Source organism: Lissotriton helveticus, chromosome 10 (genome assembly GCF_964261635.1).
Source record: "Lissotriton helveticus chromosome 10, aLisHel1.1, whole genome shotgun sequence".
NCBI classification, from domain to species: Eukaryota; Metazoa; Chordata; class Amphibia; order Caudata; family Salamandridae; genus Lissotriton; species Lissotriton helveticus.
Window position 1 is genome coordinate 67211999 of NC_136071.1, and position 72089 is coordinate 67284087.

The 72089-nt window shown below is 41.4% G+C and overlaps 1 protein-coding gene across 1 annotated transcript; it reads right to left on the minus strand.

Moving 5' to 3' along the window:
* Window positions 1-45666: 45666 nt before the first annotated feature.
* On the minus strand, window positions 45667-46602 carry LOC144783934 (olfactory receptor 1S1-like). The gene has a single exon (XM_078662667.1). It carries the CDS (start codon window positions 46600-46602, stop codon window positions 45667-45669), a length of 936 nt encoding a protein of 311 aa, XP_078518793.1.
* Between the last annotated feature and the right edge of the window lie 25487 nt (window positions 46603-72089).

Consider the following 72089-nt stretch of genomic DNA (forward strand, 5'->3'; position numbering starts at 1 on the left):
ATTTGAGGACTGCTTTTCATCTGATAAACATGGCAGGGCAGTCTCGAGAACAGTTCTTGGTGAGACCACTGGCTACTTCCCCAATGTCTTAACAATAGGAAAACATTTCCCCAAAAAACACAGAACTCAGCGCAGCAGCTAAAAATGCTTAACTGCGTTGCGAGACAGTGCGGGGCAGGAGAACTAATATCTACAAAGATATGGCACTCTCCTCCTCTCTCCCTAGCACCAGCACAACTTTCAACTTCATTGAGTCAGACACAAACCTTAGCACTAGGGGGAGTGCCTGAGTCTTTAATAGGATTTGTATAGGAAAAGCCCCCTTCATGTACAAAATACCATAGCTAGATACGTTTAAAACTATTTCCTACTTTGCATGTGTGCGGTCAGGGGCAGGACACATGTAAAGTTGGAAAATGAAGGAGAAATGAAAATATTTCTCCTTTTCACTCCTGCTTTCAGCTGTGTTAATGTTTGATGCAAAACCCTGTCTATTACTGTAAGTAGAAAGCGTTTAGCGTCTAAAAGCCTAGGTGGTTGCATATGAATGCCCATGTTCCACCCATGTAATGCCCTCTTGATGCAAAGTAAGGGAAAGCAGTATTTTGAGTTTGAATTACTTTTCCATACAAAGCGATTCAAATACCAATTTGCATTGGTATGTAATCACAAAAAGGTTTACCGCTGTTTTAGTGTTGGCAATGTGATACTAAATGTTTGTATCTTTTACAGTAACACCTTTTCATTTAAGGGACAAATTATGCATTTTTTTTAATTTGAGTTTATTGGAAACAGCAAAGAACAGATTATCAATAATAAACATAAGTCACAATAAGGAATAATATGAGCAAAATAGATTAATCATAAGAAAAAGTGACAAAAGAAAGTGTCTATGTTTTGAAGTCGACGGTAAAACCCATTTTTTTTACACCCCCATGGGTGCTACTGACTTTTGGAAGCAGCATAAGTCGAACACAAATCTGCCTCCTGGGAAATAATGTTTTTCTCCCCCCTTCTGATTATTGTATATGTGACGGACCAGTGAACCAGTCCCTATTATGTCTGCACTCCTCGATACCATGACAAATGGACGGGATGGAATATCATTTATCTGTGTAACTTTGTTTTCTACTTTTCTCAATTGCATTTAGTATAATCTGCGCAATGTTTGCGTTACTTTAAGTGGCCCGTTATGGGTGATGCCTCCCCCCAGGAGATCTCCTACTTTGTTGAATGTGGGGTATGGGGATGCACAGGGTACAGGTTGGGTGGTTATCGGATGTGGTAGGGGGTGGTGGGGGGATTTCTTTCTGTGTTTTAAAGTTTGATTGGAATATGCAGGATATCACACTACGCAATGGTTGGCTACCTACTACTGTACACCTAGGCACTTTCATAGGTTTGATAATACAACTCCTGTAACAGGGTCAAATGGAGCGACGGGGCGATGGAACTGTGCTGCATGATATGGAATGTGAGGGGTCTATCGAACCCTTGGAAGGGGAGACGAATCCTGTCTTATCTTACCTGGCACAAAACACATATAGCTCTACTGCAGGAAACTTACTACGCACCACTCTCTGACAATCATTTTGCTGCTAACTGGGGCACCAATAGATCTTTTGCCAGTTATAGCACTTACTCCTGCGTTGTATGCATGCTGATTCCCAAAACACTGCCATTCACAACCCACAAAAGTAATTAAAGACCCTGAAGGAAGATACGTATTAGTGGCAGGAATCCTGGGTGTGAAGTGAATACTCATAATCAATACATACACCCCTAATGTAGGTATGCCCGGATTCTTTGCTAGTCTATCCTCTCACATTTCTGCCATTCCCATCGACTCTATCATATTAGGGGGTGATTTTAACCTGACCTTACTGCCTTCTTCAAACACTACAGGCGCTGGCCACATTACCAAGCCGCACTACAGGGAGGAGCTTAAATACTTACTGCAGCACCACCTGCTGGCTGACGCCTGGCGGCACCAACGCCCTGCGGACACAGGGTTCTCCTTCTACTTAGCACCACATGGTACATGGTCATGTAGGGACCACTGGTATCTAACTCCGGACCTCCTTATAAATGAGCAGGCAACAGACTATTTACCCTACACGCTGTCTGACCACTCACCAGCAATATTAACATTAACTTTGCCTAGTATTAAATGCCTATACAGGTTATGGAGATTCCCATCAGATGCTCTGCTTGACGCGGCGTTCAAAAGAGAGGTTCGAGAGGCAATTGTAGAATACATTATTATTAATACAGTGCTCAGTGTCCCAGCATGATACTCTGTGGGAAGCATTCGAAGTGTACATCCAAGGCATTTGTAAAACCAAGCAAGCAGGACATTTAAAGGTAGTACTTCACGTTTATCAGTGTTAAGTCAGTAACCAGACACATGGGAAAAAGTGGTAACTTGCTGAAGAAAAGGAGGGAGGGAAACAGTGGGATTGGAACAATATAGAAGAATGTCATCAGAATAAACTGTCATCCTAATTTATTGAGACCCAGTTTAAAAACTTGAGATGTGCACATCTTGTCAGATTGTGGTTAGAAAGGTTTCAAGTGCTATATTAAAAAGAAAGAGGTGCTAAGAACAACCTTGGCATACCGCTCTGAACAAAGGAAAATAGTCTCAGAGCATGCTACTAACAAAAAGTACAGCCTTAGGGCCTGTGTATAGCAAGAAAATTAAAACAATCAGTTTGGGTGGAAAGAAAATCCATTTTCATTCCTGAAACATAAAATCCCAATCAATCCTATCAAAAACATTTCCTGTGTCCAAGGTAACAGCAGCAATAGAAGGGTCCAGTGTGGTGGCTTTGCTTAAGACATTGAAAAAGACTTGAGCATTGTCAGAGGTTAAACAACCCTTAATGAAACCAGACTGTTCAGGGCCTATGAGATTTGGTAGTATAGGGTCCATACGCAATATCAACATATTTCCATGAATTTTGCAATCAGAATTGACCAAAGAAATTGGACGATATTTCTTATTTTGTGGGAAATCTTTATTATCTTTGGGAATTAACCAAATTATAGCAGCTTGAAAGGAGCCTTGAGAAGCACCTTTAGTAATAAATGAGTTCAAAAAGTTGTGTTTCTGGAGAGTAGTGATTTGTATATAAATTAACAAATTCCTGCAAGATAACCTCATCCTTAAAAAGAGTAGTCCCTACACTATTTCACAAGGATTAAATTTTGGTTCTATCTCTTCTAATTTTAAAATAGTTTGTAATCAGTTTTCTCATTCAATTTTGACCCCCATAGTAATGCGCACTGCTCTTCAATAAGGAAGAGGAAACTGCATTTATAGTGAATATATTAAAGGTGATCTTGGCATCAATAAAATGTTCAAACTTTTTATTTTTTTAATCGAGAAATTGGTTTGATTGGGTTTCCATAGATTTTGTTCTTTTGCAAGACATAATTTACTATAAATAAAAAGTCTTGATGTTGCTTTAAAGGAACCTCAAATCATTGCAAAGGAAGAATCAGTTATATTTGTAATCACAAAAGCTTCAGAGCAAAAGCTTCAAATTGGGATGTGAATTTGATGTCTAAAAGTAGTGAAATGTTAAAGCGCCATCTACCTGCGTCTTGTGAAAAGGGGCTAAGGTCAAGGTCCATGTACACTGGTGCATGATCGGATATTAATAGCAAACATATATCTGATTGAAGGACATGTTGGGAAAATGGTTTACTGTGAAAAATATAATCTGTGCTAGATTGTGAATGGTGAGGAGCTGAATAGAAAGTGTATTCTCGGAGATCCAGGTGACATAATCTCCAACTACCAACTAGTGACTTACGCTTGAGGGTGGATTCGAATTGTGAATGCATTTTAGTGTGGAGAAACTTAACCATTGAATTGATTTTATAGAATCATGAATTTCATTACAGTCATCACCAAATATATTATAATCACACAAAAGCAACTTATATCATAAATCGTGGTCCAAAAAGTATTATCAACATAAACTGGACCATATAAATTCAAAGTAGTTAAAGGTATATTATAAAGGTTTAAAAACAATTCATTACCCTTCAGAATCAGACTCTTGGTTAATAACTGTAATATGTAACTTTTTATGGCAAATAATTAGTACTCCATTCTTCTTCCCCAAACCAGGAGAAGCAAACACACTACCTACCTAACCTCTTTTTTTTTACAACCTCTATTTCAGAAAGGTGTGATTATTTTAGTAAGGCTACAGCCGCTTTTAGTTTGGCTAAATTAGATAACTCTCTCTGTTGTTTAATAGTATTACTTAACCCTGTGATATTCCAAGTGGTAACACAGAATGAATTACAGTAACAATTGTATGTACAATGAATACATTTACAGAAGCAAGGTTCCCTAGGAGATGAGTCAAATATTGAGGAGAATAAGATTTTTTTCTTAATGGGGAAAGAAATGGGGAAAACAATGTTAGGACAGGAGACAAAAAAGAAAAAAGAACAGAGTAGGACCATACCAAGAAATATCACTGAGAGGTTTGGTGAGGGCTGAGTGACATATCAACAAAACACAGAAACAAAAGGGAGAGTGGCAACACCAAAAGATGATGGCAACAACTTCCAAGGATGGCCGGGAAGCCTTGACTTGGGTAAAGACATCACACAAAGCGAGATCATGCAGGCACAAGACATATATCTGTAACATAAGAAAAGAACCATTATGGAATTATACTGTGTTATAGTGAGAGGAAAAACATCATAATAAATTAATCATGAAAAAAAATACTTTATTATTATTAAAAAGAACGTAGTCAATAGAAACAGAATAACATTCCAGTGGTTTTCAAAGTATGCAAATCTTCTCCTCCGTGGAATTGAAGAAATCTCTTAAATTCAGCAGGTTCTTCATAAGTAGTTGTGTTTTTTCCTTATATGTCACATTAAACAAGTAGCAATGAACGAGACCAAATCTAGGATTCTTTGCTATCAACTGAGGACACATACAACAAAATTGTTTCAAGTGATCTGCAGTGCCTTTAGCTACATTCTAAGAGGAAAAACACTCTTTAACTAGCCCAGATAACTTGCTTTTTTGCTTAAACAGCAGACATAACTTGTAAGAGGTCTGTATATTTCAAGAAGTGCAGAATAACTCGTTGTGGGTTTGTAGAAACTCTAGGACCAAGACATTGCACCCTTAGTATATTAAGAGTAGTGGTTGTAGGCATATCAAGAGGTTTTGGTAGAAAAGAATGAAAGTAATTGGTCAGATCACAGCATTCAATGTTTGTAGGAAGCCCATATATGCGGATAATATTCCTGAGATTTAGATTTTCAAGGTCCTCAGTGTGTGTTTTAAGTAATGTGATTTTAAACTCCTGATGAGAGATGCATGAAAATGCAGATTGCAGTCTTTCTGTTTGGTGTTCTACCATTGAAAAACATGACTCCAGAGAGGATCATTTATCATTTAGATGTTCCAATGTCTTGCTAGATTCTTCAATGAAGGAATTCAATGCACAAACGTCTTCACAAATCACATTCCTGAAGCCGGTGTAGATTTCACTGGAGATGGAGGTCCTTTTTTTAGGTCTTTTATTAGGACCTGTCAGCATTTTATTTAATAAAGACGTTTTCGGAGTGGCACATGAATGAGATTCAGGTTTCTGAGAGATTGAGTCATCCATTTCATTGTGAGTAGAATCTGAATAACACAAAGTAACACTGGTGGATGTACCAGAAAGTTTCAGTTTTCTTATTTTCCCCATATATGAAAAATAAAAAACAGGGGGGAAATTCCAGAATACTGCTGGCATTCTATGAGCATTCAGGGTAAAAATTGATGCCAAATTGGAAATCTTGAAAAATAGGCGCAACAACTGAATTAAACAGCAATACGGAATTAATTGAGAATAATGTCAAGTATTCCTGTGAAAAAGACAAATTTCTCATGAAAAGTAAGTCAATGGGTCCAGAAGCTGAAGAACATGAGAAAAAACTAAAAAAGTTGTTCAGGAAACATAATAACATTTAGTACATATTCACACTGGAAATTAACAACCATAAATATAGCCCAGAGACCAGCTGAAGAGATTAAAAGAAAGCACTATAGTGAGGAAGCATGTTGGTGCCCAGAAGAAACTTTCAAAGCGCTTAACCATTGTTTCTTGAGGACTAAAGCATGGATAGAGAATATTATCAGCTGCAGGGGCCAAACCAAAATGTTTATTCCAATTACGGTAGTGAAATTATGTACTTAATGAAGGAGCATGACCTCCACATGTAGTGTTAGCGTTATGTGAGAAAACAGGCTGGAACAGTCACAAAGAAGCAGAAGGCTCCAGTGTCTGTCACAGCTCAGCACGGCACCACCATCTTGGTTGGTGCTGAAACTAGGTCCCCACAAGATCTGCTTTTAAATTGAAAAGTGTGCGCAGAGATAGTGATCTGCAGTCCCTTGCAAGCTTCAATCCCTGATTTGGAATGGTTGTGAACAGCAACCTGTATATTTAATGTGAATTATTAGGTCCATTGTGGGACCATCTGAGAAACACAGTTCACGTCAGAAAAGACAGGCATGTCACAAAATAGTTGATGCTCAATTTGAATCCACTCTGTGTTATCAGCATGTAAGTACATCACACCCAAAGTGTTTTTAAAAGGCACGGAAATTCCTAGTTAGATTCAATGTGCTTTCCTTCAGCTCCTCTTACTGGTACCAGCTCATACATTCCTCTATGTCACAGCCTTCTAAACTCTGGCCACAAAAAACCTCTCAACGCAGGCTTTGATAAATTACAGCTGTGCTGTGAAAAAGGGATACAAGTATGAAATATCTTGCCTGTATACATTTCACTCACAATTTTACTGAACATGGATGCTGAGATGTTATTGGGTGTGTTACATGAACTATATCACTGAACTACCATAAAAACTCTAACTAGCATTTTTAGAAACCCAGAACTTCTGCCCATTACATTTCCTGCTTTGAGATGTTGAGTATGCCTGGTTATCAAGTCATCCTTTGCTCAATCTCTGCTCCTATATTACTTCCTTAGGCTCCTGCCTGGCCTCACTCGTGTTCCATTTTGTGCTCTTTATTCACAATATTGCATTTAGAGAATATATTTTTCACTATAATATTCTCCACCTCCATTATTTGAATTTTACTTTCTCAGGTTTTTAATTCTCTGCCCATGTAAATTGTGGGCTAACCTGTTTATATTATGGTATCCTATGTCTGTCCTGTCTCTTTCACCATGAAGAAAAATGTCCGCCAATTACTAATAATGAATTGTTAAAACTGCATTTGGCCCTTTTGGTGGAATAACTAACGGAATTCAACTTCAAAGACTTTTTTTAAAGTATTTTGTCTCCCTTGCTCTTTTCATGCCCTAGGTTCATGTATTTGTAGTTGACTATGCAAACTGTTTGTCAACAACATGCAGCCACTTTGTGTTGCTCATTTTTTTCACACTATCTTTCTGGTATTAAGATGTGGTGGATTGGGGAAGCTCAGTTAAATAATCAGTTTATCTTGAGAAGAATTTTTACCACTTTCATCAAGGAGAATTCCCTGCTGCTTCTACTCAATAGGACAATGGATCTTTGACACTGTCTGAGATTAGACATCAACAACAAAAGAGTGTTCCTGTTCTGTTTGAGGTGGAAAAAAGCACAGAGCACAAGGAACCAACAAAGCCCATTTAGTTTGTTAGGAAAGCCCTCACTCACCGACCTGGTCGGTGACTTGCTTCATCATCGGGCCCCACCGGGTGTGACCGAATGTCACCCCGGTGTGCTGCGACGCCAGAATTACTGCGGAGCTGGTCTTGTGAGGGTGGGAGGGCTATGTGAAAAATTACGTGAATAGTGTGAAGTGGTGACTTAAAATTGCCTTGTATGTATCAAAAAATTAATTTAATCAAAGATCATCAAGGACAAAGTTAAAAAATGTGATGGTGAGTAGGGCCAACTAATTGAATGGTCTACTCCCACTAACATTAAGTGACAACGTGAATGGTCAACATGAACATGTTTCAGCCGATGTGGTATAATTAACCTGGCATTCGTCAGGACCTAGAGTGTAAACCTCGGCGGTATGGGCACTCTAAGGCCCACCCAACCAGAGGACTTGAAAGTTAAAAAGTCTGTGAAGTGCAAAAAACAAGGGGGGCGGGCTTCACCACCCGAAGGTAGGACGCACACACCTCCTGTCTCTAAAGTTTAGAGACAAAAAATAAAAAGCACCTGCGGGAATTAAAAACAGACAAACAAAACAAGACAAACAAACAATTAGAATATTTTGTCGATAGATTTAGCCGATTCAAGCTAATTACTTGTTCTCAAGGTGCCAGGGTGCACAACTCATACATAATAGCAGAGGTGCGTGGCTCTGCCTGTGGCTGAGATTAAACGGTAGGTAGTATAGTTTATACAGTGACACTCTCATGGTAGATTGCCAAGTTGCAGAATCTAGCGGTGTGAGTGCGCAGGGGGGGTAAGATAGGTGAAAAAGGAGGCGAATGGCAGTGAGAACATTCAAGCAACACTAAATCACTCTGCGATCAATGGGCCAAATGGCCAGTGACCAATCAACAAAAAAGCAGCAAAAGAGGTGAGAAAAGGTAGGTTCTCACTTCACCAGGGATGAAAATCCAACCCATAGACCGCGGGAGGGAGGGGACGGCGCATTTGGCACATCCTAAAAGGGAAGCATAAAATGGAGAGGAAAGAGGGACAAAACCCAGTCAGCAAGCAGTAACAGTACTTAGCTTAAATGGTCCTTTGCACCCAGAGTAGTACTCACGCCCACGACGCCCGTCTCCTGCAGGTACACCTATTCAGCCCTCGGGACCGGGTCTCGTCGATCCGGATTTGGAGAGTGTGAGCGGTTTTATGAGCCTCCGGTAAGGAAACCCGCGTTCGCGCTTCCGGGAAGGGAAGCGTGCGTACTGCGCATGCGTGAAAAAAGTGGCAGAGGACTAGACCGGGAACCTCTTCCGGTAGAGGATACTCACTTCCGGAACGGAGGCGCTGTTTGACGCGCATGCGTGCCTGCTCGGCTCTCCTGGCCGAAGCAATTGAACTCGGTTAGTGGTGATTTTTGTGCGCATGCGCCGGAGTTGTGGGCCAATGCGGGGAGAAGTAAACAAAGTGGAGTTTGTTGTGGTGCGCATAGGGAGTACCCATAGATTCGGAATAAGGCAGAAATGGCCCATGGGTTAGAAATACAGTAACGAAGGGGATTACAAGATAGCCCATATGAAATGAGTTGGATATTAATCTTATAGGTCTAACTTATATTAGTTGGATAATTGTAAGACACAATCACCACAGACAGAGGGAGTTATTCGGAACAGATACGAGTCTGGGTTTTTTTTTGGCATTATTTGAGGACAGAGCCCCAAGGTATATCGTCATTGAGGCCATTGATATGAGTGCCCAGGCGGTATACCCAACGTTGTTCCTTTTCAAACAATCTCTCAGAGATGTTGGTGCCCCCAAGGATTTGTTCAATCACAGTCCATTTTAGATCGTTGGTGGTGTGATTGGTTTGGAGAAAGTGATCACTCATTCTTGTCGTCGCTTTTTTGCACCTAATGTTGCTTCTATGCTCACATATTCGTTGTTTAATTTTTCTGGTTGTCATGCCCACATACCGAAGTGAGCATGGACATGTGACAAGGTACACAACATTTATGGAATTGCAGTTAGTATGTGCTTTTTGCCACCATATTTTCCCGGGTTCAAGAGTCAAAGATTTTGTAGGGGCTGTCAGGTGACAGACAGAACAGTTTGAGCAGGGGAAGTGGCCTGTCACTTTGGGTAGGTTCCATGCATCAGTGACACTCCTCATAGGGGTTGCGTGTAGTTCTTTGGGTCTGGTGTGGACCAAGGCATCTCTGAGGCTGTGCCCTTTCTTAAAAGAAAACAGTGGTTTCTGCCAATCCTTCTTGCTGCTTGTGATAATTTTCCAATTCTTGTTTATTGATTTCTTCATTTGATTGGATAATGCACTGTAAGTGGTTACACAAGTTAAGGGGACTTCCGTTGTTGTTTTTATGATGGGTTCTAAGAGGGCTGAGATTAACCAGGATCTGTTTACCAACATCTGGGTCCCATTAAAATGTCAGGCAGAGGCCTCTGCCAGACAGTTGGAATTTCCTAGACCGCTTCGGAGCCCTTCAGTTCGACTCGGTCGGTTTACAATTCACCCGACCAATTACGATGTTCGCTGTCGGATTGTAAATTGCGTGGTTCTTTCAGTTGGAGAAGTCAGTTGGTCGGAGCCATATCATGCAGCTCTACGAACAGCGTTTCTGACTGACTAATTACAATGTCAATTTCCAAAAGCCCTCTGCTGAGTTGGCCTGTCCGACCCAAAAAGGCTGTCGGAAAATGACTTTGGGGGCCACAAGCAGGGCCCCCTTCATCCTGAGGCCTCCAATTGGGGTCCGAGGGGTACCAAAGGGACCCCCCGTAAAACTCTGCACTGTGTGGCTGGCATTGTAGGGTGTGTGAGACAAGGTGCAGGTTTTTACACACACTCCCCACTTCCCCATTGGAGCCTTTGTTGTCGTGCAGAACATGGTCTCCTGTAGGGAACAGTGGGATTCCAACCGAACAGTGTTCGGCCACATCACAGTCGGTCAGGCTGAACTGCCAACTGGGAGTTGGTCGGTTCACCATTCCGAGAAGGTGTGGGCCGGAAAGTTTCCACCCGACATCGTAATGAGGTCCTAACTTGCCATTACAATCTCTAATCTACTTTCAGTCAAAAAGGAGATTTTAATAATATTTAAAGGGTTTCATTAAGCAAATCTTTAGTAATTCATCTTTACTGGAGTAATCATATAAAGAAATCAATATCATTCCTTTGTTTTGTCAATAATCAATAAGAAATCAATAAATCACATTCAAATATATCAGGCATGCTCCATAAAGTAAAGAAAATCCCTAACAAAGTATAGATTAGGAACCCATAAAGAGTTCTGATATCGAGAGAAATCATAACGCATAAAGCTTCAGCATTAAAGTCAGCAATAATCAAGCAAAGCGGAACATCTCATACATAGAGTTTCAAGTAACTTAGTAGAGTCTCAGAGCAGCTTAAAAAGTGGGGAATCAGTGAGTGAGTTGACTGCTCTAAACAAACAAAATATTGTTGCAATCTTCTTGTTACCTCCTCTCTCAGTTGACCAATCACCTTCCGATGCACTCATTGGAGCAGGATCAATCCTTGTCTTCTCACCAAGAATACAATGAGTTTAAACAGCAGTGTTGAGCAAAACATTTCTTATCAAATACAATTTTAACTCTCTTAGACTTTCACACCATCCATTTTCCTTTTGTCCTACTTTAATATGTTACACCATCCCTCTATCATGAACAGCAAGAAAACAACTTTTATAGATAGAAGGTCTTGCCATACAAACACAAAAGTTGGAGCTTGGTGTTAAAGCCCAAACGAATATACAAAAGGTGGAGACGCTAAAACAGTCCTATCGGAAAGACTTGAAAGGCTGGAAAACAACGCCAGGAGAAATAATATTAGAGTCCTTGGAGTGGCTGAGGGGCTGGAAGGATCAGATATAAAATCATTTGTGATAAACTTGCTGAAAAGTTAATTCCCACAGGAGTTCCTTCCGTTTAATTTAGAAACAGCAATTCAGTGAGTACATCTTGGGGTTAGGGCTAAAAGAAAATCACCACAAACAATTGATGCTTCCTACAGAGTTAGGTCAGATATCTCAAGGAAGACAGCAGACAGACAGTGGGAACTGGGTAAAAGAATGGATGAGTTAAAAAAAACTTGGGGCATCCGTATAATTGAGGTTCCTGGCTTTCTAAAAGTGATGTGGTAAAATAAAATCAACAATTTTTCAGACCCACCTGAGGTGGATAAATGTATTCAGGATGTGAAACTAGGGAATACAAGTAATAGATAGATGGCAGGTGGCGGGTGGAGGTGATGGTATTATAGGGAATATGGTTCCCCTCCAGCATAAGCTCAGTAGGCAGCAGGGATGCCTATAAAATATTTTATTTTGGAAGGGTTTCCACAGGATAGTGTACTAGTGTTGGGGAGCATAGGGAAAACATTAAAAAAATTGTCCTCAAGTCAGTGAAGGAGTGCGTGTTATAAATCATCAAAAACAAGGCGAGCAGGGATATCAAAAGAGGAAATTGAAGGAAGATCTGACGATTCTTTGTTGGAATGTGAATGTGTTTCAGGTTAAAAGAAGGCAGAGAATAATAGCGCAATATTTAAAAGACTAGAATGCCCAAATAATTATGCTTCAGGAGAGGCATCTTCTGAGACTAGAATGAAAGGATTTTTTCTCTGTAAAACAAAGATGGATAGTAAAGTGGGTATCTGCTGATCAAGCTCATTCTACTAAAGGGATGTGATAATACTGAAGGCAAACTCAGGAATTGAGCTACTCAGGTACAGAGCAGATGAGGGTAGGCGTTGGATAATTGCAAAGTTCAAAATAGCCCCTGTGACATATACACTAACAAGCTATTACGCCCCAAACATAGATGACGTAACACCTCTGTGTAGTGTTCTGTGCTGTGCCTCACTGGCACCTGTAGATAGAATTCTCCACCATGAGGATTCTAGGGCTATTGGGTAGAATGTTAGTATTTGTCAGTTGAAGCCTGGTGTTCTCTTGTGTCGCTGTGTTCACTGAAAGCTGTATTAAACCACAACTTCAACAATAACGTTTCCTGTGTTCCTGACTAAAATACTACAAATTTGATGGCGACGATCTGCGGACCAGAAACCACGTCATTCACCTCGTACCTGTCAGGCAAGGCACTGATCAGCTGATCCTTTCATCGAAGGTGCGGATACTGCGGAAACCTGCTTTACTTCGAAGAGACACGAGCGCATTTACGAGATAAGTCTGCAGCGCGTAAAACTCAGTTTTAATTCCTTGAGCGACTCGTTGTCTGTTCCTGTGTTGCGAATAAAAGAGGAACTGTCTGCGTGATTGGCATCCCAAGGTCGCGCATGGTTGGCAACGTTGTCACGCGTCAGTTACGTGAAGGTCGGCCATTTTGTGTGTTCCTCGCGTTTTCATCGCTTCCAGTGCACGCATTTGGTTGGCAACGTGTGACAGCCTCACGTCAAGTCTTCATTCTCATTGTGCGCAAGCATTGGTTGGCAGCGTGTGTTGCAGTTTTCTTTCAACACGCAAGGACTGATGTCATTGACAACGTTGCTATAGTAACATTACACATTCACTGGGAAATCCGTTTTTAGACAGTGTTGTCTATCATCAAAATGAACAAATAATTAAATCATAAACTTTTTTTAAAAAAAAGGAAAATAAAACGCATCTTCTGAAAGAGGGTGAATTTCTCTCAAACCAGCGTTCTGTTCTCTGTGCAGGCAACTATAGGGTTTGTGTTCATCCCAAATCTCACTTCAACACAGCGACACAACACGGATAAATTGTTGATTTGGGATAGATATATATGTAAATAAACCCTTTAGTGTACCATGCAGTCGGTCTCTCCTCCTCCACCTTTTCTTGAGACACCGGGTAATCCACCAATTGTTTGGAGGAAGTGGTTTGACGCATTCGAAACCTATTTAGGAGCAATTGGCGCATCAAGATATCGCGCAGAAAGGAAGAAATGTTTTTACTACATTCGTTAGGTTTCGAAGGTAGAGAGATTTATAAACATTTACCCCCTCTAGTAAGGAATAACGCAGAAGAAGATGTGGATGAATATGTCGAAGCAAGGATGAGACTAGAATTAAGATTTGACATCAAACCCAGTCTTGTAGTAATTAGACATAAATTCTTTAAGAGAGAACAATTGCCTGGAGAAGACGTTGAGACCTATGTATCTAGCCTGAGACTGTTGAGTGCAGAATGCGAATTTGAGGGTTTCAGAGAGCAGCTAATCAGAGATCAATATATATGTAAATGTACTGACAAGTCGATACAACAAAAACTGCTTACCTTAGGAAATCCTACACTTGAAGAGACTATCCGAACTGCCAAAAGTATTGAGTTATCAAAGAAAGAAGTTAAGGAACTCGAAAAGAAGAGTGATGAAGCAGTTTCTGTAGTTAGAACCAAGGAGAACAGGGACAACAGATCAGTCCCTGGTCAACAACGCTTCGAGAAGAACAATGTTCCCAATTCTCAACGTTTTGAAAGAAATCCGTTTTCTAGGAGTGACATTTGTTATAGATGTGGAAATCTTTCACACAACAAGAATAACAAATTTTGTCCTGCCAGGAGTTCTGTTTGTCGTAATTGTGGAAAATTTGGTCATTTTGCCAAAATTTGTCAGAATCCTAGGCAGGGAAATTCTACATTTGTCAGTAAGTCTCAGGGTCTAGGCAATGTCAATGGAGTAGGAAATGTTTCGGATATGCAAGATAATACAGGTATGGGTACAAGTCCAGTTAACAGCATCCAAGACGATCTCAGAGATATGGTTGTGGTGGTACATGAAAATTCACATTTGATTGATAATGTCACAGGTGATGCAAAAGTGAGGGTCGTAGCTGTGCGTGAGGATGGAGTCATCGTTAGTGACCCCTCTGATTGTGTTGATCCCTACGAAAATTTTGGTGTGGGTGATAAAATAGTGTCCCTGCTAGTAGATTCAGGAGCAAGAGTAACCATGATCACCCAAGAATTATTTGGGGAAACATGGCCAGAGAGAAAACTTGAACCTCCTGATAGAGCTCCTGTTTCTTTTGAAGGATGAAGAATAGCTCTGCTTGGTTATTTTGAGGATGTTCTACAATTCAGGGGCAGGAACATTTTTGGGAAAATATATGTTGCAATTAAAGGGTTGAACATTTTGGGGTGGTTTCATGGAGGTTTGTTCGGATTGATCCTGAGACCAGGGGCAAAAGAGCAAGTTGGTTTAGCTGAACCTGATAACTGTATTGCTAGTCTTGCCGTTGTTGATTCTGATGACTACGTTGAGAGTCTGTCTTCCAAATTTTCAACTGTCTTTGGAAAGGGACTTGGGAGGATCAAGGACTTTAGTCATGAGATCAGAGTTAAAGATGGTGCCATCCCCATCAAACACAAAGTCAGAAGCGTTCCATTTAGTGTAAGGGATAGTCTAGAGGCCGAACTTATCGAGCTATGCAAGAAGGGGATCATTGAACCGATTGAGTCATCCTTGTGGTTGTCTCCTCTTGTTGTCGCCAGAAAAAGGAATGGTGATTTGCGCGTCTGTGTGGATTTGCGCAGCCTAAATAAAAACATCTGGATTGACTCACACCCTTTGCCAAAAATTACAGATTTGTTGTCCCTTACCAGAGGCGCAAAGTGGTTCACTAAGTTGGACCTAGCTTCTGCGTACCATCAAGTTGTTTTGAGTGAGTCCTCTAAACATTTAACTGCATTTGTCTCTCCATTTGGCAGTTTCCAGTACTGCAGAATGCCGTTCGGCCTTGCGTCGGCGGCAGCTGTTTTTCAAAGGTTGATGAGTCAAATGTTTAAAGATACCCCTGGAGTAATTGTCTTCCAGGATGATGTTTTGATTTTTGGCGAAAACAAAGAGGATCATGACAGTTCTTTAAATCAGGTTTTGGAAATAATGCAAAACAAGGGCATTGTTCTTAAAAGAGAAAAGTGTGTCTTTCTAAAAGATAAGATGGAATTCCTTGGTCATGTTGTCTCACACAATGGGGTAGAACCACGTCCAGGGTTAGTAAAAGCAATTGTGGATGCATCTCCCCCAGTCGATAAGGCAGGTTTGAAGTCTTTCATAGGACTCAGTGAGTTCTACTCCAGGTTTATCAAGGATTATGCATCAAAGGTTCATCCACTTACCAATATGTTGAAGAAAAATGTGCCTTTTGTTTGGGATAAGAACTGCCAAGAAATCTTCCTGTGGATTAAGTCTCAATTGGTGAGTGACAGTGTTCTTAAAGCGTTTGATCCTAATAAGGAGTGTGTGGTGACTGTGGATGCAAGTGGATTTGGTCTTGGAGCCGTTCTCACTCAGAAGAGTGGCCAGGTTAACAACACCATTGCGTATGCTTCAAGGGTGTTGCGTGATGCTGAAGTGAATTTCTCTGTGATAGAGAAAGAGCTTTTAGCCTGCTGGTGGGCTGTGAGGAAATTTAACTCCTTTCTCTGGGGTAGTCACTTTGTCATACGTACTGATCATAATCCCTTAGTTTCTATTTTGTCTGGTGAGAAGATTAAATAACATACCCCGCGGATTGCTAGGTTGTCGACTAAGCTACTCCAGTACAATTTTGATGTGGTCTATTTGCCTGGTTCGAAGAATGTCAGGGCAGACTATTTTTCACGTTTCCCTATTTCTGGTCATGACTCTGATTTTGAAAAGGATGATGATCAAGAAGATTGTTTTGTTGCTGCTTTGGATCTGGAGGGAATGTGTGCTGTCAATGAAGCAGAATGGAGAAGAGAGTTGTTGAAAGATGAGGTACTTGTCCAGGTCCTAAGTTTCTGAAAAAAAGGTTGGCCTAAAGAGAAAAATGTCTCAGGACTATTCCAGACTTTTGTTAAAGTTGCTGATGAGCTCACGGTTGAAGATGGCATCCTTATGCGGGGTGGTAGGCTCATTCCCCCCCGAGAGTTTAAGAAAACGTCTTGTAGATGGTGCGCATGAAGGCCATTTGGGGAAAACATTCACCAAACGCAGACTACGGGATGTATTTTGGTGGCCACTAATGGATGTGTGTGTGGATGTTCTAGTTGATGGTTGTGTCATCTGTAGATCGTCTGACAAAAGCCACAAACCTAGAACACCCCCTTTGGAACCTATTATTCTTCCCGAGAGGGCGTGGGAAAGGATTGGGGTTGATTTAGTTGGTCCTTTTAATCTTTTACCCTCTTCTTCACGTTTTGCCATCGTTGCCATTGATTACTACTCCAAATGGCCAGAGATTCGGTTTATCAGTGAGCCTTCCTCAGCCAATGTCATTTCTTTTCTTAAAGATGTGTTCCTTAGGGAAGGGTTTCCTTCTGTCGTTATGACGGATAATGGTGTGCAGTTTGTAAGTTCTGAATTTGAAGGTTTCCTTAAGCAAGGTGGTGTTTCTCATAAGAAGAGTTCACTTTATCACCCTCAGGCTAATGGCCTTGTTGAGAGGATGAACCGTGTGTTGAACAATTGTGTGCAATGGGCTATTGCCTGCAAGTGTGTTCTTGAAAATGCTGTTCGCTCTATGTTGTGGTTTTATCGCACCCCTGCTCTTTCGTCTACTGGTGTGTCTCCGTTCGAACTTCTAAGAGGGAGAAAACCTTCCACAAAAATTTGTCCAGGGTGGATGTCGAAATGGGTTAAGATGAATGTAATGGACGGGTTAGATGGATTTGTAAGGGACAATGTTACGAAGGTTCAAGCAAAACAGAAAGCCTATTTTGATGAAAGAAATAGGGCTGTACCGCATAGTATTCATGCTGGAGATGTTGTTTGTATTAAGAGCCCTGTTCACGTCACCAAGGGAAGAAGCAAATTCTCTGAGTCTTTAGTTGTCGATAAGGTTTGTGGCAATGCTGTACGTGTTAATAATAATCACTGGTGGAATGTCAGTAAAGTTGTGAAAGTCAATGTCAGGGAACCTGATTCCGTTAACCGTGACCTTTTATCTGATTCTCGCCATGATGCCAAGTGCTCTAACGATGTTAACAATGATGGTGGTGGATTTCCTGGACTTCGCAGGAGTTCGAGAGTCCCTAGAATTCCTGCCAGGTTTAGGTAACCACTCAGTTCTCCACTCAGTTTCTATTTCCTGTTTTAGTTCTTACTTTACTTTTCCTCACTGTCATTTCTCTTTTCCTTTTCTTTCTTTCCTCTGTTCCTTCCCAACATGTTCTCTTTTCTTTTCTTCTCTGAGTTCTTCCTCTTTTGTTTATAGGAAAGAGGATAATGTAGTGTTCTGTGCTGTGCCTCACTGGCACCTGTAGATAGAATTCTCCACCATGAGGATTCTAGGGCTATTGGGTAGAATGTTAGTATTTGTCAGTTGAAGCCTGGTGTTCTCTTGTGTCGCTGTGTTCACTGAAAGCTGTATTAAACCACAACTTCAACAATAAAGTTTCCTGTGTTCCTGACTAAAATACTACACTCTGACCAAGCTCTTCTCTAACTACATTGATTTTCAATCTCCCATTATTCTTGGTGGAGATTTTATTGTCCCATTGAACAATGGTCTCGATAGGACCGTCAGCTAGGACTCAAATTACCTCCCCTAAGATGAGGGCATACCTATTGAATATGACAGAGAATTTTAATTTATGTTATGTCTTCCATAGAGTGGAGGGTAAACGCAGGGGTTATTCCTTCCATAGTAAGAAGAACAAGCATTTCTCAAGAATAGACTACCTGTTCATGGACAGGAAAGAAGTGGAGTTGGTAAGGGGATAGACCATCTGCCTGTACATCTTTCGGATCATGCAGCATTGTTATTAAAAATTGAGAGAAGAACCACCCATAAAATCGATTGGTGGACGATGAATAGAAGGATTATGTTACAACTCGAGATAATTGAGAAGGTGCGTTGCAATACTGAGGGTTTTTTCTCTTGGAACCTGGGGTCAGCCCCTGTGCACACAGTATGGATACCTATAAGGCATGGTTAAGAGGTATTGTTAAATATCTAACAGCAAACTGGGCAATGGAGAAGAAAAAATACCATAATGAAATAGAGGAGGAGATAGGCAAGGTGGAGAACCTATGAAATGATAACAAAGGCTTGGAAAGAGAAAGAAAGGAGTGGGTAGATAAGCTGGAAGGTTTACGCTTGAAGCTTAGAACTAAATTGGAGGAGAAAGAAACTCCACAGTGGGAGGTCAGCAGATCCAGAGATATTGTATAAGGGGAATACTGTGGAAATCTTCTGGCTTGGAAATCAAGGTTGGATAGAAATCAAACATTTATAGGGAAGATTCTAGAAGAGGAGTCCAGAAACATAGTGGAGGAGAGTGAAAAAATCAGAGCTGCATGTACTAACTTCTTTCAGGAGCTATATATAGAAGACCTAGACGTAGCCAAGCAAGAAATACAAGGTTGGCTCTTAAGTAAGCAGATTCCTAAACTTACAGAAGCTCAAGCCCTCTATCTAGGACGAGAAATTGATGGTAGTGAAATCATGGACAATTTGAAAAATCAAAAAAAAGCTGTAGGTCCAGATGGGATTCCCATAGAACTGTATTCTGTACTACGGGGAGAGATTATTCCGGTATCCCAATAGATGAGGGCCCAATCCAGATGTCATGGAACGAAGCAGTATTCTCCCTAATCTTGAAGCCAGGCAGGAACCCGACACACTGCCAATCATTTCTAACCCTGGGCGTAGTGTGCGTATGGGATCTACACAGAGGTTCACGGAGTTGCAAACAAACTCCGTGGAGCTCCGCTCTGCTACGCCACGCCACCCGCCTCCACCCCCTATTAAGAAATAGGTTGACATTAATTAAAAAGAGACTTAAAACCACTTACCTGTGTACTGCGTCGTGTCCGGGCTGCCCTCCTCCTCTTCCTCGACGTACCAGTAATGCTTGAGAAAACTCGCAAGAAATGCACTGGCCCACAGGCATGCGCAGTTGTCTCATGGAGGTATTTAAAGACTACATTAGAATATTTTGGTTTGACTGAAAATATGATAGACACTATTTTTTTAATTTATTGAGCTACAAAAGCAAAGATTCTAGTTAATGATAGTCTGTCTTCCCCTGTGCGAATTGGTGCAAGACAGGGTTGTCCCTTGTCCCCTGTATTATTTGATCTCTACATAGAGCCTTTTGCTCAAAGTCTGAGGTAAATCAAGAGAATAAATCTTTTAAAATTCGGGCATACTCCAGGAAGATCTCACTTTATGTTGATGACCTTACGGTTTACACTATAGACATAGTATGTACCCTACCACACCTTATTGGGGAAGTGAGGGAATTTGGTAAACTGGCAGGATATGCGGCAAACAAAGAAACGACTGAAGTAATGAGTTAGAACCGAGATAGTGGAGAAATAAAGTGCATGGAGAAATGTAGATATTTGGGGATTAAAATAATCAAAGACCTTGGGAAGATAGCGGCTGTTAACTTGGAAAGAGTAGAAAAGGAGATCTACGGATGCATTAATTTGGTGAAAATGTCCATCTCACATTTTTCTTTGATAATATTCTGTTGTAAAAAACACTCCTGAAGCTGCAGGGGAAGATTTCTTCTTTTATATGGGCTAGTAGAGGAATACGCCTCTCATGGAAAAAGCTGAGACTGAAAGCGGGATTGGGAGGAATGGGTCTCCCAGACCTTCAGATCTATTGTTGGGTGTTCCAACTTAAAAACAATAGAATGCTTCTACAGCGACCCGATGAATCTCTAATAGAGATTATGTTTAAAACCATGCTGGTGGGCTTGCATGAGGAGGGCTTCTCCTACAAGTATTGGGCTCCAAATATTTTCAAAAAGTGAGATAAAAATGCCTCCCGTCAGTGGGAAGAACTTGGAACGAGATAAGATTTATCCTAGGTGTACCCTATTATAGCAGACTGTCTCCCATATGGGATTCTCCAGGTACCCAGGAATGTCTATCAGCTAGCCTAGCAAAACCACTGAAACAGTCAGATGTTAGGCAGTGGGGGATGACGGACAAAAGTTAACTTGGAGCTCCTGACATGACAAGACAAAAGGGGCAATATCTACATTTAAAATCTACCAGATCAATGCCAGATTAATCACTGGCTCAAGAGTCAAAATGGGTTAGACAGAGATTCAAAACAAATCGAGCTGGAACTCCAGATCACAGTGGCAAGGAAAAAAGAGGTGGCACTTTGGTATCAATGCCTCCTGGATGCAGAACTGGCGGAAATGAAATCACCACACAGTGCATGGGATGAATGCTTGCCAGAAGTGGAGCTGGCAGATTTATGGCAAGTATCTTGACCTACACTTTACCTGGTGGGTAAACCTGTTGCTTCAAAGAAAAAACACTTTTTTAGCTTGCATAAAATCTATTGGACCCCAAAAAAGCTGGGAAAGATAAAAGGAGGCACAGATTCAAAGTGCAAGCGATGTGGCAGCAGAGACGCTGACAACGTGCACATGTTTGCCTACCACTCAAAATTGGGAGAATTCTGGTCAGCAGTGGGTAAGACCATTTCGCGATCCTTGGGTGTCAACATAGAGGTAAGCCCAGAGTTACTTAAGTTTGGGATATCCCAGCAGGTTAAAGATAAGTAAGATCTGCAAGTATACTTTATATTTGATTTTTTACCTAATACTACTAGCAAGAAGAGAAATCTGTAAACTCTGGACTCAATTGCAGGCCCCTTCCTTGCAGGGTTGGAAGAACTCTGTAGGTTTGGATAAAAGTAGTCTCAGGTTTTGGAACTTGTTAAAATATTGAAGTCCTCGCTGTCCAATGATTACACTCTCTGAGTTCAGCAACTGGGTGGGCAGTGAAAATTCCAAAACAACCCAGTAAATCTAATTGATCGATAGCCGATTCTGGGCATCTACAAATGGCGCATAGACTGGCGCTAATCGGTGGTGACATGAGGACATAAAAAAAAAGGAAACAACTTTTATGTAGAGTATATGTTACCAATAAAAATATCACTAAAATATTTGTATGCGATTCATATTAATGCACTCTTGTTTTACTTACGGCTAAGGTTACAGGACTTAGGATCTTAAATTATGAACAATTTTATCACAACTAAAAGGTCACGGTTAGTGTTTTAATGTTATTTTATAGTTCAAAATAATGGAAATCAATGTCAATCAATACATGTATACACAGCTATTTTTAAGTTTAGTATTCCAATAACAAGACAAAATTAACATAAAAAATGATTTTAAAAATGTTATGACAGCATAAACCGTACTAATAACATATATTGGTGAAAATGTGATTCATAGTAATTTCACTGTAATTTAATTTGGGATTGAGGAAAAAAACTACTTGAATATATACATTTGGTAATTTGATAAATTATGTAAACCTAATTATTTCTCTTACACACTTTATGGTCTAATCTTATCAAACATACAGCATTCACATGACTGTATATGTTACCTATCACTGTTTATTTTAACTATTTAGTTTGAAGTTTTGTAAACGTCTTGGATGCCCTATGGTTGTCTATCTTGCACTATATAAAAACCACAAAAAAAAATGTATTGTCTTATTGTTACCCTTATTATTACTGCAGAATTTAAAAAAATAATTTATACAGATTAAAGAATAGGGTTATTAGAAGAGTTGTTATTGATTTTTTACAATAAAACATATGTTGATTTAATTTATTCAATTAGGATTAGCACTATGTTAATGTTAGAATACGCTAACAAATTAGTATTAGTAGTTGTAAACATATAGTTTTATTTAAGATAAAGTTAAACTGAGGGTTGGTATTAACAAAATCTTATTTAATTACATTTCAATACAATATGGAAACTGTTAACATAATAGTTTATATATGAGTGGCGGACAAATGAAAGTAAAATTAAGAAAACTGGCTAAAGAATTGTCACTTCACTGCTGTTTCTGGGTCTATGAAGTAAAGGTAGAATGAAGAACAGTTGAAAAGCAGTTATTTGAAGCTGAAGGCAGGACATGTGAAGTTTTTATTAGTACTTGTGCAGATGTTAATGTTGTATAGTGGAAAATGTGCTTGGTAAGCATTGCCTATTGCAGTCAATTGAATGCTAAAAAAAGGTAATTGTCTTAATTGTTATTCTAGGAGTGTTTGACGTTCATGGTGAGAGTGGGATGTAAATGATGGACTGCCTATTGGCATGGAAAGCCTGTCGAACAGCAAGTTTGAGGACCCATAGCAAAGTCCCCTTCTCCTTGCAGCCTCCGGTTGGGGGCCGAGGGTGCACCATACCTTGAGGTGCCTGCCACCCAGTGCAGGGATAAACATAATCTCCCATTTCTCTATGGAAGCTTGTGCTACGGTTGGCTTACAGCTGTAGCACAATCTCCCATTGAGAAATGGAAGTATGCGAGCGCACCATGTGGGGTCGCATTGCAATTGCACTGTTAAGACTGCCTACCAGAGGTCGGTCTGTCCTAGACCATGACGGTGTCGGTGAAATAAGGCCCTTTAAGTTAAGAATTTGAAAAATGTATTGAACTTATTGGTGATTTAATGATAACTGACAGCTGAACTATGAGGCAGATCCCACTCCATCAAATAGGCTTATTGTGAGGCAGTGTTTGAGGAAAAAAATTATTGGGAACAAAAAAAGCAAGATCTATCGGTTGTAATTTTTTGTAATATGGTTGTGTTTTGCCTTCAACTCTTACTCCTTGACTTTCCTGTTGAGGACAAAATTTATTTTCTGTAATACGTCGAATAGCATAGCATCACTTTACGCCTGCTTTACAGTGGTGAGGGGAGCCATGGGGATTGTAAGTAACTCCACTGTTTCACACAGCAAGCATGTATTCAACATTGCTCTCATTTTGACTTCATCTTCAGGGAAAAAAGACAAGATGATTTTATCATGAGGAAATCAGGCATATCAAGAGTTTTTACTCCGCAAACCTGGGTTATCCCTCAGTTTAGCTTTATGTTGAATTTTGCATTTAAAATTTGATATCTTTGGACGTTAACAGGCTAGCAATATTAGATCAACTACGGGCCATCAAAATGAGACAGATCTTGGTTTTGAAGTGGGCAGTGAGGGATGTGGCCCTCATGAAACATTGTTGTGTGGAGTCACTGGCAAAAAGGGCACAAACAAGGACTCTGTAGGTGCTCCTTGAAGTTTTGGATTTGACTATCTTGCAAGTCTTCCAAGTGCTGGATCGCTTCATAGACATACAAGAAGAGAATTGAGGGTATCAGTGAAGTTCAGAGTGGGGAGTTTTTACAAAAATAAAACAAAAAAGAAAACGAACAAGGGCATAAGGATGGGTTTTGTTCATCTAACTGAGTATCCACACATCTAACCTTCTATCTGAAGAAGGAACTTGGGTAATCCTACTCTGGTGAGGGATATAGAGAAATGTTTGGTGCTGATACATGGAAGATTAGAAGCAATAGGGCAGGCCTGCAGAACTTCAATAGGGCTTCAAACTTAAGCCTAGCATTGATAAAATGATCAGTATGCAGTTTAACGTCATGAAGCACAATAGGATGATTGGCACCTGTTGGTGTCTATAGAAGCCTTCACTTTGCTGGAAGGTGAGTTGTACCTACATACCAACCTGTTAAAAGTTGAGTAGCAGCCTTGTGGCAATTAATTGGAGTACATTTCAGTGTTCAGAAGTCCATTTACATTCTTGGAAATTGCCCCTTCATAGAGAGGATGATTCTGAGTAAACAGGTTGGGCTCTCATCACAGAATGCACTGTGTTGTCTGGGTTCTAAATGACACCAAGTAGGTGCAATTTCCAGGTGCCAGCTCTGTTGGGAAATCTTGTGAAGTGCCTTCCTAGTTGCCCTGAGTCATGAGAAAGCAAGAAGTGGGGATAAACTCTCCCTTATGTTTCTCTGTGGGCAGTATACATCCTCCATCTTATCTTCACCATGTATACAAAATGATGTTCAGGATCACCTAAGGGTAATCCTAACAAAACGTGCATTGAAGATTGCTTAACTTTAGATTCATCCTTCTGATCATTTAAAAAATGTGTGCCACTTCTTTATAACAGAAGTCTCAAAATGCTGTCACCCAGATGGAATGCAGAAAATAGGTTGATGAATGTGACCCTTGAGACTGCATTATGTAGAGACCTGTTTAAGATGCCTTTAGCTTATAGTACTGGAATACACACATGTTGACCCTAGAAAGTGTAGCGCTGTGAGGTTTAGCACAGTAGTGTGAGGGTTACCTGGAAGAACGGACCAATTAAGTTCAGACATATAAGTAAAATACAGAGGTACATCAAGGAGAGGCATAAATATGATTGTGTAGGCCAACTGCACTGTTTTTTCTTATATTTTTATGTTATTTTTGCAGTTGGTGAAAACGAACATTAATAAACAATTTATTTAAATACATGTACATTGATATGCATAATACATGAGAAATAGCCGTCAAATTTACATGAATAGAAGCCTATATTAGCATAAACTTGCTAGCAATTAATTATACCATACTCTCTTTTAAAAGTTATAAATAAGCATAACCCAACACCCTACCCCACCCCACCTACAGACACCACACATCCCACATTTGTAAAAACCTAATGACTGCTGCCTGAGCCAGTTAGGCTCCTTTTTGTTCTGTGGAACGCTTGTACTCAAGATGGATAGCTTGAAAAGGGGTTGGAACCAGGAAGTAATCTCTTGGCTCTTGATCTACAGGATCGTACAATGAGAACAACTACCTTTACCCTGAAAGATACGAGCATTAATCTAATTGCCCAGCAGGGTCGGATGTGGAACCACCAGAGAGGTAAAGGACAGGATACTATGTTAATAAGGTTCCTCATACAGAGACCAGTTTTCTATGTATTGTATACTTTATCACTCCAGTGTAACCAAGGGAGTCTGGTTATTCTCAATCCTTATTCTAGAAGAGGAGAGATAATAGGAGGAGAAGAGCCTGAAAGGTAGGGAGCCTAAGACTGACAACATGATTATTTGGTTGGTGCAAATCATGGGTATGTTCGGGTTGGACAGATTTTGGTGGTGTAATGAGATTTGTAAAGTGGAAGTGACACAACTTGCGATAGGACGTCAATGAGAAATTCTAAACCGATTGTGTTTACAGGATCTGTCAACAGATTAACATTAGGAGAGGGTGCAAAGACTCTAAAAAGATTTTGAATGCCCCCTATAGAGTCACCTCACATGGTACATACCGGGGACAGAAGATATATTTTACTTTTGTTAAGTTTGATCTATGACCTGGGATTGTATGAGTGTTCACAACTCATAACAATATGTCCACATGGTATCTGTGATGTTACACAATTCATTTGGGTTTCCACATAATGGTGATGTTATTTTACCATGTATCATATGTTGGACTTTGAATATGTTCTGAAACAGGCATTTTTATATTTCTTTAGCCCTGAAGAAGTTTTGGGCTCATCCCCTTTACGAGGTAACGTGTTGGCTGGGCATTGTGGAATACAAGACAAAGAAAAAAAACACAGCTGATTGATTTTCTTACTTAATGTGGAAATATTAACTTTGTGTTGAATTTTTGTGTGAGCAGAGGATATGTAATAATTTTGTGTATGACCTTAGGGCCAAAACTGTGGAAGGTCAAGGTTGTTTACCCTCCCCTTTGGCACCACTGGAAGCTTTAGCATTCTCTAGCAAATTGACGTAACTTTGTGAGCACCAGTGATATCTCAAAACTAATTACACCCTAACAGTACAGCATGTATTTTATTAACTGCTTGATCTAGATCACGCTGTCAGGTCATAACAGTAATACTTCTTAAATTGATACATTGACTTTATAAGATATTATCTCACCCCTAATGTAAGCTTTCCAAGAGGAAGACCCATTATTTATTTCTAATAAATCCTTCATTTTAGCTTGCATATTCGTAACTCATTTTTCTTCTGTTCATAAAGTCTTATCTAAAGAATATTCTTGCCTAACAGGATTGACTTTAATCTCTATCACTGGAACTGAATGGCAGGAAAATGGATTTGAAAGAATATAAGTACTACCCTGTTCCCAGTGAAGCTAGATTAAAAAAAATCAATTTTTGAAGCAAAGTTGAATCTTTTAGAAAAATGTTTATATTCGCATGTCTGAAGATGCTGGATGCGCCAAGGATCTAGTAGAGCGAAACCCGGTATTAAGGTGGCCACACCTCTAGCTACTCTGGGTTTGTTTTTTACTTTATTCAGAGGAGTCTAGTAGTAAGTTCTGAATTAAATTAAAATCTCACCTATGATAATATCGCCAGGAAGCTGACTGAGAGCATCCTTAAGACCCTCAAGAGTGGCTATATATTCAAGAATTGGACCATAGAAGCTAACTATCTGAAAGATCTGGTTGCCCATCTTCCAGTTTACGATAATCCACCTATCGTTAGGGTCTTTAATAATCTTGAATGATTCTCCATGACAATAACATGTAAACAAAATTGCTACCCCCCTTATTGCAGCTCCCGCTAAAGCAAAAAAAGCTTGAGAGATATAGCTTTGTAACCAGCAAAGGGGACAATTCTTCTTTTTAATGTGTCTCCTGGAGTACTATAATCTGGATTTGTGCTGATACCAATCACTGAAGTGTTGATTTATATTTAGCCTGGTTATTGGCCCTATTATTAATGCATGAGGCTACTCATTTGTTGGGCCGCCATCCTGGCTCAGTGTTCAGCCAAGATGGTAAAACTATATTAAGGTTCTATTAAGGTTCCCCTTGGTACCTTGAATAACAGATTTGACATTTTTACTAACTGTAAATTTTCTCTTTTTCTCCCCAAACCCCCCACACCCTTGTGCACCTCCCACCCCAACCCCCCCCTTTGCCGCCTTACCCGTCATGGGCCCTATATTCTGACCAAACTCTCCCCTTGTGCCCCTTCCCCCCTTAAATGGATACTTTGGTATGGTACTCATAAGCTCATTTCCTTAAGTAGCTGAGGATGGCTTAAATTAGTTGTTTGTTGCTTTGTTTGTATAATTGAAACTTGCCCCTCTCCCTTTACACCTCTTATGAACCATCTGACTGGCATTTCTAATCAAGAGTCCTGCACCTCCTTACCCGCCTCCCTGTTTTACTATGCGTAGAAATCCATTAGCTCAATCAGAAGACAGAAATACACGGGCAAGTCCTTTATGTAGGACTCTCAGAGGCAAATGTACGACTCATCAATTTGCGACTCGCAAATTGCGTCGTATTTGTGACTCGCAATTTACGACTAGCAAATTGGGATGAATAACAGTGTCTCAGACACTGTTTGCGATTGCTAATGGGGTCGCAAATTGCATGCCTCACAAATATTAATGAGGCAGGCGCAAAATGCGACCCCATTAGGAATGGCGAGCATTCCCAGGGATGGTGGCCTGCTGGGGTCAGTAGACCACCATGTCTGGGACTGCTTTTAAAAAAAACTGTCTTTTTTTTTAAATGCAGCCTATTTTCCTTTAAGGAAATTCAAATGCATTTAAAATAGAAAAAATTAACTTTTCAGTTTCATTTATTAAGGGCAGGCAGGTCCCTGGGACCACTAACTGCTCGTAAAAATATTTTCTCACTTACTCACAAAGGGGAAGGGGGACCCTGGGGACCTCTTCCCGCTTGCTAGTGGTTTACCACCTACTTGAAACTTGCAAAACAATTGTACATAGCATGGTGACATGCTGTTAGGAAGGGACGCCCCTACCTAATAGTGGAGTCTCAAATGCTATTATGAAAGTCAGTTACTCCAAAAATAGCTTTTGTACATGCCATTACCAACAGGAGGATCGCCCGTCTGAGGCCGCAAAAATGTGTCGTACATCTGGCCCTTCAGTTTAGAATGATGCATAATCCACGCCCCAGAGGTTTTGAATTTATTGAACAGTCCAACAAACTCTCTTCGCCTTCGCGTCACTAGGATTGACAAATCTGAGAAAATTCAGTACAAAAAGTTCTCTACTGTAGAAAAAGATCTTTTAGAGATTGCCTGTGATAGCATATGTTCTTTTATAAACACATCACCACAGCTAGCCACAATTGTTGCGGGGTATTTGGCATTTGAAGGGTGAATTGATGGAACCCGATATGCCTGAACAACCGTGAGATCCTCTCCTACGACTGCCTCATCCTGCAATACATGCTTATGAGTCAAATCGGAAATCAACTTTTTAGGAGATGAGCCAGCTTCAGAAACTTCAGATTGGTACCTTGTGCTCTATTTTTGACAATATCAATCTTTAATTGAAGATCCTCAAGTTCCAAATGCATTTTATGTGGTGTTGTGTCTTGTTTCTTGTAAGAATCCTCTAGTGAAGAGGCTTTGAGCTCTGCATGGGTCATGCGAGAGGATAGTTGCTGGAGATTCTTGTTGATTTGCTTGAGTTGTTTTTTAGTTTTCCTAGGAGCTTTTTCTTGTGAAATCTTCATCTCTCGTAATTCACTTAAAATCTGATGCAAGTTTGTCTCAATAGGAGAAGGTAGCAAGGGCAGCACAGGCAGTGAAGAGTTAATAGTTGAGGCCGTTGTAATCACAGGATTTTCTTGAGTAGTAACATTCTGAATCAGAGGTTCAGATGTCTGAGCTGTTAGTAATTAAGTAGTTTTTTGAGTGAATCTCTTTAGTACTGGCCCTAGAAAATAAGGGATATGGTTGATTCCCTTTTTCAACAATTGAGGGTGCAAGTAAAGGACTCGTGCAGAGGGTTGAAGTGCCAACTGCTGATATGGTTGGCGAAGGAGGTATAGTCTCAGAGCATGAGCTGGATTCCATTCTGCTACTCGTTTCCTGAGATAGATTAAGCCACCATTCCTTGGGATAGCAGGACTGTTTATACGGGTTCTGAAGCTGTTTCTTACTTGTTTGCTGTAGCACCTTTCCATCTTGTCCCCTTCACCACCTTTAAGGTTCCATCTAGTAGTGCACGCTTTCATAGAGGAGTCCCTTGAGATGCATTTCATCGAAATAGCAGGTTCTAGTAATAATTGACAGGTAGTGAGGGAGCCAGCAACTTCTCAAATATCTAAAAAAACCTTTGGGCAGCCCCTTGCGCCTCTTTTACACTGCCGTTGCGTCACTGTTGTGACGCAGCGGAGGCGCAAAGCCAGCGCCATGCTGCGGGGTATTAACAACGTGACGCATCTGGGAGATGAGTCACGTTGTAATGTCCTGCACCACATGTATGCATTCTGGCGCGGGGGGGGGGGCGTTCTGGCGCAGTAACGCCTCCTAAAAGTGGCTGAGTGGAATCTACAAGATTTCACTCAGTCACTTTTAAAGCCATGCTGCGTCAAAACCCTACGCCTGCTTGAAGCAGGCGAAAGGATTGACGCAGTATGTTAGGGATAGGGCACACCCGAGCCTTGCTGGAGCTGTGTCGTGCTTGCAATGCAACTCCAGCAATGCGCCACCTTTCTGACTGGGAAGGCGACATGCATCTGCCCATCCGTGCGCCACGGTGCACCGCATTGTAAATGCGGCGCATGGATGTATGATGTTACAACGCATACTTTTACAACGCCTACCTTTACATCGCAAGTTTTACAACGCATACCATTACAACGCATAGCGCTTTGGGGTGCTGGATAGTGAATAGTTTAATTTACTATTCCAACTCCAGTCCCCGTGGACACTAGGGAAGGTTATTGGATAGTAAATTAACCTATTCCCTATCCTAGAGCGCCACCAAGCGCTATGCATTGTAATAGTTTGCGTTGTAAAAGTTGCGTCGTAATGGTAGTGCGTTGTCAAAGTTTTGTTGTAAAGGATGTTTCCGGCGGCGCATCAGTGGTGGCGACAGGGTGGGCAGATGCATCGCAACTCTTCTGGCGCATCCCTGCTGATTAGCAGAGATGCACCAGTAGTAAATCTGCTTTCAAGAGCGGTCCTCTTTTTTGTGCTTATAATTTTCATCCCTCTTGACTCCTCCTTTTGGCTCCTCTTAGTCCCCTCTTAGTTTCTGTGACCAAGAAACAGTGGAATGATTACACTGGAAAGTTTGCAGGAACGTTTTATGAAGTAGCTGCAAGCCGCATCAGTGCTATACGGATCGCTTCCGCAGCAAACCCTTTAGCTTCCTACGGGATGTAGACTCAGTGTTGCACCACAGGTCGGAAATAGATTCTGAGTTTTTCTACTCTTCAAGCTCAAACCTTCTGGCCCACATGCATCAAAGTGGGAGATTGCGATTTCTTATTTGCATTTTGTAAGGAATTGCAAATAAGAAATCGCAAAATGCTATGCATCAATTTTTTCGCGATTTTTTTGCGTTTCGCAAAATGTCGCAATTAAATGCGATTCGCGATTTTTTCCGCATTTTGCGAAATCGCATAACGCGAAATCGCATTTTGCGATTTCGCAAAATGCGAAAACAGCACAGTTGATGAATTGATGCAGTCTGATTACCTGAGAGCCACAGAAGGCAATCAGGGACACCTGATGTTCCCTTTGAATGTAGCTCTGGCAGTTGATCTCAGAGCTTGGTGAGGAAGGTTGGTTATTGCTGCAGTGTGTGTTTTGGAGAAGGAAGGACATGGAAAATCAAGAGGCAGAGGGGCCCTCCAGGAAGAGAAAAGTCAAATTTTCTGCCAAAGAGCTAGAAATTCTGATTGAGGAGGTGACAGACAGGCATGAACAGTTGTTTGGGAAACTGTCTCACAAAGTGCCTGATGCTGTAAAAAGGAATATGTGGCTCAACATTCAGTCAAAGGTGAATGCAGTTGGAGTGGCTCACAGGGAAATCTGCAATTTACAAAAGCGCTGGTATGACTTGCGCAGTCGCGCTAAGGAGAAGATAGCTGAAAGAATAAAATCAGCAAACAGAACTGGAGGGGGCCCCCCTAAAGACACACCAACAACCCCTTTGGATGACCTTGTGGAAGGGACACTTCTGACTGAGGCAGTTGTTGGAGTCATAAACATAGACACTTCAGACCTCATCACTCCCTCTGAAGGTAAGTTAACATGTGTTTGATAATGTAAGTGTGTGAATGATATAGTTATTAAGTTCCATAGTGAAGCCTTTCAAAGCAAGACTGTTCCAACATTTACATGCTTGGTTCATTACATTTAGAAGCCTACTTGCCTTTCTGACAGGGAAGTTAGATTGGTCACAGTAATGCATCATGGTTAATGTAGTTTCTGAGAAACACTGCTTGACATGCAAAAGTTTTACATCTCATAAAAAAAATACATAACAACAGATATGTTAGTAAATATCCAAAATTTATTTACCCAACATCCATGAGCTACAATTAATACTTTTATTAATCACAGCAAAGCACTTTCAAATCAAAATATCTGTTTTTATTTCACAGAATTACTACAAGAATTGATAGAGCGAGATCTAAGAGATTTCACTAACTTAGATATTCAAATAAATGAGGATGCCAACATGCCAAGTACCTCAACAGCACAGGAGACATTAACTGAAAGGCAAAGAGTACGCCAATTATTGCAAACAGAATCAGAGGATGAAAGTACTCAAAGAAATGCAGTCTCAACACCAGAGCCCACACCAACAGCTAACAATGTCAGGCCTAGTAGGCGAAGGAGACAAAGCCAATTTTTCAGAAGGCGTCCAAGGACATCCACAGTGTCTATGTTTGAGGAGGGTTCCACCACTGGAAGTCATGTTGAGGATAACATTTTAAAAATACAGCGTCTGCAAGGAAAAGACATTAGAATTATAAAAGGAAACATGAAGTTTATGTGCAAAAACATAGCAGGCATGCACACCACTATGAAGAAGATGGCTGATGATTTCAAATGCACCCAAGAGGCTACTGTTCAGAAAATGGACAGCATAGCAAAATCATTGGAATCTATTTGCACAGTAATGACATTGCAACATAAGGAAAGTGTTCATAGGCACCTTAGGCAACAGACAACCTTAAATGGCCAGAACAGACTGTTATCAAGAATTTCCAATTCATTGTTTAAATTTTGCAAACAAAATGCAGAAATTCATGATAAAATTAATGCTTCATTTGTGGCAATAAGAAGGGGAATGGAGAGAGAGGTTTCCTTAGAGCCTGCTTGTAACAGTGATAATATACCTGTTATAACTCAACCAAAGGATGATCTTGCTATGGGTGGGACAAAAGTTAATCCACCAGAAGGTGTCTTTGGTGGGTCTAGAAGAAGTGTTAGATTTGCTAAGGAAGCATGCAACACGGTGTTGGATGAAGGAAATAAAAATGCAAAGGCTTTGGGTGTGCGTGGGCGTAAAAAGTAGTGCACAAGCAAGAACTTTGTTAAAGGCATTTTTCATGATTATTTTTCATTCACATTTACTCATTGACTGAAATGAAGGTCCTCAAAAATAGACAGAGGCCTGGTGTTTTTTTCCTGACAGATAACAGAAATTTAGTTTGTATACTCTGTACATGTCTTTGGTTCCATAGTACATATTTCCTTGCTTTGAAAACAAATTAAAATAAAGCATGGTACCTTTTCAGAAATAATTCTGTGTAATTTCTGCTCTCCTCATCCGTCCTTCTGCAGCTTCTGGTCCATGTTGTCTTGCTGGGGGTTGCTGGGGATCATTGTCATTTGGTGGTAACATGTCTTCTTCTTCCAAAGGTATGCCTCTCTCAGTTGCCAAGTTGTGCAGCATGGCGCAGACTGCTACAATTTTACAGCATGTTTTTGGATTATACTGCAAACTACCACCAGTCTTATGCAGTATGCGAAATCTTGATTTAAGCACACCAAATGTCCTCTCAATTACATTACGCGTTGACTTATGTGACTGGTTGTAATGTTGTTCCTTTCTACTTGCTGGGTTCAGGTATGGAGTCAATATGTATGACCTGACTCCATAGGCACTATCACCTATAACCAAAATAAACCAACAATTACTTCAGATATGTATTACTTGGTAAGTGTGACAGAAGGACAAGATATAATTTTGAAAAGGAGTAAACAATTTACCTAGCAAATAACCATCTCCAAACTGTCCTGCTAAAAGTCTGGCGTGTATTGCACTATGTTTGAAAATGTATGAATCATGGGCACTCCCTGGGTAACTAGCTACTATGTCAGTTATGATGGTCTTGGAGTTACATATCACTTGAATATTCAGAGAATGAAAATATTTCCTATTACGGTATATGTACTCATTTTCTGATGGAGGACAAATAGGTACATGAGTCCCATCAACACATCCAATCACATGAGGAAATTGTGCCATACCATAAAAATCCACTTTAGTTCTCTGTAAATCTTGTTGAGTAGAAGGAAACTTTATGTAATGACCAATTCTACTTAACATTGCATCCAAAAAAGAGTTAAAAAATCTGGACAAGGAGCTCTGGGATACACCACCAGCAATAGCTACCACCCCCTGAAAAGACCCAGACGCTAACAGGTGTAGACAACACAGGACTTGAACATGAGTAGGGATAGCCTTTGTCCTGCGAGTCTCCCTTTGCAACAAGGGATCCAAATCATTAATTAAATCAATTATTAAGTCACCAGTAAGCCGGTACCTATCATAAATTTGGTCTTCAGTTTGACCAAGCAAAGTAACCCTAAGTCTAAAAATTCTCTCTTCTATCTGCCTTCCCCTCAAACCTGCACCTATTCTCAATCTATGGCGGCGCGCAAGGAAGAAAAGTGCTGCCATTCTGAAAGGCTCCTGTTTGCTCTCTGAAAAGCAGCAACAGTGGAGGCAGCCACTACCCTGCCTTATATTGTGGAACTGGCAATCAGGACGGCCTTCACATCATCTGGTCTGTAGTACAAAAGTAGTGCAGACTGATATGGGAGTCCTAAATCATTGAACAACGTTATATGGGAAAAAACCAGCTTAGCAAATTACAACAACACACATATATAAATAAAATAGTTTCTCTAACATCCACAACATTCATAAACTGATTTCCACCAGCTTGCACATGCATACATTTCAATATTCACGTATATTTGTGAAACAGATGATTTCGTAGAGGAAAACAACATTTGTGCCATCATTTGCACAAAAGGTCAGAGGTCGCAATAAATCAGCCCTTTCCATGACCTGTGACAACATTTACTCGACTGAGAAAAGCAATCTGTCACTTTAAAATTAATTTACAACTTCCAAAACACACACAGCAAAAGATTGCCTATAGCAGCGAAAAAATAACACCATGTCTGAGTACTTCTTAATTTTAGAAATGCAATAACCGATTCCTTCACCATTCGCATCTTCCAGGCTTTGATGCATAGGGACTTTTCCAAAAAAAAAACGATTCGCATCCATTGCGCTTCGTTTTAGAAATCGCACTTCACTTTAGAAATTCCTAATTACCGAAAAACCAAGAAGAGAATGATGCATCTCACTCTATCAGATTGCATTCGCAAACGGACGTTTTCTGAGAAAAACACCGATTGCGAATGCAATCTACTATGATGCATGTGGGCCTCTCTCTCTTTGTTGTAAATTCAGTTCATCTCTTCCTCATCCTTTCCCTTTTTTTTACTTTCCACTCCCCCACTTGTCCTGATCCTTCCTTTTGGCGAAGCGAGTGGTAAAACGAGTGATAATGGAGTGATCACAAAGGCTACTGTGGTTCAAAAAAAGAGGAGGGAGGCCAGGGCCCTGTGAGACTCAGGGTTAAATGAGAAACAGCAGTGCTAAAAAAGCGTATCCAAGAAAACAGCACCAGACGAGAAATGGTACGTCTAAACTGACACGTCGTGGCACTGTATAACAATCTATGGCACAACTGTAGACTTGGAATAATTGAGGCTTACCGGAATGCAGAGTTCAAAATCCTGTCTACAAATTTCCACAGACGGTACTCCGCTAATCTGTAGCAGCCAGTCTGCTTGTCCAAATCCCTGCTCCTTATCACTGCCACTTATTGCTGCAGCTTTTGATTTTCATTCACCGCCACGGCTGCACCTTGCTGCGGCTCGTCCCTCCAAGAAAGCTCAGACAAACCCCCTGAAGTTGCGGCAACCATCAAATTCTACTCCCGGTGCAGTAGTGCAGCCGCCATCCCGTTGTCTTCTCGACTGGAAACGAGCTAGCCCCGCAGAATAACAGGAGCTCTATCAGCCTGATTCATCATCGGCGTGTTTTGCGAGTCTTTAATAGCGATTCATAAGGAATCGCTATTACAGACTCGCAAAACGGTATTCATGTAGGAATCGCTAAATAAATTGCGATTCCTACACATTCCTTATTTGCGATTATCAAATTGCTAATCGCAAATGAGGAATAACTCCCCATTCATTCCTATGGGCCTAAAGGCCCATAGGAATGAATGGGGAGTATTCCTTATTTGCGATTAGCAATTTGCTATTCGCAAATAAGATCGCGATTTCAAGGGTGCTAGAGGTGTCGAAAGGACACCCTGTAGCACCCCTGAAATGTAATTTACAGTGGTGTTGCACACACACATGTCCGAAGGACTGGTGTGTGTGCAACATGCAACTTAGAAAAATGCTTTTAAAAGCATTTTTCTAAGTTTTCGCTATTTACCACGAGGTTTGACCTCGTGGTAAATAGCGGCCCGAAATTGCGAATTCGCAATTTAAAAATGGTTGATGAATTGCATTTAAGGAATCTCAAATAGAGATTCCGTAAAATGTAATTCCTCGCAATTTAGCGAATTAGCAATTACCGATTTTTGCATTTGGGATGATGAATCCCAAATGCAACAATTGCGCTCGCAAAGGGCCAGATTCTCAGAATCTGGCCCTTTGCGAGCGCAATTCGGCTTGATGAATCAGGCTGTAAGTGGCCTAGCCTACCTGCACTGTTACTTGGGAATTTAATACTTACACAACATACCAGTATTTATCAACAGATGTAGCGCATTCATTAGTATTGTGTATCATCACCCTGATTATATCACTATACCCCAATATCTGTGCAGTAGTGGCTGTTAATCAAGTATCCTCCCTTTGAGTTATAGATGGTACCAGAAAGGGATGGCCATTGCCACATCTGATGTTATTATTTGCAATAGAGCCACTAGACTAAGTACAGAAAGTGAAGATAAGAGCAGGTTGTCTCTTTGTAAATGAAATTGAGTCTATAATATTGACAGATTCAGAGAAAGAGATCAGTCTTCCATTGACTCTTCTTCCAAATGTCATGATTATTAAAATATATAAAAAAATAAAATAAAGAAACAAGTGTCCACATAAACAAAAGGTAACAGAACTAAATTTACACTAAGAGGCAATGGGGCATTGTTCTTTACATTCTGTTTCTACACCCCGAAAATATCGAAATCCTGCTACCAGCGAAGGACAATGAGATAGGGGCTGGGGGGAGTACCTCTCAACACTACAGGGTGTAAAGACAAGTCTGTGGTCTCACCTCAACTAGAATTTGAATGTATTAGTAGGTGTTTTTGCTTATAAAATACTTTCACACATGCAAACAAAAATAAAATCATATTTAAGTGAAGAGAGGCGAGAGAATAAAAATGAGTTAAAAGTGAGGGGAGCAAAAAAACAATAAATGAAGTGATCCGTGCTTCACCCCAGATAATGGCAAAATAAACATGTTGAAACTGATTGGTTAATCCCAAGGGACTAAGAAGACCTAGAATAGCAGTTGTTAGTTGCCGCCCAAGAACATTGAGTTTCTCTATCCCACGCCAACATATAGTTGGATCACAGGTACCGGGATACATTTTTCTTCAGGGCGTGGGTCATCAAATTTTTTCCATCTGACTTTAGGTTGTTCAGCCTGCATTTTATTAGTGACATTTGCCATTTGTTTGAGATTTAGTTTTACCCAATATCACACTCAAGGGTTATGGTAGCATGGGTGAGGTTTTTCCACAAATTTCATTCATGGGGATCTATTTTTGTTGCAATTATATCCAATCCCCAGAGATTAGCTTCAAATGGGATTTGGCTTTCTGCCTTGCCATACACTAGATTATTGAAATCTGTTTTGAGAAGAAGTTACAGTATGGCAGACATGCCGAAAAGTATATTGTAGTGAGGTCTCAGATTTCTCAATTGCCATTTGAATATGTAAGGTCTCTGATGCTGAAAGCTTTATTTTGAATTTGTTTCTTCCTAAATCCTATAATCATGTTTTTCTGTTTGTTTATCTTCAGTCCATTTTCAAACTCAAAGCACAATGTGTCCTTGTCTGTGAGATGGACCTGCAAATCTTTCAGAGCAATTTGCAATAAGGATCAGATCAGATCATCGGCATGTAGAGGGAAAGTACCCAGAAAACTTTGATTGGGTGGTCATCATGAGATGCTTTCATGACTTCCTGGTAGATATCATTGGTATAGACTCTATAAAAAAGCAACACTGCCGAACACCACCTGTGATTGTTGACAATCTGCTCAATAGATCATTGAGGTAAAGTAACATTTGTGATTTTGTATCAGTGCAGAGTATTTTTATAGGTAACAGTATGGCTGATATAGACCCATGTTTGCAAGCTTTCCCCACAATTTCTGTCTTGGTACACTAATTGAAAACAGATTCTCCCTCATAAATCAGCATCTTCTTTTTTTAAAGTTCTGTGTATTAGGATTTTTAAGCTAGAAACACAACTGATTAGAGTTTGCTAAACAGGAAAAGCAAATACATTAAAACATTAAATCATTACAGCGTGACCTAACCACCCACCTGACCACTCACACAACTACAGAGTTCCACACAAACATCATCTTGCCTTTTGCAGTCTCTTCCAGGGCTCAACATGCTTTCCTTTACTGAGTATTATTTTATGGGCTCCAGGGTTCTCTTTCTATCCTCTCAATTTCTATATAAGCACCTGTCTCTATTTCAGCCCTATCTTGAAGCCCAGTGCCCATCAGCTGTTCAGTTCCTGTGTTCCTGTGAGCTCACTAGATATGTTGCTCTTGATATCAAGGAGGAGAATGTTGTGGTCACTATTCAGTCATTAATTTAACCTGATGTTTTCACAAGTACAAGACACACAATTGATGGACGGAAATCAGAACAAGTCAAAACATTCACCCCCAGTCAAGAGTTCGGGATAAATCCATCATTATTTTGCTCAGAATGCCATCCCAGTTTAGACCTGGCCATATGCAAATCAGCCTTGACCCTGTGCCTCATGGGAACAGTTCAGCCCGAACTGCCAAACCAGGTCTTCCCTGGACCGGAAACAAGCATCCTAGGACCGGTTTCGGGGTTTCACCCCTTTTCAGCCAGAATAGCTTGATTCCAGTGGCACAGTGAGCCCAGGACTCACGTCTGGGCATACCTGGCGCACTTAGGGCGAGAAAGCAAGAGACACACAATTGATGCACGGAATGCAGAACAAATCAAAACATTCACCCTAAGTCTAGAAATCCAGGTTAAATCCATCATTCTTTTGCTCATCATGCCACCCCAGTTTAGACCTGCCCATATGCAAATCAGTCAAGACCCTGTGCCTGACCCTGGGAACAGTCCAGCCCGAACTGCCAAGCCAAGTCTTTCCTGGACCAGAAACAAGCATCCGAGGACCGACTTCAGGTTTTCACCTCTCCTGTGCCAGGATAGCTTGATTCCAGTGGCACAGTGAGCCCAGGACGCACATCTGGGCATACCTGGCCCACTTAGGGCGAGAAAGCAAAAGACACACAAATGATGGAAGGAATGCAGAACAAATCAAAACATTCACTCCCAGTCAGGAGATCTGGGTTAAATCCATCATTCTTTTGCTCACCATGCCACCCTAGTTTAGACCTGCCCATATGCAAATCAGTCAAGACCGTGTGCCTGACCCTGGCAACAGTCCAGCCCAAACTGCCAAGCCAGGTCTTCCCGGGACCGGAAACAAGCATCCCATAATCGGTTTCGGGGTTTCACCCCTCTTCAGCTCATGGAGGTCAAATGTGAGAGGCATCAGGGGATGTGATTGCAACTGTACTCAGAAGAAAACAGCGCAGTCAAAAGAATGACAAGAGCAGACAAGCAGACGTAGATTTATAACCTTGCCAGCCAATCAAAGGAGGCAGCCTGTAAAGGAGAACAGGGAAGGTCTTAAAGATCACAAGGATAGTCCATGATAAATCTTGTGTAACAAGCAACAAATCTAATATGGAAAAGCAGGGCACACTACTCACAACAGAGAAAGGTCAGAAAGCATGCTGGGCTGAGTACTTCAAATGCTGCTTTTATGGTCCTGTGTGAACAGCAACTGAGAGTTTTTTATATAGGAGAACAAACATTATTGCAGGAAATTAGTATTTTTGCGTCTTTTGCAGGGGAGTGTTTCTTTTCATGCTTTGTTTGGTAGTGCATGATTCCTAAGTTTCAGTGTCTTTCACATGATCTTTTCCTACCTTTTTTGATCCTGTCAAGTATGGAGAAGAACTGTTTGACTTTTTCTGCTGAAAAGATTACACAGATGCTACTGGTCCAACTTTTACCCCCTGATACTTCTTTGAGAGCAGGGGCTGCTGTTAGAGATGAATAGGTGAAATTATCTAGTTGTAAGAAGCGATAGACAAGAAATGCCCTACAAAGGGCCTTAATGACTGAGTACCTCTATGCCAAAGCTGCCCCCACTAATCTCTTGCTTTGAATTGAGGCTAAAATGTTTTAGAAGACAGACAGTTCAGATTAGACTGAAGTTACATTTCCAGAAAATGCACAAGAAACTGGGTCATTTGTATCATCCATACCACAAAGTTGCTCAGTGATGAGCTTTTGAATTAGATTTTGGAACGGGAGGAGGGTCTGAAAAACGATTAACTCATTTCTGATGCATAGGAACGGTTGGCCTGTTTCCAGTTGCATCTGCTTGAGTATAAATCCAAAGATCAGAGGTTGACAATGGAATGTTGACATGTTTTTCCCCATGAAGGGAACCTTCCCTATATTAATGCCAAGTACTAGCAATTCAAGAAACCATTGATTCCCAGCCAACAGAGGTCTGGTTGGGTTGTGAAGAGATGCACGCCACAAAATTGGATATTTGACAATACCAGTAGTGAGGAGGATTCTGTAGCTGAACAACCTTCAAACTCTACTGCAACACGGGTTCAGTTGGTGCCACAAAACCGACAGACAGATGAGCTAGGAAACCTGTTAAGATTATTTGTAGGCCAGGAACAGTGAGGCAACCACTGGGGGGTGAACAAAAGGTTGAGGCAGGGGTCACCAGAACCAACCATGTAAGGATTTCTCTCCTTGAGTGACTAGGAGCAGAGACTGCAGACCACAGCAGTTCCATCAAATGTAGTCAATTTGTCTAACTGCTCACTGTCTGTGATGGATGAATGTGTCTTGAATATAGGACTCAGGGTCAATCCTACACCGCAACATGATCCTTTGAGTAAAGAGTTGAGTTGCAGAAAATCATGCAGAAAATAAGGCTTCTTAACATTTTCTGGATAAATCTAGGGATCCGCCTACATTTTTGCCGAATATTCTGCACAGACTGTCATCTTTTTGACCCCATTTCTCTATGGGATTTGAGGTGTGTGTTTTTGAATGAGTACTGGAACTGAATTCTGCACTTGAACAAGCATCCACATCTCAGGTGTTTCAGAATGTATCAAGGTCTGAATGACTTGGTATAAAAAGTTGAAAAGAAAATTCTGACATTGTGATCAAACCTGCTGATAAGTCGGGTGCTATTGTCGTGTTAAACACCACTGATTATAATGCTGAGATTATTCGGAATTCGAGTGTCAGAAGGGAGAAATCTCGGGTTACCTTGAAGGAAGAAGAGTTTCAGCTCAATTCTGAACCCTGTGTTCTAGCATTTTATGTTTTGCAGAACAGAAGATCCATAAGTCGCAGCGTCCCCCCAGGGAGGCCTATTTTGTCAGGTGTACAATTATTTTTGGACCCTCTTTCAAAATTTGCATAATTCTTTCTTCGGGAAAGTGGTATAAGCCAACCAGCCTACTTATGTAATACCTTGGATGTGATCCATTCACTCAATTTTTGCTGGCATTGTATCTTGAATCGTTGTATACGAACATCCAAACAGGATGGCATATTGTTGGCAGCCTCCAGGGCTCTGTGGACACACGAATGGTTATTTGAGACCCCTCCGATTTTTGTTGTGAAATGCATTGAGTTGGCGCTAATAAAAAAAGTTTTGCCTTTAAGGATAAGATGTACCTGTAAATCCAGGGACTTCAATGGGTGCAACTTTTACACCCGATCTCTTCTGCATTCATGTCTGGACGTTTGAAAAGAATTTTTCTCACCATGAATCCAACCCTCATTGCCCCAGTGTAACCCTCTGAAAATGGTATACAGATGATGTTTTGTGCATTTGGTCTGGCTCTGTGAGTTATCTAGAGTCTATTCTACAGTTGTTAAATGGTTTAGACCCTTGTTTCCATTTTACCTGGTCATACAGTAGGGATACAATCACTTATTTGGATATCAGTGCCCATGAGTTTAGACTCAGTACTGCGGTGCACCTAAAACCCACTGACAAAAACTTACTGGTACATTATACCGTCTTCCACCCATGTGCTTTGAAGGATAATCTCCCCATGGGCCAATTTTTCATTATAGGAGGAATTTCATGGACATCTATACTTTTATTGCACAATCATCTACATTGGGGGCATGCCTTGAACAACAAGATTATCCGAAAGAGGTTGTCACCATGTTCTGAAATAGGGCCTTGAACACTCCTCGCTCAGCCCTCTTGGAAAAGCATATGAAGCCCACTGCTGATTGTATTCCTGTGGCATTTACTTTTGATTTCTCATCCACCAAAATACACCAAAGTGTACAAAGGAATTGGTACCTTTCAAGTGTGGGAGACAACAAAATGCTGAGACCTTGGTTCGTTTTTCGTTGTTCTCCCAACCTAAAGCACAAACATGGCATCATTACCTACGGGAGATATGTGGAATGTAATATGTGCAAACTCAACTGTCTATTTCAATCTAATAAACTAAGTAATAGCTGTACCTGGTATCAGAATATGATGACTAATTACAACACCACGCTTCTGATCTACAGGCTCCAGAGCCCCTGTGAGCTTGAGTACATTGGTTTTACTATTCGCATTGTGAAGACCAGAAGGCAGGTCAACATTAGCATCTTGAAAGTGGGCAAATTCATAGGCCAAAGTCCCATGAACTTCCAGTAGACAGTTCTAGCGCATTTAGGGAGCAGATGAGTCCCTATATAGGAAGGAGGCCCAATAGATGTTCTCGGAACAGACTGACAAACAGGGTCTTAATGAGATGGTGGAGTGGTATAAGTTTTGGTACTAATGGGTATTCTGTTACATTGTGAGCTGAGTAACACTTTGGTGTCAGAGCCCCTAAGAGATTTCGCTTTGGTGGAGGCCTATTTAGAATACTATTTAAAATGTTGTTTATGTAAGGGGTTTTTGTTTTAAAGTTTTTCCTTAGAATGGGTGTTCCTTATCTTTCAATTGAGACCAATTTCATTCACTTTTCTGCTTTGTATGTGTTTTTTTTAAATATGTATTTGACAATTAAAAAAATGTTTTGTTAGTTGTTGGCCCCTCTCTCACCCAACAACCCCCTCTCTTCCTTTGTTAGCTTTTCTGGTTCTTTTTTGAGTTGATCTACTTCTCCTACTCGTATTTTTAACTTGCAGTTGGCCATTTTGCTATGTTGCTTTACATACTTTCAAGATGGCCCTGCAGACAACTTGGTTTTCGTGCTTCAAAGATGGCATCACGTTTTAATGACGGTCTAGTGTTTGATGTGGCTGTTACGTGATATATGTTTGGGTTCCGAGTAGCATGCTACCCCCCAAAAAGCACTCCATCACTTTGTCAGGGGTAGTAAGCGCTACATAAATACAATAAAAATGAGTATTACCATATATGGGGAAAGTTTACATTATTTCGTTAGCAGCCACGGATGGATAGTCCTGCTGCAGCATTGAACGCTGGCATTGTAGGTAAGCATTGGGACTGATTACCCATCTTGTGCGTTGCACATGTATGATTGTGTGGGCAGCTTTTCAATCATTAGAAAGATGAATAGCTTTTATGAAGTTGCTAATCTTTTTGTCTTGACACTATAATGAGTTGTTTGAGATAAAGGGTCATTGTGATAAAGGGTCATTGTTTTGTGTGGTCGGATAGCTATAAGAGGGGGTCCCTTTGTGGTGTCCTTTTTGCGAGGATATTGGCTGTAGTGTTCACTATTTAGTTTTTTTGTTCTGTTCTCAGCTGTTCTCAGGTGGCTCATGGTTATTACTTGTTCCTGAAATTCGTCACATTGCCCACTGGTAGGCTTTCACCCAGTGGTAATATGGTAACTTTGCCTTACTTCTGTTGTGTGAATACAGTACAGTTCGTTTTGCTCACAATCTCTGTCTGTTTTTCACATTCTTCTTCTCCAACTGCTTACTTTTGTAGGAACGGTGCACATTTGGGTGACATTTGGGTCCCAATGCCCTGATGAAAATGCCTGCAAGTTAAGTAGGGCAATGAAAAATGTTGGCCTTTTTATAAATCTTGGTGAAAGCATGTTCGTGTGGTTTTAATAAGCCTGGACACAGGTTTTGCTTATTTTTTTAAAGGATGCCATGTGGACTCATTTTTAAGTATTTTTGTACTGAGAGAAATAAATTGACACTCAGAATTTCAGGACCTTTTCTACAGTAAAGGTGCAAGAATTTGATACAAATGTTGGGAGTTAGGTGAATCTACTACTTACACACAGTACAATGTGGGGTGTGTAAACAGGGGCTTGGTTCTTGCTTAGTTACTTTTCAGTGGAGGCCGCCCCAGCATCTTGTTGTCCCTCTATTGCCCCTCCTTTTGTGGCATTAGTTAGTAGCTTGCCACACACTGGACAACACCAGTCATTGCACTCAATTCAGTGACAGTAAGAAACAGTAAACCCACACCTTTAATTTTCCTGAGTGGTAAATAAAAACAGTTTAGATCACTGTAAGCGGTACAACAAAAACTGTTTGTCTCTCTAATTCATTTGCACTAAGTCAGCCATTCCAAGACTGACTCATCTTTATTGTATAGTGTGCCAGTGACATTATAGCCAACTCATTGAAAAACGACAAATGCAACAACCCGAGTTACTGAAAATTAAGTATGTTGTGACATACAGCTAGACTCCAAAGAATACAATTTCTCCTGGAGCAGGGGCTCATTGGAACCATACTGTGGAAAGAGAGTAACCTTGAAGGAAGGGCTATTCCATCTCAGAATTGCATAGGAGAGCCCATATGAGTCCTTCTGAAGACCTGTGTAATTGTTGGCTGCACTGATAGTGAGGAGCGATTCTTAGCCCCTTCCATGCTAATGACGAGCTTAGCTCATCATGCAGCACAGTGCTCCTGTGCTCATGACGAGCTGGTCTCGTCATGACCACACCCGCTTTTATTGCTGTCCAGCACAGCAGGAGAATCTCTCTAGCAGCGATGCGGTTAAAAGTGTGTGATTCTTAGATTAGAAACGTCATATGGGGTCAGATTTACTGAGATTTTGCATCCGGGTTCTTTCACCGTTGTGGAGCAGCGCAGACAATTTTTTACATTTTTTATTTATAAAGTATACAAAGTACAGCAAGACAATGCATAGTGCTGCTTTGTGTTACCTTGCGTTGAGAAGACATTTGCACGGGTGGAGCATGGGCATTCCTATTCACCCACCCATGGATTTTGGTGCATTCCCAGATTTACAAAGACCTGTAAACCTGGGATTGCATCAACATGCTACACCTTCTACAGTGAGGCATAATAAGGAGAAATATCTGTATTTATCCTCTCTATTACCACTTTCCACCTGAGCCGCATTCTGCAGCACACTAGAAAGAGGAAATCTCCTTTAAGGATTGTTTTTGTGCAGGAAGGTGTCCCTTGCTGCACAAAACAATCCTGGCTGTAATGCAGAGACCCTGTACTCTGGTACTAGTGTGCCTATGTTCGTGCTAGGCAGGGCAAGGTGCTCCAGTGCAAGGAGAGAGCAGAAATGCTCCGTATCATGGTAAATATGAAGCATGTAAACCTTCTCCCTTTCATGCAACACAGCACAGTAAGTTGCTGTGCTCCATTGGGAGAAAGATTTGTAAATCCCTCCCGAAGTGCAAAGCCATCTTAATGAAAAAGAGATGAGAGGAAGAGCTGAAAATAACTGCATGCAAGCACCTATGTATACAGTAAAATAGATAACATACATACTAATCTCACCCTAATCCAAACCTTTCTAACTTATCACGCCACATTCTTTTGAGAAATTAACCTTCTCAAAGCCTGTTTTACTTCATTGTTTCTGAGACTGTAGATAAAAGGGTTAAGCGTTGGTGCTAGGACATTATACATGATAGTCACAAACCTCTCCTGGCCCAGGGAATAACTGGAGGAGGGTCGGAAATACATAAACACAAGAGTACCATAAAACAAGGTCACCACTGTGAGGTGTGAGGAACAGGTGGAGAAAGCCCTTTGCCGCCCTTCGGTGGAGCGTATCTTCAGAATGGCCACTACAATGCACACGTAGGAGAAGAGTACGGCTGAGAAGGGGATCATGACAATAAGGGAACCCTCGGTGAAGATCACAAGTTCATTGGTGGACGTCGGAACGCAGGACAACTTGAGCAGTGGACCAATGTCACAGAAGTAGTGGAGAATTTGGTTGGGTCCGCAGAAGAAGAGACTAGCCATCAAGAGTGTGTGCAACAGTGCATGCAAAAAGCTCACTGCAAAAGTAGAGGTCACCATCCAAAGACAGATGTGAGTCCTCATAATGTCTGGATAGCGAAGAGGAAAACAGATAGCAACATACCGGTCGCAGGCCATCACGGCCAAAAGCACACACTCAGCAGCTGCGAAAAATACAAAGAAGTATAACTGGGCAATGCAGCCCTCATAGGAAATAGACTTCTTGTTGGTGTAGATGTTGGTGAGCATCTTGGGGAGAGTATCTGAGATGAGGCCGATATCCACAATGTTCAAAGCGCTGATGAAGAGATACATGGGTTTGTGGAGCTGAGGACTAAGGGCAATCACCATCATGATAAGCCCATTTCCCAGCAATGCCAGAATGTATACTATGAAAAAAGATGTAAATAGTATGGACTGCTGCTCTGGGATGTCAGAAAGTCCCAACAAAACAAACTCTGTCAATGATGTTTGATTTCCCCCATGCATCATTGGAACGTTGAGACCTGAAAGGAACAAGTATTAGAACTTAGAAGGGTTGTGTTGCTTCCAAAGGCGCCCACAGCACATGAAGCATTTGGAAATTGTATGTGGTACAAATAACACAAAATCGTGTAGGCAAACAGTGTATATTGCTTCTGGGGCCACATGAAATGGTGGTAAGAGGCTTCTTAGTTCAAACAACTATTTAGTATGATGCAGATACCATACTGCCTGTAATGTGAAAAAAGGGACACAAATATACTGCATTTACCTTGTAATTGGATGGTATGCAGTGTCTAATTTGTGCCAGTTTTGTAGGACAAACCTCTGACACATTTCTAAACAATGACGCTTTTTTTTTGTTAGTCCACCACCAGGTGTGTGTATTTATGGTTGTTTATATCCTTGTTTGTTTGGGGAAACAGCCTTTACAACAAGGTTTTTACCTCATTGTGCCTTTACCATGCATTTTTAGAACGCATATTTTTACCGCAATTATGCATTTACAACGCATGCTAATACCAAGCATTTAAGGTAGGTTGGGGGGTCTCCCCCATTAATACACTGTTTTTAAATCTAAAAACAATGCGTGGTATAACCATGCGTTGTGAATGTATATTCGCGGTAAAAACATGCGCGTTAGGCATGCAATGTATTTACCTGCATTGTACCGTCGTACAGCCGTTTGTTTGTATGACTATATGGACACATGTGGTATTTGTAAAGAGCACACCTAGTCCAAAGGCATCCGTGATGTACAGGGTCAAATGCAAGCGCACAGTCAGCAAGAGATAACAGATGTAGCTAGCTTGTGCAGTGTTAGTGCATGATGATGTAGTACTCTTTAAGGAGGTACATCTTCAGCACTATCCAACATTGGAGCAGCCTTGAGGCATTCAAGGCAGAGACAGGGATGTTGTTCCACATCCTGGGTGCAGAGCTGTAAAAGGCCTTCTGTGAAGGTTCTGTTTTTTTTACATCTGCAGCATGTTCCACAATTCCACAAACTTTATCAACATAATGAAATCATAGCATGGAGGCCAACCTTACAGTTTGATTCAACATACAAATCAGAAAGACAGAAGAAGAGAAAGATAGAAAACCACCAAAAAGAGAGAGTCAGAGCATGGAGGCCAACGTTACAGTTTGATTCAACATACAAATCAGAAAGACAGAGGAAGAGAAAGATCGAAAAACCACCACAAAGAGAGAAAGTAGGAGCCTAAAGGGGAGAAACAATGGGGCAGTGTCTGGGGTTGGATTAAAGAGGCATGATTTAATATTATACAGCCATGGTATACTGTGTGCCTGCCTTTTATTGCCTGGCTGAGGACTTCTGAGGAGATCCTCAGTCACCAGTACTCATTATTTTACAAATTAAGCACTGCAATATGTCCTGTTGTACATTTTACCATCTTCTTACAGACAGGAACATCTCTTTGGTTCTTGCAAGGTGGGTGTGGAATTCTACTACACTTTGAAAAGAGCTGCATGCCCAGAAAGGTGTTTACATGTCAAATAACTCACACATTTACTATTAATATTAATTGTTAGAACATGCTTTAAGAGTTAAACTTTGGTACAAAGATCAGAGTCGGACTGGAACTGAATATATATTTCTGGGCACCAAAACAAAAGTGGCCCCCATTCGTGAATAACATAGCAAAACAGTGACCGATATTTGGAAACTGGGGCAGTTCTCAAGTTGAAAAGACACGCTGTATAGGTGTTTTGTGAGGAATTGAAGGCTGCAAAGATTTGAGCTTGCTGCAGGCAATGTTTGTTTTAATATCAGCAAAATCAATGGTAAAACAGGCCAACCAATACCCAAAAAGCTGACCCACACGCTGACCTGTCAGACACAGGAAAATCTTTTGGATTTCAGGGGTCCCTGTTCAGAACAGCTTTGAATTTATGATACAATTTCAGCTCTATCATGTCCTCTTGGGCCAGGTCACTGATAGTGCACAGACACACTGGTCAAACATCTAAATGTGTTTACATCTAATATTCAGGGATAGTGAACAACTGGTCACTGATATCAGTGCAAAACATTTGTCGATGCCATCCTCCCATTTCTCATATGAGAGGTCCTGTTTTGATCTAAAAGATACTTTTTTATGGATGTTGCATTAAACAGAATCATAGCATTTCTCTTCAAAGACTCTCACAGTTCAATCACATAAAACAATATGGCAATACTCTGCAGAACAGAGATGACTATCAGCACCCCCCAGCCCCTACTTTGCCCATGCTTTAAAATGCCTCTGGTCAGACAAGTCCACCACCTTACTTGTTTTTTAGATTGAATCCAGTACAATGGTTTTGAAAGAGATTTATTTGTATGAGATGTATGTGCTATAATGGTTGACAGGACTATATTTAAATTAATGTGGCAGTGTACTGGAGTGCCGGCACTCTCAATGACTGCTGTGTCTGTGTCAATGCAGTGTTCAAGACAAGCAAAAGGGTGAGGTGCTCAACGGTGTGGTACCAAAATATCAGCCATAAACCATCAACAATATTAATTCCAAAATAGCAACTTACACAGTATTTTGACTGTAAGAAGATATGGAGTTACAATACTAAATCTATACACCCCATGTATGATGACCCTAAATGATATTGTTGCAAGGAGATATCATTGTATTGATATTTTGACATAGATCCGGCCCGGTGGAGCGGGACATGGAATAGAGGTACAAAGGTAATGGAGAACAAAGATAGGCAAACCAAGTTTAGGGGCAATCAGAAAGAAGCAGACAGGAAAGATGAACAGAAATGTTTTACAAAGAATCACAAGGGTCATCACTGTGCAGAAAAGGGACACATGAGGGGTGGAGACCTGCATGTACTGCCTCAAAGCCCAGCAGCGAAGAAGGAAGTGTACTGCAGTGAGAACGAGATTGACTACGCCACGCTGAAACAGAATTACATAAGTAAATTAGACAATACATGAACAACCCTACAGTAAAGAAGAGGAGTATTTAGATATTTCTGCTGCAGTGATCTGAGGTCTCTTGGTGTCAACAACTCACAAAGTTGTGGTTTAGCACTCCAATAGTTCTGCCAGTCTCCACCTTCTGGAGTTGGTTAATCATATTGCTCCTGTGGGCTGCCACTATGTTGTCACCTCTTACGTCCGAGATTTGCTATTATTATTATTATTATTAAATTAAATTTGTAGGGCGCACACCTACCCAGAGGTTTCCCTGCGCTATGTTCTATGTTCCACCCTGTTTCTCTGTGCTTCTTCTGTGTTAATTTCTGATGCAAACATTGACCCACTCTCTGCTCAGCTGTCATTTGTAGCTGGCCCACTGACCTCTCAGTGGATCTTCTTCCTCAGGGGTCTTGTTGAACCTTAGTATTGATGTTTGGCCACAACCAATACCCCAAGCAGCCTCTTACAGTAAGAGAGAGGAAATGTGGCTGCACCACAAACCACAAATATCAAACAATACACCTACTGCAGGTCCCTGTATTATCAGAGTTCATCAGTTAAATAATATATCTTTGGTGAAGCATTTCTACAAATGCAGGGGTCACAATAGTACTTATAGTACCAGACAATACAGAACACCACCGCCAGACTCGTCCTCGGCATCCCCCAACACGACACATCAGTCAACACCTACGAAGTCTCCACTGACTCCCCGTGAAGAAAAGAGTCACTTTCAAAATCCTCACTCACGCCTACAAATGCCTACACAACAACGAACCCAAATGCCTTAACGACAGAATCAACTTCCACGTACCCAAAGGAAATCTCTGATCTTCCAACCTAGCACTGGCCGAAACCCTGCGCATCCACAGAGCCAGGGCAGGCAGAAGATCCTTCTCTCACAATGCAGCCAAGACCTGGAACAAGATACCGGCAGACATCGGATGCGTCCCCTCCCTGAACACCTCGAGGAAGACCCGCAAGACCTGGGTCTTCGGCTAAACTGATCTGGTGCCCCCCGTGCCTTGAGACCCTCATGGGTGAGTAGCGCACTTTCAATTCCCTCATTGATTGATTGATTGATTGATTGATTCTAACCTGAGAATATGCTATTATAAGGCAAAGGCACATCACCAGGATACAAGGACCTCATACAATGAAAACAAGCACAAACCTAAAGCACACAGCATCATTTCAATACACAAGGAATTTAAAATGGATCTTATATCATTGACACCCGAAAGTATGTGCTGCAAAGCTTAAGTGAATGAGGTGTTTTCAATCTTGTGAGAAGAGGAATTTAATAGTACCTCTGTCGCTGTAAGGTCAACATCATTTTACACCACAATATGTCAGAAAACAGGCCACACATTCCTTGGAACACCTCAAAACTTCAGGTCTGAAGTTATGCGTCAGGTCTAATCTTAGTCGGCCTATTGTGCTGCGAAACTATGGAATACACTTCCTGCTAACATGAGAGATGCTAACTCTCTCCTCTCTTTCAGGAAACAATTGAAAGCTTGGTTGTTTTCAAACTAATTACCCCCTCTTCCACGTCTAAAGGTTCTTACTCTAGTACAGCGCCAAGACACCCCAGGGTATATGTGCGCTCTAAAAGTTTCTTTAACATTAACATTGTACTCAAGTCTAAGTTTACCTTTGGGAATCAGGCCCACAGTATTTACACTCCAGTTACATTCATCCATCCAATTATCTAATATAAGAAAAAATATGCAGAGTTGCTGAAGAGTTCATATCACTCCCATGGTACGCACACGAATCAGTCCACACATCAACGGCAGTGCATAGTGAGGCTGCCTTCTAAATGTAAGGGATGGGAAATCACAGTATAGCATATGAGGCACATTCACCCTCATCACCCAACAGTAGGCACGCTGATAGGCATGTAAAATGTCCAATGTCAAAGATTTCAGGAGCAAAGACAGATTTATAACTTGTTCTACAGCTTGACCACTTACACCTGTCTCTGAAGCACAAGAATACAGATGCCTTCATATTTGCTGGCTATTCATTCTCTAGCTCTTGCACAAGGAAGACATGTTGCATGATTGAACCTATGTCTTTTGTATCTATCATCTCTCTTATGCTGCATTATGTGGACTCCATTGCTCAGTGAGAGTGAGGTATGTTAATGTCGCAGGAATGAACAATCTATAATAAAATAGTGCTTGGTCTATGCGTGAAAAAATGAGAATACACACAATATAAACATGTGACACTCAAATACTGAAAAATATTACAAACACAGTCAATAAATGCATGGGACATGAAGGGCAGCAAACTGCACGTTTCAACAAACTCCATGAAATTATAGCAAAATGTATATATTGGTTAGATAATTAGTGATGAAAAGGTTTCAAAAAAGGATTTGTAGAGAAAAACATGCAAATGTACTATTGTTGATTTATTTCAACAGAATGAGTGAACTAACCTTATGATCTTTTTCACGTTTTCTGCTGGACAATGTTTATGCAAAATGGGACCACCTCTCGAGAACCATCATTAAAAATGTTAAACTTCCATTTTAATGCAATTGCTAAAATGATGAATCTCACACATTTACGGCATCAGAATAATAATTTCACGCACCGCTTATATTAAGGAACAAAAGTGACAAATTCACACATGGCTTACTTCCTTTGGAGCATGATGTTAATGTACAGACAGGTCTTTCTAAGGGCACTTTCGCTGCACATGTATACTGCTGTCAGCTTGCATTGCAGTTTCTGCTTTGCTCCAGCAACGTGATTGAATAAGGTGTTTTACATACAACCAATTCTGAATGTATAACTAACCTTATCAAGGTCCTGTCTGCTACAAATTCACAAAAAGTGCTGTCAGTAAACCAGTCAGTGCTGGCATGGCTGACGGCCAGCAGAGGAGAGGAATGAAGACAAGACCAAGCAAGGCAGCCAGCCTAAAATCAACCAAGGGTTCTGAAAGGAACACGACCTATAAGCATCATGATAACATCTCACTGCATCTAACTCTCCTTCTCTCATCCTTTGCGCATCTGATGACATTATAGCTCCAACTGCATGAACTCAGGCCAGGAGTAGGGGTGATTTAAAGGACCAGTCCTTGTCCCATCTCCCCACTTCTTAGCCATATTAGGATACCTCAAACTCACCAGGGTCTGCTACTCCCTGATTGATCCCTCAGGGTGGAAAATAAATTGGCCCCAGTGCAGTTCCATCTTATGTGTGGAGTTAATCCATCTCGAGAAAGGATGCAGAATCCCGAGTTTATACGAAGGGCAGATTTGAAAGATGCTAGGAGAAAATATACAAAACAATTGGATTTCCTGGTACAATTTTTAAGTAGAGCATGCAAACTCTCGTCAGCACCCGATGTACAAGACTCTTTTTTAAGTGCTTTAAAATCACAAGGTTTGCAAGCACAAAAGGGTGTTCTTACTAGTTACCAATCCCCTTTTTATGAGACACAAATACCTTTCCTGTTCTTAAAATGGGTTTTACAAGGCAATATAAATCAGAAATAGAAAAGACCGTGAAAGGAATGAATCACCACTCTTTATTGTGAGACACAATATCAGGTATCAACAATGTGATGACCATCTCCCAGGTTAGGGTGCTATTTGACTCACAGAGATGAAGTTGCCATTCGAGGAGTGATTTTCGTCTGATAATCATGCTACGGCGGCCGCGATGTCGGCATACAGTGGTTGGCGAGAACACTGGCTCTTTCCCCGATGTCTTCTCAAAATGGAAACATTTTGGCTTTCAAAGTAGAATCATTTTCCGTTCAGGGACAAAGTCTGCTTTTTAAATAAAAAGTGTGTGCATAGATGTGATCTGCTGTCCCTTACAGACCTCCATCCCTGCATATGTGGCCATTTGCAATGGTTGTGAACAGCGACCTGCATAATTAATATGTATTATTAAGGTCATTGTGAGACCATCTGAACTATACAGTGCACGTCACAGAATGGCAGACAGGACGCACAATGGTTGATGCTCAATTTGCACCCACTATTTGGGACATGCCTGTATGTACATCATGCCCAAAGTGCTCTAAAGAGGCACACACATTCCCAGGTAGCTGCAATGTGCTCTTCCTCCGTTCTTCCAGCTGGTGCCACCTCACACAATCCTCACACAATCCTCTGTGTCAGACCCTTCTAAACTATGGCCACAAAACCGCTAACCACAGGTTATCATAAATTACAGCTGTGCTGTCAAAAAGGCATTCAAGTGTGAAATATTTTGCCTGTATGAATTTCACCCACGATTTTACTGACTATGTATACTGAGATGTTATTAGGTATGATAATACATGAGCTATATCACTGAAGTCCTACATAAATTCTAAACAGCATTTTTAGAAACCCCTACCTTCTGCCCATTTCATTTACCGCTCTTGAGATGTTGATTATGCCGGGTTTCAAGTTGTCCTTTCCTCAATCTCTGCACCTATATTATTTCCTTGGGCTGGTCCCTGGTCTTCCTAGCGTTCCATTTTGTGACCTTTATTCGCTTATTCAATTTAGAGATTATAATATCCTCCATCTCCATCATTTGAATTTTTGGAGGGATGTATTACACAATCAAGCATGCTTTTACATGCATGCCATTACAATGCGGGCAATACAACAAATGCGTTGTTACCACGCGTTCCATTACCACGCAAGTCGATACAATGACTTGGCTAAAGGAAGCGCTGGCCTTTGGAATAGAATATATATCTCTTCCAACTCCACTCTGGTCAACAGTAGGGAAGGTGGTGGATTTAAAATCCAATAACACATTCAATAATGCAAATTGCTGTAATGACTTGCATGGTAATGGAGCGCATTTTAATGGAACACGTGGTAACAACGCATTCGTTGTATTGCCCGTATTGTAATGGTAGTGCGTAGTTCTGGCTGCATAGTAAAGGCAGTTTTCCATGGTGGAGTGGGGAATCTTAGTAAAATTATTGGTCCATCACAAGAAGAATTTTTACCACTTTCATAATGGAAAAATCCCTGTTGTTTCTACTTAACAGGCCATTGGATCTTTAACGCTAGCTGAGATTAGGCAGTAGCTGTATATCAACATTATCAACAATTTGCACTTTTCTCCCCTGAGGCGGAAGCCGGGGGAACCTTGCTTTACTCTTTACCTATTTGAACCTCGCAGTGTTAGCACGTCATTGACTAAAAATTACGTGTTTTAAAACTTGTTAAATATTTTAATCAGTAAATTTTTAAATTGTTTGCCCTACCTCGGGGTGAGATTTGCTTCACCCTGAGGCTGCCCACTCAGCTGGCCATTCACAGCGCGGCTGTAACCAGGCGCTGGGACTTCACCTGACCCTCCTCAGCCGCCATCTTGCAGAGGGAAGGTCAGCGGTGTAGCTGCTCGAGCCCTCCCGCCCTCCCAGGATACTTAAGGGTGGCTCTGTTTGCTTTTCGAGTAATTTGCACTTTTCTCCCCTGAGGCGGAAGCCGGGGGAACCTTGCTTTACTCTTTACCTATTTGAACCTCGCAGTGTTAGCACATCATTGACTAAAAATTACGTGTTTTAAAACTTGTTAAATATTTTAATCAGTACATTTTTAAATTGTTTGCCCTACCTCGGGGTGAGATTTGCTTCGCCCTGAAGCTGCCCACTCAGCTGGCCATTCACAGCGCGGCTGTAACCAGGCGCTGGGACTTCACCTGACCCTCCTCAGCCGCCATCTTGCAGAGGGAAGGTCAGCGGTGTAGCTGCTCGAGCCCTCCTACCCTCCTCCGCCCAATCATGAATATAATCATTAGACCATCCCGTCCGCGCAGCGGGCGCGCCGGTGGCGCGCCAAAGGCAAGCCCGTCTGCACCGTCCGCGCCGGGACCGGGCCGAGGGCCATGACCCCTGGACCAATTTCCAAAAATCATCATTTGGTCTACACCCACTCTTCCTTGCTCAGTCTCAGATTGCCCATAGACCCGGCTTGTACATTATTAGACCTAACTAGTACGGCAAAGGAAGCTGTATGGTGTTGTTCACACTGCCATCTTACGACATCAACTAACTTTGATAGAACCCACACAAAGCTGCACACTAAAGGCATGGATGTCCCGATGACCATGGCCCTCATCAATGCACGATCCCTGTGTAAACATAGTCAGGAAATAGCAGATCTTATAATTGATTGCCCTGTTGTTTGCAATTAAACTCAGTCCCCTGTATAATTTCAAGGGGTTACTTTTATACCGACCCCCAGGAGCCAAGACAGGCTTTCTAGCTAGCTTAAGCACAATTTTGGAATCACTCGCGCTTGAGGACTCCATCACGGTGTTGGGCGATATGAATTTTCACTTAGATGACAATAACCATAAAGACACCTTGGCTCTTATCTCAGACATGGAAACCTTGGGGCTTAAACAACTGGTTACATCGGCCACTCATCGGGCGGGACATATCTTAGATGGCATTTTTCTAATGTTCAGGGCCTCCAGGTATCGGATATTCTACCGATGCCATGGACAGACCACTATGTGTTATTCTGCACTCTGACAATAAATAAACCCTCGAACAAGGCAACCATTCTCCCTGGCCTGGGTTCCTTTAAAGCTTGGCATAATATTAATCAGCCAGACCTAAGAAATCAGCTTGACAGCACACGCCCGTTGATTTCGTCCGACTCGATTATGGCCACACAACTATTCCAGGACTGGTTGGGCCACGCCATTAATCTCCTGGTCCCAATTAAGTCAAAATTCAAGAATAGGTCTACTCCAACCGCACCGTGGTATACGGATGAATTAAAACAACAAAAACAAGAAAACAGGTACTGTGAAAGGCAATGGAGAAAGACTTATGACCAAGTAAGCAGGACCCGCTATAAAGACTCATTGGCTGTTTATAAAACCATGATTATAAAGGCAAAAAAATCTTTTTACTCGGATCAAATTGAGCAGGCAAAGAACTCCAGCAAAAAAATTATATGAAATTACTAAATCCCTTTCAGGCAACATCCCCGACCTGACTCCACCTCCATCCCAAGTTATGTGTGATGCTTTGGCTAACTTTTTCTTTTCTAAAGTTGACGACATCTACCAAGCCTTCACTTTTAAATCCACTTCCACCAAGTCCGTCACAACAATTCCCTCTGTCTCCAAAACACCTTCAGCTACAATTGTTACCTGTTTTAAACCACTAACTGAGGATCATATACTAAATATCGTCTCCACAATTAAAACTGGATCCATATTGGATCCTTGTCCATTCTCGGTTCTCCCTCCGGTGATGGATTCGATCATACCTGTCCTGACGCAAGTATGTAATTCAATCTTGTGCTCTGGGACATATCCTCAGTTTTTAAAATCCACACTGCTCAAACCTCTTTTAAAGAAACCTGGGCTGGAGAAGACCGAGTTAAAAAACTACCGGCCAATTGCCAGCTTGCCTTTTATAGCTAAAGTGGTGGAAAAGGCCATGAATATGCAATTATCAGAGCACATCGAGACACATAGACTGCTGGACGATACCCAGTTCGGATTTCGGAAATATCATGGTACCGAAACCGCCTTAATTAAAGCCTCTGACGATGTGCGACTAATAAGAGACCATGGTGGGACAGCAGTTTTGGTACTGCTAGATCTCTCAGCCGCTTTCGACACGGTCGACCACAAGATCTTGGTCGATCGTGTCGAAAAGATGGGCATCTGCCTTACGGCAAGAGACCTCCTCGCCTCGTTTCTCTCTGACAGAACCCAGGCCGTCACCCTTGGACCTTACCAATCTGCCAAGCTGACGCTGCCATGTGGGGTACCTCAAGGCTCATCCCTGAGTCCGACACTATTCAGTATCTATGTGTCGGACCTTGCCAATGTCATCAAAGCACACAGGATGAGCCTAACCTCATATGCAGACGACACGCAATTGGTTTTGGCCATTAAGGGTGATGGAGGGGAAGTCGCCCAACGCTTCCAAAATGGAATGACGGAGATAGGAGAGTGGATGGCAACAAAGTGCCTGAAACTCAATTCAGAAAAAACTGAGGTAGTGATTTTTGGACCTCTCTCACCGGACTGGTCTGCTCTCTGGTGGCCTTCCACATTCGGTGCTCTCCCTAAGCCAGTAACCAAAGTAAGAAACCTGGGAGTCACCTTCGACGACGGCCTAAATTTCATGGACCATGCCAACAAAGTGGCCTCTACAGCCCACCATAAACTACGCATGATCCGAAAAATTAGTCCGTATCTTCCAGCGGCCGCCATTAGAACCTTGGTTAGTTCATTGGTTTTAACATCACTGGATTACTGCAATGGCCTTTTCTTAAACACCCAAATTAGAGTCATGAGAAAACTGCAGTCGATACAAAATGCGGCAGCACGCCTGCTTTTTGGAATTCCAAAGTTTGCGGCCATCTCGGATGCTATCACACGACTTCACTGGTTGACGATCCAGAACAGGATCAAATTTAAGTCACTATGTATAGTCTACAAAGCACTAAATAGGCAAGGTCCGCATTTTTTAACAGAGCAACTGCTGCCATATCAACCTTCCCGTCAGCTTCGATCCTCCAATCACAACCACCTAGTGGTTCCTCGCGCTAAAACAGTGTCATGGGGTGATCGTCGCTTTATGGTCGCTGCCCCAAAACTTTGGAACACTCTGCCCCAGGACATCAGAACTTGCTCTACACTCCTCCAGTTTCGTAAGAGACTTAAGACGTGGTTGTTCACCCAATAACCTTTAACAAACGTAGGTAACCTGTTGGAGCATTTTAATATCGATCTGAAGTTTGCAAATTAACTAGCGCCAAGACGCCTGCGGGTCTTTGTCGCGCTTTATAAATGGCAATAAATAAATAAATTAATTAATTAAATTGTCATCTCAATCTTTAATATACTTTCAGTCAATATTGAGAATTTAGTATGATTTAAAGCAAATCCATAGTAATTCATCTTTATTAGACTCATCATATAAAGATATCAATAACAATCATTAGTTTTGTCAATAAGCAACAAATAATCAATAAATCACAATCAATCGAACCAGGCACATTCCATAAAGGAGAAACACATCCCTTTTCTAATGAATGGGAATAAAAAGGTGTAAGTTAGGAACCCATAAAGAGTTCTGACATCACGAGAAAGTATAAAGCTTCAGCATAAAAGCCAGCTCAATAAATCCATAATCTATCAAAGCAGAACTTCTCATGACGAGAGGTGCAATAAACTCAGTAGAGTCACAGATCAGCAGAGAAAATGAGGAAGCAGTGAGTGATCTGACTATTCTAGGAACATGCACTTATATAAGAAAACAAACTAGTGTTGCAATCTTCATGTTGCCTCTTCTCTCCTCTGTCCACCATTCATCTTCCAGTGCACTCATGAGAACAGAACTACTCCTCAATTATCAAGATTACAATGAGCTTAAGCAGCACTGTTGAGTGAAACATTTCTTATCAAATACAATGTTTATTCTCTTAGACTTTCACACCATTCATTTTTATTAGAACTTCATCAACCCACAAAATATCAAATCCCTGTTCATTAATTAACAGTGATCTTTGTATAAGTAGAAACATTTGAAGAGTTAGCTAAAAACATTTTTGCAACTATTATTCATTATGAAAGACGTCCATGAGAAAGTCAGAAAAATAAACATTTTTTAATGTCAGAATTTTTTAGTCATGTCATGTAACTTTTGGTCAAGCAATTCTACTTTAGATTTTCAGGTGTAGAGAGTAAATATGATTGCCTGCTAAAATGTTTGCATTAAAACACATTTATTTTCATTAAGTTACATGTTAATTCTGCACATTATTGCCTTATTTTTCTTGACATTATAAAATGCTCCAAGAGACGTCTGCCCTATACTTCATCCCCTTCACTTAATCTTACATTGCTCTGTCTTTGTAAATATATCTGCCCTCTCCTTTTCATGCAACAAAGCACAGTAACTTTGCTTGATGCCCTGGGTTCTATGAAAGTTTATTAAATGTGCCCCTAAATCTCCAGTTCTGATGAATCCTATGGATGAGCCAATAGACAAATGCCAAATAGTTGTTAAGCCACCAGAACTCAACTCCCTTACTGGATTATTGTCATTTCACCAGCCTGTTGACAAAACTACAGAAAACTTTCTATGTACACAATTAAAAAGAAATTAACATAATATGATCAATCTATAGAAAGAAACTCTGGGAAGGGAGACATGGTAGAAAGGATGTGTGAAAAACTATATGAAGTATTAAAGCCAAAAAGGCCACACATGTTCTGAAACGTAGTGAATCAAAACTTAAGGCTGGTGGAATTAATAACTTTCCCCTGAGCAAAACGCTCACTGTACCTAAAAATGCTGTTTGTAATTGAAAAACCTGCAAGAAACTCCCCGATAAAGGCATGAAAAAGTATAGAAGATACTCGGCTGTTAACATCTTCAACCACAGTGGATCTCATACTAAAATTGACAGTGATGACGTACCAGGACCTAAAAGAATCCCAGCTTCAGTGTATGGAGCAAATACAACACTGTAGGAAATGACCACCTTTTGGGGGATGTATGACGTTACAACGCATACTTTTACAACGACTAACATTACCACGCAATTTTTACAACGCAGGATCCATTACAACGAAGTACCATTACAACGCATGTATTTACAACGCAGATACCTTTACAACGCATACCATTACAACGTAAGTATTAGTAAGTATATAATATTTTTTGAAATGTAAATTAATTAAAATTAATTTAATTTAATTTAATTAATTTAATTAATTTAATTATTTTAATTTAATTTAATTTATTTTATTTTATTTTATTTCATTTAATGTAATTTATTTAATGTAAATAATTTAATTTAATTTAATTTAATGTAATTTAATATAATTAATTAATTTTAATTTAATTTAATTAATTTAATGTAATTTAATGTAATTTAATGTAATTTATTTAATTTAAATAATTTAATTTAATTAATTTAATTTAATTTAATGTAATTTAATATAATTAATTTATTTTAATTTAATTTAATTAATTTAATGTAATTTAATGTAATTTAATTAAATAATTAATTTAATTTAATTTAATTTTATTTATTTTAATTAATTTAATTTAATTAATTTAATTTATTCTAATTTAATTTAATTAATGTAATTTAATTTATTTTAATTTAAATAATTTAATTTAATTTAATTTAATTTAATTTAATTTATTTTAATTTAATTTAATTTAATTTAATTATTTTATTTAATTTAATGTAATTCATTTTTTTTTTATTTAATTTAATTTAATTATTTAATTTAATTTAATTTATCCTGTACCCCTTTACCCAAAAAACCCCAAACTGACCCTGAACCCTAAAAATACCCCTTTACACAAAAACCCAAAACTGACCCTGAACCCTAAAAATACCCCTTTACCCAAAAACTGAAAACTGACCCTGAACCCTAAAAATACCCCTTTACCCAAAAACTGAAAACTGACCCTGAACCCTAAAAATACCCCTTTACCCAAAAACTGAAAACTGACCCTGAACCCTAAAAATACCCCTTTACCCAAAAACTGAAAACTGACCCTGAACCCTAAAAATACCCCTTTACCCAAAAACTGAAAACTGACCCTGAACCCTAAAAATACCCCTTAAAAAACCCCAAAGATATAACATTTTAAATATAATTATATACTTACCAATACTTACGTTGTAATGGTATGCGTTGTAAAGGTACCTGCGTTGTAAAAACATGCGTTGTAAATACATGCGTTGTAATAGTTTTTGCGTTGTAAAACTTTCGTTGTAATGGTAGTGCGTTGTAAAAGTTGCGTTGTAAAGGTTGTTTCCCCCTTTTGGGTGATGTCCTCTCAGAATGTTTGCCATATTTGCTGTGTTGGCTTTAGAATTATGTGCACTTTACCCCTAGTAGCTAGTGGTAAAGTACATGTGCTCCATCTTTTACGTATGGTTGAATTGACCTATTCCTAGTTAACACATTTGACTTGCATGTGAGTCCCTAATAAATGGAGTAGAAAGTGCACCAGGGCCTGGAAATTAAATCCCACTTATGCACTGCAAGGTCTATTGCTCCATCTACTACACAGCCAGGGAACGCATGGCTTCAAGCCTACTCTGTGTAGCATTACTACAACAGTGTAAGGTCTGCAATGCAACATGACAAAATAATCATTTGTGAAAGAAGAAAACCTTTCTTTAAAATATTAATTAATTATGCCCATGGAGGCCTTGTAGCCCACAAGGGCAGGTACATCTCAAAAAGTAGGACATGTAGAAATGTAAAGTTAATATGACTTAGAGTGACAGCCCCCAAAAGCTATTTTCACTCTAAGGTCACTGTGGCTGGCCCATTAAAAATAGGCACAACACATAAAAAACTCAGGAAGTTCCATTGATATGTACATTGATGTATTGGGCAACGCTCACTGCAGAAAGGCATCTTTAGTATTAGTCAGCAAAAACAAGACTGACACTTGAAACTAGAATGAACTACCACCAGTCAGGGGACTAAACATGAGAATGCAAAGAAGAATCGAACAATGGAACAGAAAGGTATTGCGTTCTTTCTAAATTTTTGAATTTTAAATCAATTCCATCTTCCAGACAAACCTGTTTGTTTTCGGGAACCATTAAAATCCATAGCATTTGTTAACAAAGAGTCTCAAGCTGGTTATCTATGGGTAATGATTTTTTGGGGGAAACTGTGACTCTTCATTTTGTATTTAAACGTGTGTCATAGCATAAACTTGTTGGGCCTCATGAATGTATTATTTGATCCAATGTTCCCTCATCGCAGAATAACCTCAGCTACCATACCAAACCTCTTAGGTCCTCCAATGGAGCTTGTTCTGTGCTGAAAGGGACTGGAATACTTAGGGAACAAACAATTACCATATAAGGACCTAGAATAAGATAATTGTTAACATTGAATACCTTATATAAACTCCCAGTAAATTATTCTACTAGATCAGATAAGCTGAAACCAAATTAATTTAGGCACATAAATAATAAGTCAGATTCAGCAGTTTTTCAATGAGGATATTTATCTATGCTCCAATAATTAGCATACAAATGGAATTTAGAAATAACCAGTTTAATAATGATTAATAAGCTTGTGTGGTTCTGTTATAGAGGGTTCTATCTTCCTCAACTGAGGAAGAATTATCCTAGGTAGTAGGGTCTAAGGAAATCAGTTGTCTCCCATACAAAACCTATCATTGAAGGTTCAGTAATTATCTGAATTGCCTGTTCTAGTTCAATAGACATGTTGTCTTCCCCTGTCACCACTGCAGCTTCAAAGCCATAGGTGTCTATCTGAATTGCCAGTTCCAGTTCAATAGACAGGTTGCCTCCCCCTGTCCCCACTGCAGCTTCAATGCCACAGGTGTTTATCTGAATTGCCAGTTCCAGTTCAATAGACATGTTGTCTGCCCCTGTCCCCACTGCAGCTTCAAAGCCATAGGTGTTTATCTGAATTGCCAGTTCCAGTTCAATAGACAGGTTGTCTGCCCCTGTCCCCACTGCAGCTTCAATGCCACAGGTGTTTATCTGAAGCCTTCCATTCAAAAACGTTCCACTACGCAAGCATACCAGCCATTAGTAAGAGAAGTAGAACATCACAGTTTGCTTTGTTTCTGGATGTACAGTCCGTCAGTCGCTGTACCACTAGATGGGTAGCAAGGGGGAGATGCCCCTCAGTTCAATTTGAGGCAGTTATACTACATTGATTCCAGGTTTATGCCCCTTGATATCACCAATTTGTTGACCACTCTATCCCATTGTTTGGTCTCGATTGGATGGTATGATGCAGTAGGTAAAGGTATACAAATCCAGAGGAATAAAGTGATCCATTACTTGCATGTTCCTTAGGACCACTGTACTTAAGTCTTATGATTGATTGTGATGTTTAGGAAGTAGGCGGTGGATTTTCTCATCATTTTGTCAGTTCGTTCCCAAGCATGTGCTCTAGGAAGTAACACATTTTGTTGCAAGTCTTAGTCCAGTAAGCTACGATAGTGAAAGAATCAATTGAGTGTTAGAACACAAGTAGGATGTTTACAAATGTTCTCATAGGCTTCAGACTATTCAGTTCATAAGTACGTACTAGGAAAGAAAGCACGTTTTGAGGCCTTTATGAAATACAGCCTGACACAATGAAATTAGGCTAAAATATGAATGTAGCATTATTCAAATGGCACACTAGTTCTTCATTTAGGCAGATTATTATTATCTAAGTACAAATTGCAATACATTTATTTAAGTATAAGGTACTCATATAACAATTTTTAACACTTCATTAATACTTCCTATGAATGTGTCTCTTTTTACGTTGCAGGTTAATACATTCTTTTAAGTTTGAAAGGCACATTTGAAACAAACTTTTACAAAGCGCATATCGTAACACTGCCAGGTATACGTCAAATGTTCTTATTAATGTCAGTGACATTAAAAACAGCTGCTATATAAAGTAGAAATATTATCATTCAGAAAAAATAGAAAATATAAAAACTCAAATAACATATTAACCTTTATAAACAGTACTCTACACCTTATTAAAAAAGTAATACCAGCTAGTTAGTTCTCATAGTAAGAGCTAGAAGAAGGAACCATTAAAAAGTGCTTGTATATTAATTAAATTTGATCAAAATGTCAAGTAAAATTATACACTTGATCATTCCTGCTAATCTTCTGTATGCACCTGGGAAACTATCTTCATTCTTATCGGCGGGATTGAATCTAAACATTTTGAAACTGAGATTACGACGCATGAAATAGTGTTATCCTCTGGGCAATCTTGTTGTGTCGAACACCCATAGATCTACAAAGGGGAATACACCATTGCTTTCTCTGTCTTAAATAAGCTACACCGAATAATAACAGGTGTTCCACCAATTCTGTAGCCTCTGTACAAGTAGGGTACTTATCTGGTCTGAGTGAGAATGAACTCTAGATAGAGATAAATTTGGCACATGTCAATATCCCTAATATAAATTTAAAGTAGAGTGAGCTGGGAGCTAATATAATCAAAGAAAGCTTCACAGCAGCAAGCAGCCTTAATCTCTAAAAACTGATTTGCAAAAGACCCTAGCGGAAGTGAATGATGTAGTTTTCCCACTTGTGTTCCATGCAGCATTGCTTGACAGCTTTACCTGATGAGGAATCAATATTTCCTGTGTTATTCCACCATTCGCCTATCACCAGGTTCAGGAGGGATATTTTAACACAGTTTAAGCATGGTAGCTTGGTTGCCCTAAATGGTTCCAATTCATCAACAGACCAGATCTACAGCCAATATAGGATAAGCTTCAAATTAATTGAACCACATAGTTGTAGGTCAAGATTGGTGTACTCTTCGGTAGTCTAAGCTTAGACCTCAAAAACACATTTTCAACCACCTGCTACAAATTAACGTTATCATTTCCCCAGAGTTCAGATCCATAGATCATGCCTATCACAGCTTGGTCCTTTCATATCTCAAAAGCGAAAGAGATGCTTTATGAGTAAATTACTTGGTTTGTTCAGCTGCCAAACCTCGACAGGGGGACCCCCAACTAATCAAATTCCGACACTTTCTCCAAATGTGTTCCATGCAGCCTTGCAATTTCTCTAAAGTGCTTGTGGGGTTTTGATAGACATGCACTTAGTGTTATTTGAGTTCACCAGAGAGCCATGAGTTGAGAAGAACAAGTTGAACCTTTCTAAGAGTGTTTTAAGCCCTTTCTGAACTTTTGATACCAAGAGGGTATCATGGGCAAGCAAGAGTGCAGGGATTTTAGAACCACCCAAAACAGGTGAATCATTTTCACAGTGAGACTGATATTTGAGGCACCTGTTGATAAATAAGAGAGAGAGTGTAGGTGCAGGGACATAACCATGCCTCACACATTTCTTAACTGGTAAAGGGCAAGTAAGCTCACCATTTAAGCCTCAACATATTTGGGCAAAATTGCAATTGTGTAAATGGATAATTAAATTCAGAAATTGTAGGACAACCCCATATTCTTTCAATCTTTACTATGATGCTCTTTGGGGCATTTAGAATGTCTGAAGCAGTGGGAGGAAAGTGATATGGGGGTTTGGAAAGAGAATATGTGAGGCTAGAGGGCAACAACATACACATTAAGATGGCAAAAGAGTGGGGCATTTCACTGGGGAAGGGGAGTTTCAGTATGGTTGGGCAAAGATTTATCAAGGAGAATGATGCCCCCGAAAGTGATAACTCTTAACGTGAAGAGTATGAATAATCCCGTAAAGAGGAAGGCAATCTAGTCTTACTTAGAACATTCACTGGCCAATATATGCTTGATGCAAGAGACACATTTGCTTCGTAAGGATTGGCCCAGAATGCATTCATGAGCCTTCCCACAGCAGTTATTTTCATCACCTTCACACAAATATGCGGGGGTGGTGCTTTTGTTCTCAAGCACATTTCAAGGGAAAGTAGGGGCTAAGGTAGCCAAGATCAAGAGGCGGCTCTTAGGTTACCGTATTCATATAGGTCCCCTTTCTGTCAGTGTAGGGTCAGTTTACGCACCTAATGAAGCTCTGGAACAATTCCTCGAGGGAGCGGTGGTGAAAGTCATGTCCACTCGGGATCAGTGGGTGGTCTTGGGAGGAGATCTCAACTTAGGGGACTATTAGAATGGGGGGCGGATCACCCCCGCTGGGCTGGCGGTAGACACCGCCGGCCTGGCAGGGGCAATCCGCCCACCATCCTCGCATGAATGACCCCCCAACCATTTTATGATGGCTGGTGGGGGGGTCTGTGGAGGACAGGAAGACCGTCCGCCGCTTTTCTGCCCGTTGACGAGATGACCGGGCGGACAAGGGGTCTACAATCCTGTCATGTTCCGAGGCGCAGTACGATATCAACGATACCAACCCGCCACAAACTACACTTCCCGGCATGCAGTGCGTACGCCACGCATGAACGTGAGCTGCGCGCGCATACCGGGAAATAAAGGGCAGAGTCAGACGGCGGTTAGACGCCGATAATTCCGTCTATGCGGTGGCGTTTTCCTGGATTCAGAGGCTGAGCGGTACGAACGGCTGTGGTTCCTTAGAGCAACAGAACCGTGAGTAATCAGGTGCTGTGCGGTGTGGGGCGTTGGTAGTCTCGATCCCAACAACACACCCACAGCCTGTTTTGTTCCTGGAGTTTCACTCGGAGGAGTGACACTCGGTAGTCCATGGACTTTAAAGACATTGTTTTCGTCTAGGGGATTGAAGTGTGGTCGTTTTGGTAATAAGGACATCAGCTTGTTTTGAGCCATACGGAGAAACCCCTAATAACTTTGTATATATTGTACATACGAGCATTCAGGCACAGTAACGATAGGACTCACCGGAACTCCATTTGAGCCTCGTTATTGTAAGACCTCACATGGCATTATCACTTCTACATGTGGGGAACGTTAACTAAAGAAGAGAGAGTTACAGAGTGAGTTAACTCTGTGAAGCAGCTGCAAAGAGTGTCCTGTTATTGGGCAGTGTTCATACTTGTTTTCTTTATCCCATTCTACACAGGAGGCAGGAGGGGTAGTGAACGCCACAGAGGGGAACTGTGATAACACCCATGTAATGTTTTACAAGCATTGTTCAGGGTAGGTGTGTAACCACTATAGAGCACAACGTAAGGTTGTTCATTCTCTCTGAACCGGAGAGAATTAAATCTTGTTCATATTTGTTTTCACAGTTGGGCACAGTTCTGCAGACCCTACCCTACCCCTGTCTCCTTTGGATTAAAGCATTGTGTATTTTCCTTTACAGGTAAAGAGTGGGAGAGAGCAGTAGAAGGGTTGTGGGTTGAGAAAAGTAGACCACTGTTGTAGGTCAGGGAGGTAGGGTGTTCTAATAGCGTGTTCTTTGTCGTTACAGATCTCCCTCCCTGCTGTTCCCTTCCTTTCCCGCGCCCCGCTGTATCACCTTAGTTGTTCGTGTTTTATCTCGGAGCGCTGGGGTTGTTCAGTGGGGCCGGGAATAGGACTCTCTTCACAGCCCCGAGGAAGAAAAGAGCCGAGCTTGATAGAATTATCGGCCCACGGATTTTGTCTCCTCTTGGCTGTGTTGGGAGTCAACCATGACTACCTTAGAGGACGTCATGGCTGCTTTGGCCTTAGTGCAGGTAGAGCTGGCAGCATCCAATAGAGAGGTGGCGGCGGCAAGGGCTGAAAACGCCCAGCTGCGAGCCAGGTTTGACAGATTGCCCTCCACTACCACCACAACAGGGGCTTCTAGTAGCACTTCCCCTACCACGTCTGTGGTGGTAGAGATGCCCGCACAAATCCCTCTTGCACCACCAGAACGATATTACGGGGACATAAAAAAGATTCAAGTGTTTATGACACAGGTACAGATGCACTTTATGTGCAAACCCAAGATGTTTTCTACACACCAAGCGAGGGTAGCTTTCCTTATCTCGTATCTAGGGGGGGAAGCAGCTCAGTGGGCGGTGCCCATAGTAAAAAGGGATGACCCTCTTCTGTACCACTGGGACAATTTCAAAGAGGAGTTTGAAAAAACCTTCGACAGGCGGGCAGAGACCCTCACGGCAGACAGAGAGTTGTTGAAGCTAAGACAGGGAGATGCAGATCTGGTCACATATCTCAACAACTTCCGGAGACTCGTAGCCGAAACTGATTGGCCAGAAGCAAAAAGAACAGCCTTGTTCTATCAAGGACTGAACGAAGACATGAAGGACGTTTTAGCCCAAATAGATCCCCAGCCTCGCACATGTTCTGCTTTAATAGACCTTACCTTACGCTTAGACCATCGCATGAAGGAAAGAAAAGGAGAGTCTAAGAAAAAGGATAAAGCAGTGATGCCGTATGAGCAAGCAAGTAGCAGTGACAAGCCGGCTCCTGCTTCTGATGCAATGGAAATAGGAGCAGTGAGAGCCTCCCTCACCACCAGCGAAAGAGAATACAGACGCAAACAAGGACTTTGTCTCTATTGTGGGAAAAAAGGCCATTTCCTACGCGAGTGCCCGGTTAAGCCAAAACTCAATCGAAATCGAGGAGGACAGAGTCTTGCAGGAGCCGCCGCAAAGGAGTCGGAAAACTACACGGCTTGAAGGTGAACGAAGGGAAACCCTCAAGCGTCCACATCATCCCTTCACTTACCCCGGGTACGATGGACGAGCAGAACCACCTTTTTATCAAAATGTCCTTGCGCATAAACAACAACCCCCAAGAAGTGCAAGTGATGATTGATTCTGGGGCTACAGGCTGTTTTATGGACTGTTCTATGGCCCGTCGTTTGGGAGTGAAACTGGTCTCTAAGAACAGACCCGAAACGGTCTACGCTGTGGATTCCGCGTCAGCAATCCTAGCTGGCACTCTAGTTTATTGTCCCCCTCCCGTCACCGCCCCCTCCCTCACTGCCCTTGTCCACTTATTGGCCGATCTATCTATTAAACATCAAAATTTCATTGTCCTGGGCGATTTTAACCTCCACATCGACAACCCGCTTTGCGTCAAGGCTACCAACCTGGTGGACACCATGGATAGCCTCAATCTTAAACAACTGGTTGTAGGTCCCACTCATGTGGCTGGCCACACCCTGGACCTCATATTCGCCAACTTCCCGTTCATCACTGTCCTTCAGCCTCTCCCTCTGACCTGGACCGATCACTACTTCGTCCCATTTTCTTTCACTTTAGGACGCAAATCTGCCCCAATGGCCCATAGGAAGGAACTGGGAAGAAAGTGGCATAAGGTCACTTGCGCTACCCTGGATCCACTATTCCACTATCAGTCGGAGCACCTCTCCCCGGACATTGATGAAAATGTCTCCAGGTTGAACTCTACTCTCATCAAAGCAATTGATTCTATTGCCCCCCAGATAACCATTTCCTCCACCAGGTCGCGACCCTCGGCTCCCTGGTTCTCCACCCCCCTTCGGGAGGAGAAAAGCAGATGTAAGGCTCTAGAACGCAAGTGGAGACTTAATTACGGCCCTGAAGCCAAACATCTCTACAGAACGGCCCTAAAACAATTTCTTAAACTTAAAAAATGCGCGATGAAAGACCACTTTGCCGCTCAAATTAATAAAGCCAAAAATTCATCTAAAACGCTCTTTAACATCGTCAAAGACTTTATTAACCCTCCGGCTAGGGCCCCCCAGAACACCGCCTGTCAGGTTCTTTGCGAGGGACTCTCAGATTTCTTTCTGGATAAAATTAACAAACTCTGTGTTTCCTTTCCCACAGAGTCTGTCACTCCATCTTCCCCTATCAGTCCCCCTGAGTCTCCATCCTTCCTTGCATTCAATAAACTCAACCAGGACGAGGCTATCAGACTACTCATTGGCTGTAAATCTGGTGCCCCCTCCGATCCGATCCCCGCTAAAATCATGGGAGAATTGGCGCCCTCACTGGCCTGCCCTTTCCTCTCCGTCTGGAATGCCTCCCTTCACCATGGCTTCTTCCCAACCACCTGGAAGGAGGCATTGGTGATTCCCATTCTGAAAAAGGCAGACGCAGACCCCGCTGTCTTTTCCAACTACCGTCCCATTTCCCTTCTTCCTAAACCCGCCAAGGTCCTGGAGAAAGCCGTACAGCTCCAACTTACGGACTATCTAGAAGACCACTCTCTGCTTCATGGATCCCAATCCGGTTTCAGAGCAGGATTCAGTACCGAGACGGCCCTGCTGGAGGTGTCTGAGACCATCCGGGAGTGCGTGGACAGGGGCGAGGAGGCCATGTTGGTTCTCCTCGACCTGTCCGCGGCATTCGACACGGTTTCGCACCCCATCCTCCTGGATCGTCTCAAGCAGATAGGCATCGGTGGCACTGCCCTCGGCTGGATCGAGTCCTTCCTCTCATCCAGAAGTCAAAGGGTACTGCTACGCCCTTTTAAGTCAGAGAAAAAACCTCTATCTTGTGGGGTGCCGCAGGGCTCCGCCCTAAGCCCCCTGTTCTTCAACGTCTATCTGGCCCCCTTGGCGGACGTGGTGGAATCTTACGGAGTCAGGGTGGTCTCTTACGCTGACGACACACAGCTGGTGTTTTCCTTTCGGGACCACTCGGACTCCGCATTTCTCAACTTCCGCCAATGCCTCCTTAACATCAGTGGCTGGATGACTACGAACCACCTTAGATTGAACGCAGACAAAACAGAGGTTCTGTTTTTTAATCAGAAAACCTCTATCCCCTCTTCTTGGTGGTGGCCTACGGCTCTTGATCCTGCCCCATCCCCGGTTCACTCGGCACGGAACCTTGGCTTCCAATTTGATGACTCCTTGTCATGTAAAACTCAGATCAACAAAGTTACTTCCGCCTGCTTCATGAAACTACGCATGATAAGAAAGATCCTTCCGTACCTCCCCATGGATTCCCGCCGCACAGTTACCCAGGCCCTTATCACGTCCCACCTGGACTATGCCAATAGCCTCTATGCAGGGGCCCCCCAGTACCTGATTGGTCGGCTGCAGATCGTCCAGAATGCTGCAGCCAGACTGATCGGTAATATCCCGTACCGTCAATCTGTCTCTGCATACCGGAGGAAACTCCACTGGCTCCCTGTGGCTAGCCGCATCCAGTTTAAGGTCCTCACTCTTACCTATCGAGCCGTCAACAACCTCGGTCCTACTTACCTGCAAAATCGGGTCTCGATATCCCGCTCCACCAGATCCCTGAGATCCAATGACCTCCGCCTCCTGATCTCGCCCCGTTTCAGACTGTCCAGAACTGGTGGCAGAGGTTTCGGTGTCATTGCTGCCAGACTCTGGAATTCCCTTCCGCTTGAGCTGAGGTTTTGTCCCTCTGAAACCATCTTCCGAGCCAAACTTAAAACCTGGCTTTTCTCCGGACTCTAGTTTCCCCTTCATCTCCTTCTTTTTTCTCTTCCCCTTTTCACTTGGGTACCCCTGGATTTTAGCGCCGGGACACCCCCTAGGGGGTAGCTGCGCGCTCTACAAACTCCATAAAATAAATAAATAAAAATAAATGGCAACGAACTGCAAGCAGGCCCAATCACTTACCAAACGAGGGAATATGAAGCCGTTTGTTCTCCGTCCCATCACGAACGTCTGGTCTTCAACATTATTGAAGCCCCACAATATGGAATCATCCTAGGTCTCCCATGGCTGCAAAAACATGACCCTGACATAAGGTGGAAAACCAAATCCATCCAGTTCCTTTCAAGTTATTGCCAAGACCACTGTTTCTCAAGGAGAGGGAATCCGGCTAATGCTGCAGAGCCTACGTACGCTATAGCCACCGCAGCAGAAAAAGATGTCACGTTGCCTTCATGTTACGATGAGTATAGGGCGGTATTTAGTGATAAAGAGGCGGAGGTGCTGCCACCTCACAGAACTTATGACTGCCGCATTGACCTCATCCCCGGTTCTGAAATCCCAAACGGGAGGATTTATGCCCTGACGCTTCCGGAAACAAACACGTTACGTGAATACTTGGACAAATACTTGGCCTTAGGCTACATCAGACCATCCAGATCCCCTGCAGCATCTCCTCTATTCTTCATTCCAAAGGCAAACGGTGAAAAAAGGTGCTGCATAGACTATAGGGCGTTAAACGCCATTACCGTGAAAAACCAGTATCCGTTACCTTTGATC

What these genes read in the sequence shown, in the direction of transcription:
- LOC144783934 (XM_078662667.1), bottom strand. Translation starts at nt 46,602, where the DNA reads ATGCATGGGGGAAATCAAACATCATTGACAGAGTTTGTTTTGTTGGGA.